Source organism: Gossypium hirsutum, chromosome A13 (genome assembly GCF_007990345.1).
Source record: "Gossypium hirsutum isolate 1008001.06 chromosome A13, Gossypium_hirsutum_v2.1, whole genome shotgun sequence".
Classification (NCBI taxonomy): Eukaryota; Viridiplantae; Streptophyta; class Magnoliopsida; order Malvales; family Malvaceae; genus Gossypium; species Gossypium hirsutum.
This window is the reverse complement of record NC_053436.1, coordinates 72080242-72152330: the sequence shown is the minus strand read 5'-3', so window position 1 is coordinate 72152330 and position 72089 is coordinate 72080242.

Genomic DNA, 72089 nt, shown 5'->3' with positions numbered 1-72089 from the left:
CCCTTAAGCATATGTATTTTGGTTGATAAAGTTTGCAAGAATCGATCGTTAATGTTTTGAGACATTTATTTTTCGGCTCATCTGATGCTATTACCCTTTGGTAAGTTTGATATAATTCTGGGTATGGATTGGTTAACTTTGCATGATGCAGTTGTGAATTGCAAATGAAAAACTATTGATTTGATAGACAAGAATGATGAAATAGTTCGAATTGATCCAGTGATTTAAATGGGTTACTGGTTATGATTTTGTCAATAAAAGCTCTGAGTATTGTGAGAAAAGGTTGTGAAGCTTACTTTGCCTATGTGGTTGATTCGAAAGTGTTAGAAAAGAGAGTTGAATCTGTGCCTGTTGTCTGTGAATTCCTTGATGTGTTTCCTAAAGAACTTCCAGGATTACCTCCGATACGAGAAGTTGAATTTGGCATTAAGTTAGTACCGGGAACTACTCCAATTTTGATAGCTCCGTATAGAATGGCTCCAACTAAATTAAAAGAATTAATCTCAGTTGTAAGACCGATAGAGGATTTGCAAGACTGAGTTTTTCACCTTGGGGTGTTCCTGTTCTATTTTTGAAGAAGAAAGATGGCACGATGAGAATGTGCATTGATTATCGTCAGTTGAACAAAGTGGCTATCAGGAACAAGTACCCTTGCCTCGAATTGATGATTTATTTGATTAATTGAAAGGAGCTACCGTGTTTTCCAAGATAGATTTGAGATCAGGCTATTATCAATTGCGAGTAAAAGATTTAGACATTCCAAAATCTGCATTCAAAATGAGGTATGGCCACTATGAGTTCTAAGTTATGCCTTTCGGATTAAAAAATGCACTTGCTGTCTTTATAGATTTTCAGACTGTATTTAGATCGATTTATTTTTGTATTCATTAATGACATATTGATTTATTTGCGTGATGAATCTGAGCATGTCAAGCATCTAAGAATAGTGCTACAGACTTTACAAGATAAGCAATTGTATGCGAATTTTAGCAAATGTGAATTCTGGTTACAAGAAGTCAGTTTTCTGGGCCATATTGTGTCTGCATCAGGTATCCGAGTTGACCCAAGCAAGATTTTAGCTATTCAGGATTGGAAGCCTCCGAGAAATGTTTTTGAAGACCGCAGTTTTCTGGGACTTGCCGGTTATTATAGGAGATTTGTAAAAGGCTTTTGGATGATCGCAACTCCATTGATGAAATTACTTCAGAAATATGTGAAGTTTGAATGGTTTGAAAATTGTCAGAAAAGCTTTGATCAATAAAGCTCTATTGACTAAAGCTCCAGTGTTAGTACAACCTGAATTGGGTAAAGAATTTGTGATCTACAGTAATGCTTCATTAAACAGTCTGGGATGCATTTTGATGCAGGAAGGAAAATTCATTGCTTATGCTTCGAGACAGTTAAAGCCGAACGAAAAGAACTATCCAACGCACGATCTGAAATTAGCTGCAATTGTGTTTGCTTTGAAGATTTGGCGCCACTATCTGTTTCGTGAGAAATGTCACATGTATTCTGATCATAAGAGCTTGAAATATCTGATGACTCAGAAAGATTTGAATCTGCGACAGAGAAGATGGCTAGAATTGTTAAGAGACGACGAGCTTATTATTGATTATTATCTAGGAAAAGCAAATGTTGTTACTGATGCTTTGAGTCAAAAATCACTGTTTGCATTGTGTGTGATGAATGCTCATTTGGTTTTTTCTGATGATGGTTTAGTATTAGCCGAATTGAAAGCGAGACTATTATTCATTCAACAGATTATCGAAGCTCAGAAGGTTGATAATGAGATAATCACAAAATGAGCTCGTGTGATTTAGATTCTGATTCAGAATTTAGAGTTGATAAAGATGATTGTCTGAGATTCTGAGATCAAATATGTGTTCTGAGAAATTCAGAGTTGATTCAAATGATTTTGAACGAAGCTCACAATAGTTGTTTATCTGTTCATCCGGGTAGTACGAAAATGTGTAATGATCTAAAACAATTTTATTGGTGGTTTGGTATAAAGCGTGATATCTCTGAATTTGTGGTGAAATGCTTAATCTGTCTGTAAGTTAAAGCTAAACATCAAGTTCCCTCTGGTTTGTTACAATTGATTATGATTCCAGAGTGGAAATGGGATAGAGTGACAATGGACTTTGTTTCGGGTTTGCCCTTATCTCTGAGAAAGAAAGATGCAATCTGGGTTGTAGTTGATTGATTGACGAAATCAGCTCATTTTATTCCGGTACGATCTGATTACTAACTTGATAATTTAGCTGAATTTATACATTTCTAGTATTGTGAGATTGCATGGTGTGCCATTATCTATTGTGTCAGACATAGATCCTAGATTCACATCACGATTTTGGTTTTCAATCGACCATCAAAATGGCACTGTACGAAGCCTTATATTGTCGCAAATGCCGTACACCTTTGTATTGGATTGAGCTCAGCAGAATAAAATTCACGTGGTTGACTTGATAAAAGAGACTGAACAAAAAGTAAAAGTGATCCGAGATAGTCAGAAAGCAGCTTTCGGTCGTCAGAAGTCATATATGGATTTGAAACGAAAAGACATTGAATTTGAGATTGGTGACAAATTGTTTTTGAAAGTCTCACCATGGAAGAAAGTACTTCGATTTGGAAGAAGAGGCAAATTGATTCCGAGGTTCATCGAGCCGTATGAAATTATTGAGCGTATCGGGCCAGTTGCATATAGATTGTTGTTGCCACTAGAGCTAGAAAAGATTCACAATGTATTTCACGTATCGATACTTAGACGATACCGATCTGATCCATCACATGTAATTCCTCTGTTTGAGATTGAGATTAAGTCTAATATGACCTACAACGAAGAACCGATCCGTATTTTAGCTCGAGACGTTAAAGAATTGCGAAATAAGAAAATTTCGTTAGTAAAAGTGATGTGGCATCGACAAGGTATTGAAGAGGCTACGTGGGAGCCTGAAAATACTATAAGACAATAATATCCGAATCTATCCAGTGGTAAGATTTTCGGGGACAAAAATCCCTAAGGGAGGAGAATTGTAACAGCCTGGTTTAGACTCTAGTCGAAATAGTGGTTTTAGGACCACAAATTCGAGTCAAAAAAATATTTTTATATTATTTTTCGTGCCTATTATATGTTAATTGATGTTTGTGAAAGTTTCGTATGAAAATTTTTATCATTTGTGTGCTTAATTTGATAAAAGGACCTAATTGCGTAAAATATAAAAGTGGCCTTTTATTTGTTAAAGTGCTTAATTGCTATGTCTCTTTAGTTGTGAGGTCCTTATGTGGTTATTTGACCATGGCATGCATTAAATGACTTAAATGGGCATTAGATAATGGTTTATTAATGATATGATGCAAGGGCAAAATGGTAAACTAGTTATAAATGATATATTAAATAAAAGAAAAGCTTAAATTAATTCATTTTAAGTCTTATTCCACCAAAAATAAGAGAATAAGAACACCATTTCTAGGGTTCAAGCATTCGACATTCACATTACTTGATTAAGGTATTGTAACACCACAAATTTGGGCCTAGAAGGAATGGGCCTTGAGCGTGGGAACATATAAAAGTTTATGTGTGCGAGAAATATCACAAATTACATGTTGGCTTTAGTGGCTAAGTATTTGGGCATATTTGGGAGTGTTGGGGAAGTCCTGGGTTCAAACCTGGGCTTTAGCTAAATTTTTTGTTTTTAGTGAATAAATCCCTTGGTGCTTGAAAGTGGGATTTTTAAATATTTGTGGTTAAAATATATCACAAAAGGAGCTTGTGGTCTAGTGGCAAGGTGACGTGTGTAGTGTGCATGAGGTCTAAGGTTCAATTCGTGGCATAGGTAAGGAATTATTTATTTTTCTGGCTAAGCTTGGAAGGAGGTGGAGTTGGACTGAGACTCTGAGGTTGAATTGGTCATGAGTGTTTCAAGGAAAGTTGAATTGGATGTTGAGTGATTTGGGGAGAAAATCAAGGAATTTGAAATAGGAGAGTTGCATGGGAGGAGTGTTGGTGACAAATTTGAACTCCCTTTTTTACTCAAAATTTCAGTGGGGGTTGTGGTCACATTTCAGTTTTTCTTTGCTCCATTTCGGGTTTTTGGTCATGTTTGACATCTAGTTTTGGTTTCTACTCATTGTGTGCCAAATTCTCTGTTGTCTTTTCTCTTGTGTTTCTTGCTCAATTTTTGGGATCGAATATTGCCCTCTTTTTGGGCATTCTTATTTCTTTCTTTAAGCCGAATTTGGTTTCTTCCTCTCAATCTTTTCTCTTAATTGCCGAATCTCTGCTCTCCTCCTCCTTTGGTATTTCCTTTTCAATCATTGGCCAAATACTTCTTCTTTTTTTCCCCTCTCAAACCCCTTTCGGTTTAGCCTTGGTTTAGCGGATTCTTTTCTTCTACATCCTATACCTCCTTTTCTGTTCTTATTTTGGCAAGTAATCTCTGTTAATCGAACTCTCAATGAGCAAAGGGGGTTCTTCCAATATAGTGATGATAGTGGTGCTGACTAGGAGTGGACACGTAGCCTCTCCCCCAAGTTTAAGCGACGTAGGGTGTCAGCGGTTTGGGATTTTTCGCCAGGTTGTGGAAGGGTGATTGCACCAAACTTTGGATTAAGTAGGCGAATCACAGTTGACCATTCAAGTCAAGGTTCTGGAGCTCGGGAATTCTTAGTACTCTATGTTATTAGGTGTGTAATTGTATGCTATGTTTGACGATCAACTGAAAAGACGAAAGTGTGTGTATTTGTGTGCGGTATTTTATAATCGTTTAAAAGCCAAACGTATGTGTTGTTTACACTGTTATGACTGTAGATCGGCAAAATGCCGAAAAGCCGAAAATATGGCGTATGCTGCCATATGGGCGTGTGATCACACGTGTGGTGAACTGAGCCCACAAACATGGGCGTTAGACTGTAGAGGCCACCATGAGCGCTCTCGTGGTCTTGGGCTGTTTTGGGCCTCGTTAGGCTGAAATGGACCTAATAGGCCCAGTGGGCTTTTGGCCCCACACAGATAAAATGTGTGTGATGTGGTAAGTGTTGTTTGGACTGTGACGTTTGTATAGCTCTGGTTGTTTCTAGGCTAAATGGGCCACACGAGTGTGTGGGCCCACTTGGGCCGAGTATGGGCCTTAGACTCATTTACACCGTTAGGTCTGTTTAGGTTACTTAAGTCGCTCGAGGTGACAGTGGACCATCTGTTGGGTCGTTCAGACCATAGTTTGTAAAATTAGCGAAATGCCCCTGGTTTGTAAAATAATCGAAATACCCCCAGTTTGTAAAATTACCAAAATACCTTGAGTTTGTAAAATTACCGAAATACCCTCAAATTGTAAAATTACCAAAATACCCTCGATTTGTAAAATTACCAAAATACCCTTGTAGTGTAAAATTATCGAAATAACCCTGTAGGGTGAAATGACTATTTTGCCCTTATGGGTAAATGACTGACTTAGACTATGAATTTGACTGATTTGACTATGATTGTATGACTGTGTTTCAACTGACTTGACTGTGGTTGTAAAATTAATATGCTTTTAATATATGTTTAAATGACTGTTACTAAGCATGACCATTCTGCATACACGTGTAATGATTGAACATGACATACATGACATATTACATGGGGTTGGGACATTGATATGGAGGGAGTACTGTTCTGATTGGGTCGCACGGGTCACACGAGATGACTATGGGTCTAGTATTGATCTGTTAAAGTCGCATAGGTCGCACGAGACGACTGTGGACCGACGGATGGCTTAATGCCGCTTAATCTGATTATGGCTCTTCGCCGACCTAGATATGGCTTTTGTGCCATCTTGTTTATGGAATTGTGCTAATCGTATTTACCTGTGGCTATGTGCCTATTATATTTATTGATGACTCCGTGTCGACCATATTTACCCATGGCTGTATGCCGATCATATTACAGCTACTAATGGCTTTGTGCCGATCAAACTACCGCTACTGATGGCTATAATCCATGTATATATCTGGCAGCTTTGCTGTGTTATTATTTCTCGTAGCAATGTTGCGATATTGGTGTGCTGGCTGGGTGGGTCAATTTTATCCCCGCATGGTGTGTTGGTTGGTACGGGTGGTGTGTTGGCTAGATTGGGATGGATTGCATTATTGTACTGTTGCATTTCTATTACTGATACTGTCACTGTAGTGGGCTTAGTCCCACATGTATTCTGTTTTTGATTTTGATACTGTATTGGGCTTAGGCCCACACTGTTACTATATTGGGCTAAGGCCCACACTGTGCTGTTACTTAAAAGGGCTCTGGCCCAGACTGCTTCTGCATTCTGTTATCTTACTGACTGTTCTTAATTTTAGGGGATTACACACTAAGTTTTCTTAAACTCACCTCGTTTTTAACTGTGTAGGCAATCTACAACCTTAGACAATTTGGAGCCGTAAGGGACTCGGAGGTGGCCACACGAACGCAGTTTTTTTATGCTTAACTTTATTTATATTTAAAATTTCGCTTTAGGTTTTGATTCTGTAATAAAGCCTCTTAAACTTAAGTTATTTATTTTGGCTTTATTTATCTGATACTTAACTAATAGTGATAGAACGTTGGTTTTTGAAAAGATTAACTGTTTTCAAAACACCGTATTTTGGCAACATTTTTGGATATTGCTTCCACAACAAACAATGTTTTTAAAGTAAAGACGTTTTAAATGGTTAAGATGTTTTGAGTTTTTAACAAAGAGATTTCAACTCAGAAACGAATTTCTAACAACAAGTCCAATTCTCGAAAGACACTTCAACATGACACGCCAGATTCAGCCATAATTTCTTGTAACGCCCTGTACCCGAGATCATCGGCGGAGTCGAACACGAGGTGTTAACGGACTTAATTCATTACTTAAACAGCTCAAACAATTTATTTTTAAAACTTCCAGAGAAGCTGGCAATCTGTGTCACAGTCGCTTAAAACTTCATATCTCGAGTTACAAAACTCGAAATCCAATTTTGTAAATTTTCCATGAAACTAGACTCATATGTCTATCAACTAATGTTTTTTTTTAGAATTTTTGGTCGGGCCAACTAGTACAGTTTATTAGTTAAAGTCTCCCCTATTTCAGGGTTTGACTGCTCTGACCTCTGTGTATTACGAATCAAATATCTCCCTATACAGAGTTTCAATTACTATGAAGTTTATTTCTCATAAAACTAGACGCAATAAGGAATCTGTAAATATAAAGAATGACTTCTAATTATCTTTGTAAAGTTTTTTGTGAATTTACAAAGTTAGAACAGGGGATCTAGAAATCGCTCTGGCCCTATTTCACAAAAAATTAAATATCTCATAAAATATATCTCATTTACCTATTTTGTTTCTTCCATTTGAAAATAGACATAATAATATTTGATTTCATAACTTATTCATCATTTAATTCCATTTTTACTATTTTTAGTGATTTTTCAAATTCACGTCACTGCTACTATCTGATTCTGTTTTGTGCTAATTTCACCTTTTTCATGATTTCCATGGAATAACTAGCATTTAGGCATACATAACACCAAACATGTCCTTGATTAGCCATTCCAACAGCTAATCATTATCAAGCATTTGCATACCATTTATTAGCCATATCATAAGATCATACACACAAAATGGCTACGATGCTATACATGCCATACTCAAAATGAAACGTCTAACTATACCAAAATAATCCTTGTGATAGTGTGCCTGGACCTCTGACATACTTTACGATCCCCGAGTTAACTTGACAAAACTATAAAAAGAAGGAAAATAAAGGGGGTAAGCATTAAGCTTAGTAAGTTTGCATGCAAATAAATAACAACATTCATAAGAACTATCTTACTACTTGGCATGATACTACATAATGCAACTTCATTAATTGTCATAGACATATTTTAAACTTCTTCACTTACTCACTTACTTAAATACTTACTTACTTAATCAAATTTATTAATACATTTTACTTACCTTTTTCCTTATCAAGCATACATGAACATTATGTACTTACCTTTGCTCTTCTAGCATGAACTTGTCTTACCTTTTTAGTATAACTCGTCTTACCTTACCTTACTTTACCTTGATATTCTCTTTAAATTTTCCCGTTGAACCACTTGGAATACTAAGGATACACGGGTACCTTACCATTTCCATGACTTGTCATGGTCTTACGTGGTATCCTTTTGAAACTTACCATTGCCATGTCTTGACATGGTTTTACATGGTATCCTTGCCTTATGAACTCAACAATGCCATGCCTTGGCATGGTCTTACATGGGACCTTTGCCTTATAGTAACTTATCAATGCCATGTCTTGACATGGTCTTACATGATTTCCTTGCCTTAGAAACCTTGCCAATTACCGTGCCTTAGCATGGTCTTACATGGTCTCCTTGAACCCTAATGTCATGACATTTTTATCCTACACATTCCTAAGGTTCAACCGGGACTTTTTGAAATTACTTCTCCGTCAATTCATGCTTGAGTCTTCTTTGAATAATTTCATAAAATAAATTTATCTTTGAATAATTTCATAAAATAAATTTACACATGCTGGAAATTAACAACATTAACATAAAATAATAGAATATTGCATTTATTTACCGCAAACTTACCTCGAAACAAAATACGATCAACTATATCGATTTAGTCCACTATCTTTTTCTTTCATCGGTCTAACTCCGGATTTTGTTCTTCTTGATCTATAATAAAATTTGTTCTTCTTGATCTATAATAAAAAATTTAGCTTATTTAATACTCACATTTATTAAAACAGTCCTTGACCCAAACTTTGGCAAAATTACATTTTACCCTTAAACTTTCACATATTTGCACTTTTTCCCCAAGGCTCGTAAATTAAACTTCATCCTATTTTCTTATGTTTTATGACATGCTGATCATTTTTCCCTTCTATGACAACATCAAATTCACACTCTAACATGTACTTATGACTATTAGGTATTTTTACCGATTAAGCCCTTTTACTCGTTTTCACTTAAAACCGAGTAGCACAAGTTGTCTAACATAATTTAAAACTTCGTATTCTATCATAAAACACCAAAATACACAAAGTTCACCTATGGGTATTTTTCCAAATATGAACCCTAGGTTGAATTATTGCTAGAATAAGCTTAATCAAGTTATCGGGACTCCAAAAACGTAACGATAATTAAAAACGGGGCTTGGAATCACTTACTATGGAGTTTGAAAGCTTGAAACAAACCCTAGCTATGGAGAACCCTTGAAATTTCATCCTAATGAAGATGGACAAAAATTGGCTTTTTACTTTTGTTTTTAATTCATTTTAATAACTAAATAACCAAAATGCCCTTACTATTAAACTTTCCAAAAATTCCATCCATGTCGAATTTTTGTCCATAGACTTAGAAATTGGTCAAATTGCTATTTAAGACCTCCTCATTAATATTCCAAAGCAATTTCATACTAAAAACTTCTAGAATGCAAGTTTTGTAAATTATTTGATTTAGTCCCTAATTTCAACTTAAGCACCTTATGCATAGAATTTCATCACGAAATTTTCACACAATCATGCAATCATATCATGAACCTCAAAATAATAATAAAATAAAATTTTCTACCTCAAATTTGTGGTTTTGCAACCACTATTCCGTTTAGGCCCTATTTCGGGATGTTACATGTCTAGCCTGGGTTTGGGGTGTTACAGGTATGGTTTTGACTCGATTTTTGATAATTTCTATGTTTTTGTGATCGTTGCTCTGTATTCTATCTATACCATGTTTGAATTTTGGAAATTGTTGATGACTTTGAGTTGATCCATTGATGAAATTGAGAGTTTTATGAAGTTTGATGATAGTAAATGCAAGATATGTGTTAGATTACTAAGTTTTGTCTTTGAATTTTTGATGAATTTGAGTAATTTAGGCTAAATTGTGAAAATGATATTTTGAGGGACAAAAATATGAAATAAATGAAATATTTAGACTTGTATGAATATTCGGCCAAGCATATGTCTAAAGAAATTTTGTGTATTTTGTGATTTTATGAATTAGAGACTAAATTGTAAAAATGTGAAAATGTGAGGGCTAATTTGTAAAATGCCTTAAATTTGTGTTTTTGGATTGATTTGAATGATTTGGTGAATAAAAGAGTTAAATTTGAATTTATATAGATCAAGAACTAAAGAAAATAAAATTAGATTGGGGAAAATCGAAAGTCGTCGAGTAGCCGATTCCGTCTATTTGAATTTGTACGAGGTAAGTCGATATTCAAATAAACGTGTTTTGAATTGAATTATTACAGTTAATATGATATTGAACATTGATGAATGATTATATAAGTTGAGCATGACTTATTCGAGAAAGTATCGACAAAGTTTTGACATCCGAAAAGCCCTGTATAAACCTCAGGAATGTTAGGATACTTATGTCATTACATAGTATCCGATATGTGTTCTCGTGTAAGACCACGTTTGGGACATTGGCATCAACTTATGATTTATGTGTAAGACCGCGTCTAGGATGTTAGCATCGTATTTGATTTCGTGTAAGACCCTGTCTGGGATAGTGGCATCAATATTTGATGACATGTAAGACCACATCTTATACGTTAGCATTGTACAAGCTTTCTGAGCTATCCGCTTATCCTTATGATTCCAAACGGTTCAACAGACATTCTGAGAAAATAGATGACTATGTGAATTTGTATCCGACTCAGGTATGTTTGAATTGTATACCATGTTTGAGAATGAAAGGTATGTATATGTACATTGGTGAATATATGATATAAGTATGAGTTGCTATGAGATTGAGTTATGATATGTATATATGAACCATGTTCAAATGAAATATAAGAGATGTATGGCTAAATGAATGTATTTTTCCTTTAAATTATATGAATGAATTGATGTTATTTGTTAAGTTTATTTGTATATGGCTTACTAAGCTTTTGAAAACTTACTTTGTTTGTGTTTGCATTGTTTTATAAATATCAAAGCTACCGGAAGCTCGGAGATCATCAATGATCATCAACACACTATCGAACCTTATTTTGGTACCTTTTGACATTGTGAATATAGAAGTATGGCATGTATAAGCTAGAAGTATTTGGATATGTTTTGTAATGTGTATATCTAGCCATGTGATTTGGCTTGGTTTTGGTAAAGAATATGAATGAGTTTTGGTATGAATTATGTCATGTAATTATGCTATTATGATATGTTCTTGAATGACCAAGAGAATAGGTCATTTTGGGTAAGTTTTTGCTAAGTGTTTATTTTGTATTTTTGGTAAGTTTTGGCATGAGATTGAATGAAGTAAAATGAAGTTATGAGAAAAATGTTTAGATATGATTTTGTCTTATGTTTTGGCATAATTTGGTATGGTTATGAAGCATGAAATTGGTTGATAATGTTATGGCTTAATTGGTGTATGCATTGGTTGTGAAATGGTTGAACATTTGGTATGCAATTGATGTTTATTTGTTGGTTGTAGGGAGGACCCTTAATGGGTGGCATTTTGGCCTTGTAAATGGCCTATTTTTGCCTACATGGGTAAAGACACGGGCGTGTATCTCAGTCGCGTTGCTCGAGGGCCATTTCAAAATGAGCCTGGTTAGACCACATGGTCGCACACACGGGCATGTGCTTGGCCGTGTGGCCAAATTAGTTTTGAGCACGGGCTAGACACACGGGCGTGTGACTGGTCGTGTGATCCAAGTTAGTAGCCTCCCTAATTTTTACACTGTCTGGCACACAGGCGTGTCTTATGGCCGTGTGGATAAGCCAGTATGTATGCCCCATTTTGACACGACCAAGACACATGGGTGTGTCTAAAGCCGTGTGAGGTACATGTCTTTTTCACACTGGCGTGTGACCTGTACAGCTTTGAAATATGTTTAGGTTTTGAAAAATTTTGTATGAGTTTGGTTTAGTCTCGATCCCTTTCTAAAGCATGTTTAAGGTCTCGTTGACCTATGTAAGGGACTCTGTAACGATGTATGATTATATGTGAATGATATTTGTGAATTATTTGTGAAATATTCCGATTTGTCTGGTAACTCCTTTAACCTTAGTCCGGCAATGGATACGGGTTAGGGGTGTTACACTCGGTAACTCATCAGGAAACACATCAATGAATTCACAAACAACAAGAACTAATTCAATTTTCTTTTCTGTCACTTTTGAATCAATCACATAAGCAAATTAGGCTTCACAACCCTTTTTCACATTTTTCTGTGCTAACATCACAGAAATCACAGCTGGTAACCCATTCAGATCATTAGACTCAATCCGAATAATCTCATCATTCTGACATCAAAAATCAATAGTCTTCCATTTGTAGTTTACAGTAGCACCATGCAAAGTTAACCAATCCATACCCATAATTATATCAAACTCATCAAAGGGTACTAACATCAGATCAGCCGGGAAAAAAAAATGTCTCGAAACATTAGCGGACAATTCTTGCAGACTTTATAAACCAATACATTTTTACCTATGGGGTTCAATTCTCTAATTCCAAATTTAGTAGACTTTATAGGCAAAGTCTTACTGCTCACTGAGCTCATGCATATATAAGAATGCATTGATCTGGGATCTATCAATGCAATCACAAAAGTATAGTAAAGTGTAAAAGTACCAGTTATAACATCGGGGGACGAAGCTTCCTCACGAGCTCAAATGGCGTAGGCTCTGGCAGGTACTCTAGCCTCAGATCATGCAGCGGTATCTTTAGTCCCTCTTTGACTTCTTCTAACGTTTCTCATATTTCTGCAAGGTCTCCCCGAGCTGATGTGTTACTTGGTCTCAGATTTTGTGCAATCTCTTGTTCAACAAACTCAAGACAATCTCAGATAGTGATCTAAAGATCCACATTTAAACAAACCCGATCGTATAGTCTACAATTGTTGAGTTATCTTTTACCATAATGTCTATACTCGGGTCGATCGAATTGGGCATTTCCAACACTTGCAACAGAAGTAGCTGGAGCTTTGAAGTTTGAATGCGATGTAGCACGATCTCTACTCGAATGTCCCACATTAGCCTTTGAATGGCTAAAATCATCTCATAATTTTTTTCACGCAGACTAAAATGATTTACTTGCGAATCTCTTTCTCGTATCTCTAGCTTCTAAGTCGGCTTTTCTTTTCTTTTTTCTGAGCTCTTCAGCTTTACACGCTCGTTCAACAAGCACTACAAATTCTTTTATTTCCAGAATCTCAACTAACAAGCAGATATCTTCATTTAAGTCATCTTCAAACCTTTTACACATTATTGCTTCTATCAAAACACATTCTCGTGCATACTGGCTCAAACTCACAAATTCTCGCTAGTATTCTGTGATAGACGTACGACCCTATTTCAACTCAAGAATCTTTTTGCGTTTCTAATCGATGAATCTCTGACTGATGTATTTCTTTCTAAACTCAGACTAAAATAACTCCCAAGTGACTCGTTCTCTCGGAACCACAGATATCAATGTCTTCCACTAATGATACGTTGTATCTCTCAGAAGTGAAATGGCATATTTAAGACATTCTTCGGGAGGACATGACATTTCATCAAACACCCGTATTGTATTCTCGAGCCAAAACTCAGCTCTCTCAGCGTCATCATTGATAGTAGCTCGAAACTCTTCAGCCCCATAATTTCTAATCTTATGAACTGGAGGCTTACTTAAACAAATCGGATCTACAACTTGTGGCACAACTGGGACTTGCGGAGAATTTAGCTGGGGTGAAGGTTGTGGAACAACCAGATTGGTTCTAATATACTAGGTAACCAATCATTCATCATTTGGTAAAAGACTTGCTTAGCCTCTCCCTCATGGCTACTAGTCACGGGCCTATAATTAGATGGCACTGTCCCTTGAGCGGGAGCAGGCGCATTATTTTCAACATCGTCAGCTACGGCTCATTCGGGAGCCATTTACTATATAAAAATACGTTTTAATTGTCAGGAATCATCACACTGTTGCAGTTCATATATATGGCATGTATAGCTAGACTCACATACGTTACGTTAGTTCTAAAATCGACTAAACCGTAGCTCTGATACCAACCAACTGTAACACCTCTAACCCATATCCGTCGCCGGATTAGGGTAAAGAGGCATTACCAGACATATCAGAACATTTCATAATCATTTCACAATCAATAGTCATACATTTTCATATCATATTCAAATATCAACAATAAGTCCCTTTCTTAGTTCAACAAGGCCTTAAACATGCATTAGGAAGAGGTCGGGACTAAACCGAACACATACAAAATTTTTTGAAACTAACAATTTTTTTCTAAGTTACAAAGGTCACACGCCCGTGTGTCTAGGCCGTGGCAAAACAGAGCATACATACTAACTTGTCCACACGGCCACAAGACACGCCTGTGTGCCAGGCCGTGTGAAAATTAAGGGGGATACTGACTTGGATCACACGGCCAACCACACGCCCATGTGTCAGCCCGTGTGCCACACACGATCGATAGACACGCCCGTGTGTCTCGGCCGTGTCAAAACTGTAGGGTATATTGACTTTAAATTGTAAGGTACCCTAGGGGACACACGGCCGTGTAGCATAACCTTGTGTCGCACACGGCTGAGACACACGCCCGTGTGGACAAAAATAGGCTATTTGCAAAGAGAAATTGCCACCTATTTTGAACCATCCCTACAAGCATGAAACAAAGCACATTTCTTGTCCCAAAGGCAACCAAAAACATACTAAATCATGCACAAATTGACCCATGATATCATCATTCATTCACATATAAAAATCCAACTCAAACATACCAATTCAAAGTACAAATTTTATATCAAAAGCACATGATTCATACATCATATTAATCCATTCCAATTCATAGCATTTCACATCATATTAACTTCCCAAATAAATCATGAAACTTGCCAAAATTAACCAATTCATTTGGTCATCCAAGAACACATCATATTAACAATATTACATCACATAGATTATACCAAAACTCATTCATAATCACAACCAAATCCAAGCCATATCACATGGGTAATATTCACAACTCAAAAACATATTGAAATATTTCTAGCCTATACATGCCATACTTCAATATACATATTTTCAAAAAGTACAAAATAGAGTTTGATAGTGTGGTGATGATCCTCGATGATCCCTGAGCTCTCGGTATCTTTGATATCTAAAAACAATTGAAAACACACACAAAGTAAGCTTTCAAAAGCTTAGTAAGCCATATACAAATAAACTCATCACATAACACATTTTTAAACCATTTCATTCATGTATTTCATGGAAAAATATAACCACATATCTATAATTCTTATATAGCTCAATTGTTCATAATTCAACTGCATATGCACATCTCATTCTCAAATAACTCATAGATATTTCATATGTCCACATATATACATATGCTTACCTTTCATTCTCAATCTTAATGTACATTTCAAACGTACCTAAATCAGATACAAGTTCACATAGTCATTCATTTTCTCGATATGCCCGTTGAACCGTTCAGAATCAAATAAGATATGTGGATAGCTCAAAAAGCTCGTACAATGCCAACATCCCAGACGTGGTCTTACATGTAATCAAATATCGATGCCACTGTCCCAGACAAGGTCTTACACGAAATCAAATACGATGCTAATGTCCCAAACATGGTCTTACACGTAAATCTCAAATCGATGCAAACATCCTAGACGTGATCTTACACGAAATCACATATCGAAAATCCTATGTCATGGCATATGTATCCTAACTATTCCTATGGTTCGCACGAGACTTTTTGGCCATCGTCGCATTATCGAAACTTTCTTAGATTTTACATATTTCGCTCTCTAATCCATTCATCACAATTCAAATATCATATAAGCAATTAATAATTCAATTCAATACATTTATTTGTATATTGACTTACCTCGTACGGATTCGAACTACCAGAATCTGCTACTCGATGACTTTCGACTTTCCCCGATCTAAATTTTTTTTCGTTGGTTCTTGATCTATATAAATTCAAATTTAACTTATTCAATCTCACATTCATTCAAATCAATCCATTAAAACATATTTAGGGCATTTTACAAATTAGCCCTCACATTTTCACATTTTAACACTTTAGTCCCTAATTCATAAATTTCCATATACACATGCTTAGTCGAATTTTCATGTAGTTCATATAAGCCCACATATTTCATTTATTTCACATTTTCTTCCTTCAATTTCTCATTTTCACAATTTAACCCTAAATACTCAAATTCATCAAAAATCCCAATACAAAACATAGTAATCTAACACATATATTTCATTTACTATCATCAAACTTCATAAAACTCACATTATCAACAATGGAACATCTTAAAATCATAATCAAATTCATAAATTGAGACATGAACTTGATAGAATATAGAGTAACGATCACAAAAACGTAGAAATTATCGAAAACAGATCAAAAACACATACCTTAATTCAAGCTCAAAGTGTCGAAACCGTAAAACTCTTTTTCTTTTCTTTTTCTTTATAATTTTGGAAAAAGATGAATGTTTTTGGCCTAATCTCATGTTTTTTTTAATTTTTACTATCATTTAATTATCAAATACCAAATGTACCCTTAATTAATTAACATATAAAACATTAACATTAAGGCCATAAATGTCCACTTATACTTTCAATGGTCAAATATCAACATAAGGACCTTTGATTTAATAATCGATAACAAATAAGCTGTAACACCCCGTACCCGAGACCGTTGCCGGAGTCGGACACGAGGGGTTCACAGACTAACTTCGTTTACTATCGCAGTCCATTTTAAAATTTTCCAGGCAGTTGGCTAACTGCGACACTGTCACCTTAAAAATCATATCTTGAGTATCACAACTCGAAAATCAGTTTCGCAATTTTTCCCTGAAACTAGACTCATATTCCCATCTAAATATTTTTTTCTAGAATTTTTGGTCTAGCCAATTAGTACAGTTTATTAGTCAAAGTCTCCCATGTTACAGGGATCGACTACACTGACCTTTGCGCATTACGACTTGGATATCTCCCTGCACAGAGCTTCAATACTGATGCCGTTTGTTTCTATAGAACCTAGACTCAGAGAGGAATCTATACATATATGGCATGACTCCTAATTATCTCTGGTTAATTTATAATGAATTTCCAAAGTCGGAACAGGGAATCCAGAAACCGTTCTGGCCCTGTCTCACGAGAACCTGAATATCTCTTACCATACTGTCCATATGATCGTTTCGTTACTTTCCTATGAAAATAGATTCATCAAGGTTCGTTTACATAATTTATTCATTATTTAATTCCAATCCTGCTATTTTTAGTGATTTTCCAAATCTACATCACTGCTGCTGCCAGCATCTGCCTTTAAGGTAGACTTTACCTATTTCATAGTTTCCATGATTCAACTAGCCCTTTTAGCATAAATAGCACAAATTATGATAGTGATTAACCATTCCATACCAAATGATTATAACATTATGCTCAAACATATATAAGCCATTTTCGCATGGCTATATACATTAACCAAAATATTCTTCCGCCACTAGTCTATTTTATACATGCCATAAGATAATCCAAAACATAGCAGTACCAAACAGTGGATAGTGATAGTGTGACTAGTTGCTGACGATCCCCGAGCCTGTAGCTTCGCAATGAGATCTATAAAACAGAGGAAACAGAGTAAACGGAGTAAGCATTACAATGCTTAGTAAGTTTTAAGCAGTGTCAACAGATAACAATCAAATTATAACATAGTTGTTCGTATTTTTATTTCACTCTTCCTTCGGGCATACCATCCCTTTACCGAATATGCACATCTCATCATATACAATAGGCAGATAAACTTTCACATAAAAGTGAGCTCATGTGACATAGATATGTCGTATGATTTCACATCACCTCTCACACTGATCCGATGTCACATAACCATAGGAATAGTCTCATAGATTGCTCTCGTATGCATCACATAACTACCTTATGATTTAGTGCAAATCAAGCTCACATATAAACTTGGAGTACATACCTGTTTAACCTTTCGCATTGAATATATTTATAAGCAATTCTTATTACGAAGTCTTACCCAGACATAATCTCCACACGAAGTTATCGGGTCTTACCCGGAAAAAATTCCCACACGTAGTCATCGGGTCTTTAGAGCTCGGATATAGTACGAGCACGAAGCTTACGGACATTAATCAGTGATAATATTCTCGCATAAAGCCTAGGGGGTTTTAACCCGAATATAGTACTGACACAAATGCCCTTCGGGACTTATCACATTTATGCACTTTCACATCCATCACGTTGGCCACTCGGCCCTGTCACATATATACACTTTCACATTCATCACATCGGCCATTAGGCCTTATCACATATATACACTTTCACATTCATCACATCGGCTATTAGGCCTTATCACAAATATACACTTTCACATTCATCACATCGGCTATTAGGCCTTATCACATATATACGCTTTCACATTCATCACATCGGCTATTAGGCCTTATCACACATATACACTTTCACATTCATCACATCGGCCATTAGGCCTTATCACATATATATACACTTTCACATTCATCACATCGGCCATTAGGCCTTATCACATATATACACTTTCACATTCATCACATCGGCTATTAGGCCTTATCACATATATACACTTTCACATTCATCACATCGGCCATTAGGCCTTATCACATATATACACTTTCACATTCATCACATCGGCTATTAGGCCTTATCACATATATACACTGTCTTGGCTGAATCTACATCTATCATTTTCCAATATCACAATTTAGAATTCACATATGGGTTTAATTTATAACTGGAGCTACAAAACTCCAAATCACTTTCCCTTAATTTTTCCTGAATATAGACTCGTATATCTTCCATCCATAAAATTTCCATAATTTTAGGTTTGGGTAATCAATACCATATTTTTCTTAAAGTTTCCCCTGTTTCACTGTTTGACTAATCTGACCACTCTTAACTACGAATCAGATTTCTCATTTTACAGAATTCAGAATGTGTTGTATTTGATTTCATTTGAAACTAGACTCATTAAGGAGTCTAAGCATATAAATTTTATCTTATAACCATTTTTTTACAATTTATAATGATTTTCTAAAAACGGAACAGAGGATTACAGTGTCATTCTGCACTGTCTCACACAACTTTAAATATCTCATTATCGGAAATAAATTTTCTTACACGGTTTCTTTTATAAGAAACTAGACTCATTAAGATTTAATTTCATAATTTATTCAGCCTCTCATTCAACTCCAACAATTTATGGTGATTTTCTAAATTCATGTTACTGCTGCTGTCCTGAGCAGGTTTATCACAATTTTACTCTTCTGACATATCCTTTTAGCACTTCATAATATCATATCCATTTGGCAACATATCATATCAATAACTTACCTATACTTCATAATAGCCATTAGGCTATATGCATAAAAATTTACAATAGAGTTATGATTCTTTTAATATGTGCTTAACATATCATACTCAATCACATTATAGGCTTTAATACTTAAAACTTACCTCGATCGCTAATGTACGTCAATTCCGACTATTCGACCAATTTCCCTTTTTCCACGATCCGACTTTGTTTCCATAAGCTCTTGATGCTCAATCAACAATTTTTAACTTCAAATTTGCAAACAGCAATGTCATCACTTTACATAACAGAAATTAAATTTCATTACTTAAACTATCCACGACAATCACCTTCCGAGCACCTTAATTTTCTTTAAGCTAAACCACCTCATAGTATACATATACACATTCGGCTAATTATAAAACAAATCAGCACTCATAACCGAATCATTGACAAATCACATTCGGTAATATGCTTTTAAATAATTTCAATATTTATTAACATCTAAAACTAATTTGCTTGGGATGCCATGAATTATTCAAATCGGCCGAATATCATTGAATCTCTAAAATCATGCTTATAACCACTTGGCCGAGTTTCACATTTCAAAGCCACATATATATATTATTCAAAGTATTTAACAACACTTAAAAATCCAAAACCATAAAACTCAATTCATATAACACCAAACTCAATGCTAAATCACCCTAGGCACATTCGACACTAGCACAAGCACACACACATTTAACTTTTCTAAAATTCAACTTTAACAAGCTTCCTATGCTTCCATGATAAAAACCGAATGCTCATCTTACCACCAACATGCATATTTAATTATCTCAAGCCTCTCTTAATCAAATTTATTCATAATAGCATGAACTCAACAATCCATTACTCATACAAAACAACATAACCGAAAGCCTTACTCATTCCAAAAATTCAAATCTCAACTTGGTCACAAAAATAACTTGATATCTCACCAACACAACATCAACACCAAGCAAGAATGATGCATCCATGGCCGAGTGTCATTTCCATCACATAGCAAGATTTAGACCATGGGCTAGGTAGAACTCAAGCTAACAACTAAAACATGCATGCATCTCATGGAACATCATCAAACATACCTTAGCCTAGTTACATGCATGGCCGAACCTCTTCAATCTTTCTTCTTCCTTCCTCCTTAAAATTTTCGGCCAAGGATGAACCAAAGGATGAACACTTTTTTTTTTGTTTTTCTTTCCTTCAACTCACGGCAAGGGGGGGACAATCACACATATCCTTTCTTTTTTTTTTTGTTTCTCATCCTACTAACACTAATATTTTATTGCCCATGCTCTTTATTTTATTGTTTCCTCCCATGATGCACCAACACAACATGTCTATGACATGTTTTTCCCATCACCCTTTGTCCATCCTAATGTCGTGGCCGGCCACTACTAGATGGGGGGAAAATTGACATGCAAGTCCCCCCTTTTTCAACATGCACTAATAGGTCCTTATGTTTTGATCTATCACATTTCAAAAATGTCACACATAAGTCCTATTGACTAAATTCACATGAAATTTACTAAATCGAAGCTTAAAATTTTCACACATTTATTTTAGACAATAAATATCATGTTCAAATAATTTGGTTACTCGGTTTAGCGGTCCCGAAACCGCTTTCCGACTAGGGTCAAATTAGGGGTGTCACAACTCTCCCCCCTTTAGAGATTTTCGTCCCGGAAAATTTCCACCGATGCATAGTTTAGGATAACATCCTCTTATTGAATTATATTCATATAAACATTAGCTCATCGATAGCAATTGTAATTCATTATTGATTTCGCATCGATCTATAAAATCATTTTCTTATCTTAAAACAAATACATAAACATTTCTACAGGTATGCACAAATATCTCATTTTCTTGATTTCATAAGTAATAATCACTTAACTTAATTCACAAATGCATTTCAAACACATATTAAGCACATATTAACATGTATAATTCACATCATCAACCCACATTTTCATTCATGAATAAGCTGTAACCTAGCCGAAAGTACACATATACTCAAACATCCCAATAAATATCCTTTATAACTTTATCACATCTCAATATTCAACTTAACTCATTTCCAAAAGAAAAGTCAACTTCCACGTACCTGAACATTTAGTTCATTTAGCACATTCAATCATAGTTAACGTTACCCGTATACAGTCGAATAGGCATAAAGCCTAATATAATACACTGGCATGAGATTTATTCTAGCGCATAACTCGTATATCCAAAATTATCAACATTCATCAAAAATTCTTTCAAACTTTCGAATGTCGGAACTTAATCAAAATAATTTCTTGAACAAGATTAACAAAATAGTGTCCATTCAGCAATAGCACATATAGCTCTTACAATGCCATATCCTAGATATGGTCTTACATATTCTCACATATCGAGCCGATGCCATGTCCCAGACATGGTCTTACACACTATCTCAAATCAATGCCTTCGTCCCAAACGAGGTCTTACATGAATTCCACTTCACACACTTAGTGCCCACTGACCGATCTCGCACTCATAGTGCTCGGTTAAAGGAATTCGCACACACACAGTGCCTCTAATTATTCACATACATAGCGCTCTTATTCATTCGTTAATACACATTGATATGACTTAACCAAGTCTATAAACATCATGTATGTACACTTTTAAACATATCATCTCATTTAAATTTGAATTTGTATAGTAATGAGCACTTAAACTTTGCTCAAATTACCGGCACGAAGCCTACTAGGCACGAAGGCCCGAATACACGTCACCAGCATGATTACTCTTCGAGGTTTAGCACGGATATATTACTAGCACGAATGCTCTTCGGAACTTAGCCCGGATACATCACTAGCACGAATGCTCCTCGGGACTTAGCCCGGATATATCACTAGCACGAATGCTCCTCGGGACTTAGCCCGGATATATCACTAGCACGAATGCTCCTCGGGACTTAGCCCGGATACATCACTAGCACGAATGCCGAATGCTCCTCGGGACTTAGCCCGGATATATCACTAGCACGAATGCTCCTCGGGGCTTAGCCCGGATATATCACTCTCAATTCTCATGTACATATACACATATAACAATACACATTAGTATATCATTTACATTACTTGAATGCAAACACAACATGCTTATCGACCATTCAACTTCCAGTTCCATAGCCACATACAAAAATCACATTTATAGTCATAACACTCTTTCAAAATTGCATCACTTATACCCTATAATTCAATCCAAATCGAAATTCAAATACGAGTACATGACACGTACCTGATCAACTTAATAATTTAGGCATATCTAAGTGAAGTTATATCGCAAATTATCATAGTCAGAAGCTTGCTACAGCTCGATCGGGATCAAGATTCATTGCAATACAGCAAATACATTTTAATAGCCAAAAATCATCACAGTATCATTTTATCACTTTATGGCATGTATAAATAGACTCACGCGTGCTACGTTAGTCCTAGAATCGACTAAACCGTAGCTCTGATACCAATAAAATTGTAACACCCCGTACCCGAGATCGTTGCCGGAGTCGGACACGAGGGGTTCACAGACTAAATTCGCTTACTATCGCAGTCCATTTTAAAATTTTCCAGGCAGTTGGCTAACTGCGACACTGTCACCTTAAAATCATATCTTGAGTTTCACAACTCGAAAATCAGTTTCGTAATTTTTCCCTCAAACTAGACTCATATTCCCATCTACATATTTTTTCTAGAATTTTTGGTCGGGCCAATTACTACAGTTTATTAGTCAAAGTCTCCCATGTTACAGGGATCGACTACACTGACCTTTGCGCATTACGACTTGGATATCTCCCTGCACAGAGCTTCAATACTGATGCCGTTTGTTTCTATAGAGACTAGACTCAAAGAGGAATCTATACATATATGGCATGACTTCTAATTATCTCTGGTTAATTTATAATGAATTTCCAAAGTTGGAACAGGGAATCCAGAAACCTTTCTGGCCCTGTCTCACGAGAACCTGAATATCTCTTAACATACTGTCCATATGATCGTTTCGTTACTTTCCTATGAAAATAGATTCATCAAGGTTAGTTTAAATAATTTATTCATTATTTAATTCCAATTCTACTATTTTAGTGATTTTCCAAATCTACATCACTGCTGCTGCCAGCATCTGCCTTTAAGGTAGACTTTACCTATTTCATAGTTTCCATGATTCAACTAGCCCTTTTAGCATAAATAGCACAAATTATGATAGTGATTAACCATTCCATACCAAATGATTATAACATTATGCTCAAACATATATAAGCCATTTTCGCATGGCTATATACATTAACCAAAATATTCTTCCGCCACTAGTCTATTTTATACATGCCATAAGATAATCCAAAACATAGCAGTACCAAACAGTGGATAGTGATAGTGTGACTAGTTGCTGACGATCCCCGAGCCTGTAGCTTCGCAATGAGATCTATAAAACAGAGGAAACAGAGTAAACGGAGTAAGCATTACAATGCTTAGTAAGTTTTAAGCAGTGTCAACAGATAACAATCAAATTATAACATAGTTGTTCGTATTTTTATTTCACTCTTCCTTCGGGCATACCATCCCTTTACCGAATATGCACATCTCATCATATAAAATAGGCAGATAAACTTTCACATAAAAGTGAGCTCATGTGACATAGATATATCGTATGATTTCACATCACCTCTCACACTGATCCGATGTCACATAATCATAGGAATAGTCTCATAGATTGCTCTCGTATGCATCACATAACTACCTTATGATTTAGTGCAAATCAAGCTCACATATAAACTTGGAGTACATACCTGTTTAACCTTTCGCATTGAATATATTTATAAGAAATTCTTATTACGAAGTTATCGGGTCTTACTCGGACAAAATTCCCACACGTAGTCATCGGGTCTTTAGAGCTCGGATATAGTACGAGCACGAAGCTTACGGACATTAATCAGTGATAATATTCTCGCATAAAGCCTGTGGGGTTTTAACCCGGATATAGTACTGACACAAATGCTCTTCGGGACTTATCACATTTATGCACTTTCACATCCATCACGTTGGCCACTCGGCCCTGTCACATATATACACTTTCACATTCATCACATCGGCCATTAGGCCTTATCACATATATACACTTTCACATTCATCACATCGGCCATTAGGCCTTATTACATATATACACTTTCACATTCATCACATCGGCTATTAGGCCTTATCACATATATACACTTTCACATTCATCACATCGGCTATTAGGCCTTATCACATATATACACTTTCACATTCATCACATCGGCCATTAGGCCTTATCACATATATATACACTTTCACATTCATCACATCGGCCATTAGGCCTTATCACATATATACACTTTCACATTCATCACATCGGCTATTAGGCCTTATCACGTATATACACTTTCACATTCATCACATCGGCCATTAGGCCTTATCACATATATACACTTTCACATTCATCACATCGGCTATTAGGCCTTATCACATATATACACTGTCTTGGCTGAATCTACATCTATCATTTTCCAATATCACAATTTAGAATTCACGTATGGGTTTTATCAATAGCTTATGAGCAACTAGAACAAGTTTATCAAGGTTTACAACACAATCTCAAATTCAGCACAAGCTGTTTTTCCTGAGCAATAGTCACTAAATCATTTATAACTGGAGCTACAAAACTCCAAATCACTTTCCGTTAATTTTTCCGGAATATAGACTCGTATATCTTCCATCCGTAAAATTTCCAGAATTTTAGGTTTGGCCAATCAATACCAGATTTTTCTTAAAGTTTCCCCTGTTTTACTGTTTGACTAATCTGACCACTCTTCACTACGAATCAGATTTCTCATCTTACAGAATTCAAAATGTGTTGTATTTGATTTCATTTGAAACTAGACTCATTAAGGAGTCTAAGCATATAAATTTTATCTTATAACCATTTTTGTACAATTTATAATGTTTTTCTAAAAACGGAACAGAGGATTACAGTGTCATTCTGCACTGTCTCACACAACTTTAAATATCTCATTATCGGAAATAAATTTTCTTACACAGTTTCTTTTATAAGAAACTAGACTCATTAAGCTTTAATTTCATAATTTATTCAGCCTCCCATTCAACCCCAACAATTTATGGTGATTTTCTAAATTCATGTTACTGCTGCTGTCCTGAGCAGGTTTATCACAATTTTACTCTTCTGACATATCCTTTTAGCACTTCATAATATCATATCCATTTGGCAACATATCATATCAATAACTTACCTATACTTCATAATAGCCATTAGGCTATATGCATAAAAATTTACAATAGAGTTATGATTCTTTTAATATGTGCTTAACATATCATACTCAATCACATTATAGGCTTTAATACTTAAAACTTACCTCGATCGCTAATGTACGTCAATTCCGACTATTCGACCAATTTCCCTTTTTCCACGATCCGACTTTGTTTCCATAAGCTCTTGATGCTCAATCAACAATTTTTAACTTCAAATTTGCAAACAGCAATGTCATCACTTTACATAACAGAAATTAAATTTCATTACTTAAACTATCCACGACAATCACCTTCCGAGCACCTTAATTTTCTTTAAGCTAAACCACCTCATAGTATACATATACACATTCAGCTAATTATAAAACAAATCAGCACTCATAACCGAATCATTGACTAAAATCACATTCGGTAATATGCTTTTAAATAATTTCAATATTTATTAACATCTAAAACTAATTTGCTTGGGGTGCCATGAATTATTCAAATCGGCCGAATATCATTGAATCTCTAAAATCATGCTTATAACCACTTGGCCGAGTTTCACATTTCAAAGCCACATATATATATTATTCAAAGTATTTAACAACACTTAAAAATCCAAAACCATAAAACTCAATTCATATAACACCAAACTCAATGCTAAATCACCCTAGGCACATTCGGCACTAGCACAAGCACACACACATTTAACTTTTCTAAAATTCAACTTTAACAAGCTTCCTATGCTTCCATGATAAAAACCGAATGCTCATCTTACCACCAACATGCATATTTAATTATCTCAAGCCTCTCTTAATCAATTTTATTCATAATAGCATGAACTCAACAATCCATTACTCATACAAAACAGCATAACCGAAAACCTTACTCATTCCAAAAATTCAAATCTCAACTTGGTCACAAAAATAACTTGATATCTCACCAACACAACATCAACACCAAGCAAGAATGATGCATCCATGGCCGAGTGTCATTTCCATCACATAGCAAGATTTAGACCATGGGCTAGGTAGAACTCAAGCTAACAACTAAAACATGCATGCATCTCATGGAACATCATCAAACATACCTTAGCCTAGTTACATGCATGGCCGAACCTCTTCAATCTTTCTTCTTCCTTCCTCCTTAAAATTTTCGGCCAAGGATGAACCAAAGGATGAACACTTTTTTTTTGTTTTTCTTTCCTTCAACTCACGACAAGGGGGGGACAATCACACATATCCTTTCTTTTTTTTTGTTTCTCATCCTACTAACACTAATATTTTATTGCCCATGCTCTTTATTTTATTGTTTCCTCCCATGATGCACCAACACAACATGTCTATGACATGTTTTGCCCATCACCCTTTGTCCATCCTAATGTCATGGCCGGCCACTACTAGATGGGGGGGAAAATTGACATGCAAGTCCCCCCTTTTTCAACATGAACTAATAGGTCCTTATGTTTTGATCTATCACATTTCAAAAATGTCACACATAAGTCCTATTGACTAAATTCACATGAAATTTACTAAATCGAAGCTTAAATTTTTCACACATTTATTTTAGACAATAAATATCATGTTCAAATAATTTGGTTACTCGGTTTAGCGGTCCCGAAACCGCTTTCCGACTAGGGTCAAATTAGGGGTGTCACATAAGCACACTTAACATATGGCATGCAACTTTACATTTTATGCGATTAGGTCTTTTTTCAAAATTAAGCACACAAACGATAAAATTAACACATGAAACTTTCACACATATCAATTCACATATTATAAGCACAAAAAATAATATTAAAATATTTTTCTCTGACTCAGATTTGTGATCCCAAAACCACTATTCCGACTAGGGTCTAAACCGAGCTATTACAAAATAAACTAAAATAAGCCAACTCACATGGCTATACACAAAATCAAACACTTTACATTTACAGGCCAATTTAAATGGCTAAATTCACTATCAACATACAGATCATATTGACCACAATTCCTATACATGCCATATAACCAAAACATAAGCTCAAAAGTACCTAAGTAGAAGCTCAATAGCGTGATGCAATCTCGGATGACTCCCAATCTGAGCTAGCTTCGAAATTCACTATAAAACATGAAAAAAATTAAAGTAAGCTATAAAGCTTAGTAAGCTCGTATGCTAAATAAATAAAACTTACCAACCAACAATTCAATAACATAAACATCATCTATTACAATTCAAATTTGAAGCATAACTTAACATATATATTCAATCCAAAGATTAAACACAATTTTCGTAAACTTCTTCAATTCAATGATTGTATAGTTCACGTACATACCTGTGCAAGCTCGTATTGACCTCATACTCATCCATATCTTTGATATACCCATTGAACCATTTGGAATACTATTGGATACTTGGGTATCTCGCACCCTAAGTGCCATACGTAGTTGAAGCTATCTCAATCTCATATCACATATAATGCTTACTCTCGAGCTATCAACGAGTCTGCTCACACAAGCTGACGGTCATGACGTAGCTACACGGTGCTGCTCACACAAGCTGACGAGAATCTGCAACACATGTCGAATAACTCATCCACCGGTAGAACATACGAACCAACACCCAAATCCCATACCCCCTAATGATATTGCATTTGTATCCTAATCTATTCCTAAGGTTTAACAGGGATTTCTAAATGTCGAATCTTCGTCAAACATATGTAATCACAAATAATTCAATAATAAAGCATTTAAAAAACAATTATACTAATGCTTATTAACATACGAACTTACCTCGAATGCAAAAATGATGAAATGAGTTGATTAGTCCAACACTTTGTTTTCCCTCTGATCTAGATTTGAATTTTTATTTTCTTGATCTATATGTAATCAAATTAAACTTATTTAATTATTGTTCTATTCAATTTAGTCCAAAATGCATATTATGGCAACTTACACTTTTCCCCTAATATTTCAACATTTTTACAATTTAATCCTTATCTCAAAAAAATACAAATTCATGCAATTAGGTCCCTACCCATGCTAGCCGAATTCCATGTAGACCTATAGCAGCCCATATTTTTCATTTATTTTACAATTTAACAACAAAATTTTCACATTTCACAATTAAATCCCTAATTGACAATTTTACTAAAAATAACTTTACAAATGTTGTTTATCTAACAACAAGCATACATTTTCTATCATAAAATATCAAAATACACCTATATTCGTCAATGGAAAAACCCTAAACGTTTAACATTTTTTCAAATTAGTCCCTGGGCTAGCTAGATTAAGCTACAACGATCACAAAAACATAGAAATCATTAAAAAGGGGACAAAAACCATACCTAAATGGAGAATGGAAGCTTAGTCGAATGTTGAATGTTCAACAATGGAGTTTGCCCTATTATTTCGGTTGGGAGAAGAACTAGAAGATGATAATATGTTTTGGTTTTATTTATTTTAACATAATTTACTCAATTACTATTATAACCTTTAAAAATATTAAAATTTTCACTTATACCAAGCCATGAACATCCAGTATCAACATAAATGGTGTAATTACCACATAAGGACCTCCACTTTAAAGTTCTATAGCTATTAGACACCTTTAGTTAATAGAACTCAAGTTTGACACTTTACGCAATTTAGTCCTTATTATCAAATTAAGTACTCAAACGATACATTTTCTTAACAAAATTTTCACACATTCATACTATCATACTATAGACCTCAAAATAATAATAAAATAATTATTTTGACATCAGATTTGTGGTCCAAAAACCACTATTTCGATTTGACTAAAAACGGGCTATTGCAGAATTGATCACACGGGCATGTGTCTCAGCCATGTGAGACATACGGCCTAAAAAACGGGCATGTGTCTTGGCCATGTAAAATCTACACCTAATTTTTGAAAATTACATTGACCACATGGCCTAGCACACGAGCGTGTGGTAGGCCGTGGCAGGCTGTGTGACACAAGGCAGAGAGTTACATTGGTATGGACACGGGTTGGGACACAGCCGTGTGCCTCACATCAAATGCCCACACAGCCTACGACATAGGCATGTCATTTTGCCGTATGAGCCACACGACCTACTCACATGAGCATGTGACCCTTTTATATAAGAAAAATTTTAGAATTTTACGAAAAATTTTATAAGTTCCCGATTTAGTATCGACTTGTTTCTAATGCTTAGTTTGGGCCTCGAAGGTCCATTTAAGGGACATTGTGATTGGATATAATTGGTTTCAGGTATGAATAGTATTTGACACAAATTTACTATAATTATTCTGTAAACTCTGCTAATGCTCTGTAACCTTGTTCCGGTTACAGATACGGGTTAGAAGTGTTACATTTGTTGGTATCAGAGCTACGATTTAGCCGATTCTTTTACTAATGTAGCTAGTATGAGTTTAGCTATACATGCCATTATATAATCTGTGATAGTGTGATATTTCCTGACCATTTTAAATGTGTTTTTCATATAGTAATGTCATCCAACCGAGCTAGAGCTGAATCCAAGGAAGCTGAGAGTAATGCTCCAGCTTCAGTTCAAAGAGCTGCATCTAGTAGGAGAAGGCCCGTATCCGAGGGCTGAAGTGAGGAGGCTAAAGAAGCCTTCTTTCAAATGATGAATGAGTGGTTCATAGAACTTATAAGAACAAATCCTATTATACAACAACCTCCCCCTCCTGCTCCTCAATCGATTCCTAAGATGCCACAGGGTGTTAAACCGGTTAGAATCGGAAAGCCTCCAATAGATAAAATCCATAATTATGGGCCAGAAGAATTTAGGGCTACCGCCGAATTTGATCTAGAGAAGGCTAAAATTTGGCTGGAAAATACCATCAGGGTTTTAAATGAATTATCATGTACACCAGCTGAATATTTGAAATGCGCAGTATCTTTAACAAAAGACACAGCCTATCAATGGTGGAATACCATAACTTTTGTTGTACTTAGGGAAAGTGTTACATGGGAATTCTTCCAGACAAAATTTAGAAAGAAGCATATTAGTTAGAGATTTCTGGATCAGAAAAAGAAAGAATTCTTAAAGCTCAAACAGGGAAACATGACAATATGCTAGAGAATGGGTTCCGACTGAGGTTGATATGTGTAAACATTTTGAAGAAGGATTAAATGAAGACATCAAGCTATTGATTGGAATTCCTGAATTAAGGGAACTTGAGGTATTGGCAGATCGAGCACACAAAGCCAAGGAATTAAGTAAAGAAAAGAAAAAGCAGAAAGAGAAGCCTGGATTTCTTGTAAAAGATTTATGGGCAAGTCACAATCATCTTCGTCAAAAAAATCAAAGAAATACCATGATCATTCTACCACCTTTAAGGGATATTCTAGGAAAGTACGAGGCTCTCAACGCTCTAATTAGAGATCTTCGTCTATATCTATAAAAAGTGTTGTAAGTGTTGGAAACCCCAAACCTAGATGTAAATATTGTAATAAATTTTATTTTAGGGAGTGTTGTATAAAAAGCAGAGCCTGTTATAGGTGTGGTTCTCTTGACCATTTTCTCAAAGATTATTCGGAAAGGATTGAAAAAGATACTGATTAGACTTCGAAGCCGAGTAACGTCGTCTCGAGAGGTAGACCACCCTGACACCCTAGCAATGTTAGTGGTAGCCGAAGTGCTACAAAAGACTCAATAGTGAAATCTGAAGCGCGAGCATCAGCAAGAACATATGCTATTCATGCAAGAGAGGATGTCTCTACACTAGACATCATTACTGGTACATTTTCTCTTCTTGATACTGATATTATTACTTTGATTGATCTTGGTTCAACTCATTCATACATATGCACAAATTTAGTATCTATTAAAAACTTATCTATTGAATCCACTGAATTTGTGGTTAAAGTTTCTAAATGTAACACCCCTTTCTGTATCTGACGCTGGAACAGGGTACGAGGCATTACCGGACTTAAACGTAAGCAAACATATAAACCGAGACATACAATTTCCATTCAAATTGAAAACTTTCCATATACATTCAAATCGTCCCTATAACGAGCCTACGAGGCCCAAAACATGCTTTGGAAGTGGTTCGGGACTAAATTGAGAACTTTAGAAAAATTTCACAACACTTAGAAACTTTTTCATCAAACAAGGGTCACACGCCCGTATGGCTTGGGACACTCCTGTGTGGACAGGCCGTGTGGTCACACACGCCCGTGTCCAGACCTCATTTAACTCTCTATTTATAATCCATGAACAAAAAGAAGTTACATGACCAAGGCACACGCCTGTGTGCTTAGGGCATGTGGTCTATTTAATTTTCCTAATTTTTCATAAAATAGGTGTAAACTTCACACTCCCAGGTCACACGCCCATGCCTGAGGTCGTGTCATCCACACGGCTAAGACACACGCTCGTGTCTCTGCCCGTGTTCTCGATATTGAGTATTCTATTTTGTAACAATTAAGGTGTAGGGACACACGGCCAGATCACACTCCTGTGTGTCTATTCGTGGGGACAAAAATAAGGCTATTTACCAAACCTTTTTGCCACCCTTCCATGCACAATCTACACAACAACATATAATACCAATCCAAGTATATACATTCAGCCCAATCAGGCATAAACAGGGTATCCACACATCATTCACATACTATCATCTATCACATACAACTATCACATGCTATTCAACTCAAACCATACAAATTTTCACATCCATGAAATGTATCATCATATGGATATACTTAAAACAATATTTTCCAATTTCAATGGCCATTTACAAAATGAATTTTCAACCAACATAAGCAAACACATTTGGCCAAATCAATTATGACATATAATACAAAGCCAAGTCTACATGCTATAACTCAAAACATTATAATCATTGGTACCCAAAATGTCAAGTTGATATTGTGAATGGATCTCCGACAGTCTTCAATCCCCGAGCTGGCTTGGTGACACTATAAAACAAGGGAAAAGAAAGAGAGTAAACTTTAATTCTTAGTAAGTTTCTATGCAAATAATAAGCATCATAAACACATATTTATCATGCAATTAACATGAAGCGAATTAACATATATGTTGTTATAAATCTCATAGTCCACTTGGCATAGATATTATTATAACCTTAGTATCATGACTTGCACAATCATAACCTTACCGAGGGATTCATCACATATCGAGCTCATTAAGCCTAAGTTTTATGTACATACCTGTACCATCTTGCAACATACCATGGCTTTTCGTAACATTAACATTTCCGTTACGATTCCCGTTGAACCACTTGGAATACTAAAGGATACTCGAGAAATCTCACACTCATAGCACCATACCAATGTCATATCCTAGATATGGTCTTATATGGGATCTCATATCGATGCCAATAGCCCAGCTTTGGTCTTACACGAAGTCTCATATCGATGCCATATCCCAGATATGGTCTTACACGTAATCTCAAATAACCCTAATGTCATGACATTTGTATCCTATCTATTCCTAAGGTTCAACTGGGATTTCTCTCTTGTCAAACTTTGTCGATTACATCCAAGGAGTCAATCATAATTCATACAATATTAAAGCAATTAAAGCAGAAATAATAATGCATTATTTACATACGAACTTACCTCGGTACAAAAATAGTAGAAATGGACCTAATCGCCAAAGACTTTGTTTTTCCCCCGATCTAGGTTCGAACCTCTTTTCTCTTGATCTATAATAAAAAATTTAACTCATTTATTAATCACATTACTCAATTCAGTCCAAAAATCACACTATGGCAAAATTATATTTTTACCCCTAAACTTTATCATATTTACATTTTGGTCCCTGGGTCGTAAAATGAAATTTATTCAATTTCATCTAGACTCAAGCCTAGTCGAACCTTATACATGCTTATAACAACCCACATTTTTCATTAAATCATACTTTTACACACATTTTGAAATCTTTTTATAAATAGGTCTTTTTAACATTTTCATCAAAAATACCTGGTAAAAGTTATTTATCTAACATTAAACTTCCATAATCTACCATCAGAAATCAAAATGCAAAAATATCTAACATGGGTCAAAACCTAGACCTCAATCATAGCTCAAATTAATGGTAGAAATAGCTAGATCGGATAATAACGACTTTAAAAATGTAAAGAGCATTAAAAACGAGGCTAGGATGTACTTACAATCAAGCTTGAAAGTTGAACAAACCCTATCTATGGTGACCTTCTAATTTTTGGCACATGGAGAAGAAGATAGACAAAAATTTTGGCTTTATTTTCCTTTTTTATTCATTTATTTACCAAAAGACTAAAATACCATTAATGCATAACTTTAAAATTTCATCTATTCATGTCCATTTTTGTCCACTAACTTATCCAATGGTCTAATTACCAACTAAGGACCTCTAATTTAAAATCTCATAGCAATCGGACACCTTTAACAAGTTGAACTCAACTTTTTCACTTTTTACAATTTATTCTTTTTTACTAAATTGAGTGCCCAAACGTCAAACTTTTTGAATGGAATTTTCACGAAATCATTCCATAAAATTGTAGACCATGAAAATATAATAAAAACAAGTTTTCAACGTCAGATTTGTGGTCCTAAAACCACTGTTCCGACTAGCCCCAAAATTGGGTTCTTACACAAACCCCCTGGGCCAGTATGTTATGGTGGATAAAGTTTGTAAAAATTGTCCGGTGATGGTAAAGGGTTATTTTTTCTTGGCTGATTTGATGCTACTGCCTTTTAATGAATTTGATGTAATTTTTGGAATGGATTGGCTAACTCAACATGATGCGGTGGTGAATTGTAAACAAAAATACATTGTGTTGAAATGTTAGAATGGTGAATTACTTCATGTTGAATCTGATAAACTGGATGGGTTATCTAATGTGATCTCAGCTATATCAGCTCAAAAATATGTCAGAAAAGGGTATGATGCTTATCTTGCATATGTGTTGGACACTAAAGTATCTGTATCGAAGATTAAGTCAGTGCCAGTTGTTTGTGAGTTTCCTGATGTGTTTCTAGAAGAATTATCTGGATTACCACCAGTCAGAAAGGTGAAATTGTCTATAGATCTTATTTCAGGAACAACTCCAATATCTATAGCACCTTATTGAATGGCCCCAACAGAGTTAAAAGAGTTGAAAGCACAGTTACGGAAATTGAATGATAGAGGATTTTCTTAGCCCAGCTTTTCACCTTGGGGTGCATTGGTTCTATTTGTAAAGAAAAAATATGGATCGTTGAGGCTGTGTATTGATTACAAGCAGCTCAATAAGGTTACAATCAAGAACAAGTATCCATTGCCTTGAATTGATGACATGTTTGATCAGTTGAAAGTTGCCACTGTGTTTGTAACACCCCGTACCCGAGACCGTTGCCGGAGTCGGACACGAGGGGTTCACAGACTAAATTCGCTTACTATCGCAGTCCATTTTAAAATTTTCCAGGCAGTTGGCTAACTGCGACACTGTCACCTTAAAAATCATATCTTGAGTTTCACAACTCGAAAATCAGTTTCGTAATTTTTCCCTGAAGCTAGACTCATATGCCCATCTACATATTTTTTTCCAGAATTTTTGGTCGGGCCAATTAGTACAGTTTATTAGTCAAAGTCTCCCATGTTACAGGGATCAACTACACTGACCTTTGCGCATTACGACTTGGATATCTCCCTGCACAGAGCTTCAATACTGATGACGTTTGTTTTTATAGAAACTAGACTCAGAGAGGAATCTATACATATATGGCATGACTCCTAATTATCTCTGGTTAATTTATAATGAATTTCTAAAGTCGGAACAGGGAATCCAGAAACCGTTCTGGCCCTGTCTCACGAGAACCTGAATATCTCTTAACATACAGTCCATATGATCGATTCGTTACTTTCCTATGAAAATAGATTCATCAAGGTTCGTTTACATAATTTATTCATTATTTAATTCGAATCCTACTATTTTCAGTGATTTTCCAAATCTACATCACTGCTGCTGCCAGTATCTGCCTTTAAGGTAGACTTTACCTATTTCATAGTTTCCATGATTCAACTAGCCCTTTTAGCATAAATAGCACAAATTATGATAGTGGTTAACCATTCCATACCAAATGATTATAACATTATGCTCAAACATATATAAGCCATTTTCGCATGGCTATATACATTAACCAAAATATTCTTCCGCCACTAGTCTATTTTATACATGCCATAAGATAATCCAAAACATAGCAGTACCAAATAGTGGATAGTGATAGTGTGACTAGTTGCTGACGATCCCCGAGCCTGTAGCTTCGCAATGAGATCTATAAAACAGAGGAAACAGAGTAAACGGAGTAAGCATTACAATGCTTAGTAAGTTTTAAGCAGTGTCAACAGATAACAATCAAATTATAACATAGTTGTTCGTATTTTTATTTCACTCTTCCTTCGGGCATACCATCCCTTTACCGAATATGCACATCTCATCATATACAATAGGCAGATAAACTTTCACATAAAAGTGAGCTCATGTGACATAGATATATCGTATGATTTCACATCGCCTCTCACACTGATCCGATGTCACATAATCATAGGAATAGTCTCATAGATTGCTCTCGTATGCATCACATAACTACCTTATGATTTAGTGCAAATCAAGCTCACATATAAACTTGGAGTACATACCTGTTTAACCTTTCGCATTGAATATATTTATAAGCAATTCTTATTACGAAGTCTTACCCGGACATAATCTCCACACGAAGTTATCGGGTCTTACCCGGACAAAATTCCCACACGTAGTCATCGGGTCTTTAGAGCTCGGATATAGTACGAGGACAAAGCTTACGGACATTAATCAGTGATAATATTCTTGCATAAAGCCTGCGGGGTTTTAACCCGGATATAGTACTGACACAAATGCCCTTCGGGACTTATCACATTTATGCACTTTCACATCCATCACGTTGGCCACTCGGCCCTGTCATATATATACACTTTCACATTCATCACATCGGCCATTAGGCCTTATCACATATATACACTTTCACATTCATCACATCGGCCATTAGGCCTTATTACATATATACACTTTCACATTCATCACATCGGCTATTAGGCCTTATCACATATATACACTTTCACATTCATCACATCGGCTATTAGGCCTTATCACATATATACACTATCACATTCATCACATCGGCTATTAGGCCTTATCACACATATACACTGTCACATTCATCACATCGGCTATTAGGCCTTATCACACATATACACTTTCACATTCATCGCATTGGCCATTAGGCCTTATCACATATATACACTTTCACATTCATCACATCGGCTATTAGGCCTTATCACATATATACACTTTCACATTCATCACATCGGCCATTAGGCCTTATCACATATATACACTGTCTTGGCTGAATCTACATCTATCATTTTCCAATATCACAATTTAGAATTCACGTATGGGTTTAATCAATAGCTTATGAGCAACTAGAACAAGTTTATCAAGGTTTACAACACAATCTCAAATTCAGCACAAGCTGTTTTTCCTGAGCAATAGTCACTAAATCATTTATAACTGGAGCTACAAAACTCCAAATCACTTTCCGTTAATTTTTCCTGAATATAGACTTGTATATCTTCCATCCATAAAATTTCCAGAATTTTAGGTTTGGCTAATCAATACCAGATTTTTCTTAAAGTTTCCCCTGTTTCACTATTTGACTAATCTGACCACTCTTCACTACGAATCAGATTTCTCATTTTACAGAATTCAAAATGTGTTGTATTTGATTTCATTTGAAACTAGACTCATTAAGGAGTATAAGCATATAAATTTTATCTTATAACCATTTTTGTACAATTTATAATGATTTTCTAAAAACGGAACAGAGGATTACAGTGTCATTCTGCACTGTCTCACACAACTTTAAATATCTCATTATCGGAAATAAATTTTCTTACACGGTTTCTTTTATAAGAAACTAGACTCATTAAGCTTTAATTTCATAATTTATTCAGCCTCCCATTCAACTCCAAAAATTTATGGTGATTTTCTAAATTCATGTTACTGCTGCTGTCCTGAGCAGGTTTATCACAATTTTACTCTTCTGACATATCCTTTTAGCACTTCATAGTATCATATCCATTTGGCAACATATCATATCAATAACTTACCTATACTTCATAATAGCCATTAGGCTATATGCATAAAAATTTACAATAGAGTTATGATTCTTTTAATATGTTCTTAACATATCATACTCAATCACATTATAGGCTTTAATACTTAAAACTTACCTCGATCGCTAATGTACGTCAATTCCGACTATTCGACCAATTTCCCTTTTTCCACGATCCGACTTTGTTTCCATAAGCTCTTGATGCTCAATCAACAATTTTTAACTTCAAATTTGCAAACAGCAATGTCATCACTTTACATAACAGAAATTAAATTTCATTACTTAAACTATCCACGACAATCACCTTCCGAGCACCTTAATTTTCTTTAAGCTAAACCACCTCATAGTATACATATACACATTCGGCTAATTATAAAACAAATCAGCACTCATAACCGAATCATTGACAAATCACATTCGGTAATATGCTTTTAAATAATTTCAATATTTATTAACATCTAAAACTAATTTGCTTGGGATGCCATGAATTATTCAAATCGGCCGAATATCATTGAATCTCTAAAATCATGCTTATAACCACTTGGCCGAGTTTCACATTTCAAAGCCACATATATATATTATTCAAAGTATTTAACAACACTTAAAAATCCAAAACCATAAAACTCAATTCATATAACACCAAACTCAATGCTAAATCACCCTAGGCACATTCGACACTAGCACAAGCACACACACATTTAACTTTTCTAAAATTCAACTTTAACAAGCTTCCTATGCTTCCATGATAAAAACCGAATGCTCATCTTACCACCAACATGCATATTTAATTATCTCAAGCCTCTCTTAATCAATTTTATTCATAATAGCATGAACTCAACAATCCATTACTCATACAAAACAACATAACCGAAAGCCTTACTCATTCCAAAAATTCAAATCTCAACTTGGTCACAAAAATAACTTGATATCTCACCAACACAACATCAACACCAAGCAAGAATGATGCATCCATGGCCGAGTGTCATTTCCATCACATAGCAAGATTTAGACCATGGGCTAGGTAGAACTCAAGCTAACAACTAAAACATGCATGCATCTCATGGAACATCATCAAACATACCTTAGCCTAGTTACATGCATGGCCGAACCTCTTCAATCTTTCTTCTTCCTTCCTCCTTAAAATTTTCGGCCAAGGATGAACCAAAGGATGAACACTTTTTTTTTGTTTTTCTTTCCTTCAACTCACGGCAAGGGGGGGACAATCACACATATCCTTTCTTTTTTTTTTTGTTTCTCATCCTACTAACACTAATATTTTATTGCCCATGCTCTTTATTTTATTGTTTCCTCCCATGATGCACCAACACAACATGTCTATGACATGTTTTGCCCATCACCCTTTGTCCATCCTAATGTCATGGCCGGCCACTACTAGATGGGGGGGGAAATTGACATGCAAGTCCCCCCTTTTTCAACATGCACTAATAGGTCCTTATGTTTTGATCTATCACATTTCAAAAATGTCACACATAAGTCCTATTGACTAAATTCACATGAAATTTACTAAATCGAAGCTTAAAATTTTCACACATTTATTTTAGACAATAAATATCATGTTCAAATAATTTGGTTACTCGGTTTAGCGGTCCCGAAACCGCTTTCCGACTAGGGTCAAATTAGGGGTGTCACAGTGTTCTCTAAAATAGATCTTCGTTCTGGATACTATCAGTTGTGAGTGAAAGACTCAGATGTATCGAAGACAACTTTCAGAACCAAATATAGACATTCTAAGTTTCTTGTACTGTCGTTTGGCTTAACTAATGCACTTGCAGTATTTATGGATCTGATAACAAAATTTTTAGACGATACTTGGATAGATTTATAATGGTATTTATTGATGATATTTTTGTATATTCTCGGGATGAAAATGAACATACTGACCATTTAAGAATTGTGTTGCAAACTCTACATGAGAAGCAACTATACGCCAAATTTAGTAAATGTGAATTTTGGCTTTGGAAAGTTGGTTTCCTTAGGCATATAGTGTCTGCAGAAGGTATCAGGGTGGATTCGAATAAAATTTCAACTATTTTTAATTAGAAACCACCGAAGAATGTGTCTGAAGTTAGAATTTTTTTGGGTCTAGCTGGATATTATCGGAGGTTTGTGAAACGGATTTTAATGATAGCTTCTTTGATGATCTATTTATTGCAGAAATATGTGAAATTTCAGTGGTCTGATAAGTGCCAGTAGAGTTTTGATAGATTGAAAGCCTTGCTGACTTAAGCACCCATACTAGTTCAACTTGAATTAGGTAAAGAGTTTGTAATTTACAGTAATGCATCATTAAATGGTTTAGGCTATGTTTTGATGCAAGAAGGAAAAGTAATAGCCTATGCTTCTAGACAACTAAAACCATATGAAAAAAATTACCCGATACATGATTTGGAGTTAGCAGCTATTGTGTTTGCATTGAAAATCTGGCGACATTACTTGTTTGGTGAAAAGTTTCACATATCACCAATCATAAAAGTTTGAAGTATTTGATGTCGTAAAAAGACTTGAATTTGAGACAGTGTAGGTGGCTTGAGTTATTAAAAGATTATGATTTGGTTATTGATTACCATTCAGGAAAATCCAATGTGGTTGTTGATGCTCTAAGCAAAAAATCTTTGTTTGCTTTGTAAGCAATGAACACTCGGTTATCTTTTTCTGATGATGGCTTGATTGCAGCTGAATTGAAAGCTAGACCAATATTCTTACAACAGATCTGTGAAGCTCAGAAGAGTGATGATGAATTACAAGTTAAAAGGGTACAATTTGAGTTGGATTTTGATTTAGAATTTTAGATTGGGTCTGATGGTTGTCTATTATTCAGAGATAGAATATGTGTACCAAGGTATTTAGAACTGGTACAGAAGATTCTACATAAAGCTTATAATGGTATTATGTTTGTACACTCAGGAAGTAATAAAATGTATAATGATTTGAGAAAGATATACTGGTGGCCGGGAATGAAACGAGATATTTCTGAATTTGTATCTAAATGTTTGATATGTCAGCAAGTAAAAGCTGAACATCAAGTGCTTTCAGGATTACTACAGCCAGTTACAATACCGGAATGGAAATGAGAAAGAATTACCATGGACTTTGTATTAGGATTACCCCTGTCTCCGAAAATGAAAGATGCTATATGGGTAATTGTTGACTTGTTGACAAAGTCTGCACACTTTAATCCAGTACGTATGGATTTCTCTTTGGATAGATTGGCTGAATTATATGTTTCTGATATTGTTAGACTACATGGGGTACCAGTCTCCATTATTTCAGATAGAGATCCTCGATTTACACCCCGATTCTAGAATAAGTTGCAAGAAGCTCTGGGTACACAGTTACATTTTAGTACCACCTTTCATCCTCAAACAGATGGACAATCTGAATGCGTTATACAGATTTTGTAAGACATGCTTCGGTGTTGTATTTTGGAAGTCGAAGGTAACTGGGAAAAATATTTGCCTTTTGTTGAATTTGCCTACAATAATAGTTATCAATCCAACATTAAAATGGCACTGTACGAGGCTCTGTATGGTTGAAAATGTAGAACTCTATTGTATTGGACAAAGCTCAGTGAGAAAAAAATACACGGAGTTGACTTAGTCTGAGAGACTTAAGAAAAGATAAAGGTGACTCATGATAGTTTGAAAGCAACCTCTAATCGTCAAAAGTCTTATCCTGATCTTAAACAAAAATAAATAGAATTTCAGATCAATGACAAGGTATTCCTGAAAGTATCACCTTGGAAGAAAGTTTTTTGGTTGGGCCGTACAAGAAAATTGTAACACCCTTAACCCGTATCCATCGTCAAAACAAGGTTTTGAAGCTTTACCGAAACTATCAGAACATTTTTCAAAAAAAATTATGTAAATTACTATTCATTAGCCAAAAACATTCAAAACGTCCCTTGATTGGACCTCGAGGCCCAATACGAGCATTAGAATAGAGTCAGGACCTAAACGGGAACTTTAAAAATTTTTCACAACATTTCAAAATTTTTCCAAGGTGCAGGGCTCACACGTCGTGTGGTCTAGGGACCGCCCATGTGGTCAGGCTGTGTACTACACACGCCCGTGTCCCTAACCCATGTAACTCTCTAACTTTTAAAGCATGAAGAAATTGAAGTCACACGGCCAAGTCACACGCCCGTGTGTTCGGCCGTCTGATGAATTTAATTTTCAAAATTTAGGTACAGTTTTCACATGGACGTGTAACACGCCTGTGTCCAAGGCCGTGTCAACCACATGGCTGAGACACATGCCTTTATCCCTACCCGTGTGCCCAATTCTGAGCATTTTGTTTCTAAAAATTAAGGTGTAGGGGACACACGGTATAACTTCATGCCCATGTTACCAGGCCGTGTGTCACACACGGTCTAGACACACGCCCGTGTGTCTGCCCGTGTGGACAAAATGAAACCATTTATAACTTCATTTCTCACCCAAAATTTCACCCAAGACTTGCACTTGAAACATTCAACCAATACTAGCCATTCCAAGCATTCAAATTGAACAAACTTCATCATTCAACAAGGCATATCATTACATGCATAGGTGGTTATAAACTTACCTTGGATTAATTTAGGCAATAACAACCTTTGATAACATATACTTAACTTAACGCATGTGTATATATCAAAATAACCTACTTAATCATAACAAAATAAGCCATTACTAGCCATTCCAATGCTAGATTACAAAACATCATTTTCAAGCCATTAATGGCCAAGTTGTCCTATACATGCCATTATACCAAAATGATTTTACTAAGTATACCCAAAATGACTAGTTGATAGTGTGACAATGCTCCAGTGATCTCCAACCTTCACGAGCTTCCTAGCACTATAAAATAGGGGAAAAATAAAACAGAGTAAGTATTACATGCTTAGTAAGTTCGTATAACGGAAACTAAACTTACTAGTCCCGTTTATTAAATCTAAGCATACAATAACAAGTTTTCCATCTATTTGGCTAAATTGCCTAAACACATGCATCCAATCAAACATGTTAGTTGTAAAGTTTACATATATATCAAATAAGAATAGATGAGCACATCATGCAATACACTTTCAAGACATTATCATTTCATCTCATAATTCTCATGCCATGTCTAGAGTTACATGTCCATTGAATCATTAAATTTCTAATGGATGCTCAAGTAGTACACCTGAGGTCTACGATACCATAATCCGTTAATTCTTATTCGATGGTACCCATTAGGGCACTTAATCAAGGAACACACTCTCGAGTCGAATATCGTATAACAGGATTACCAGTCCAGGTTAAATCCTTTATATAATGTATGCTCAAAGAGCTCAATTAGGATTACCAGTCTAGGCTAAACCCTAATTGTAACGTATACTCGAGAGGTACTATATCAGGATTACCCATCCAGGCTAAATCCTTTCTATAACAAGGTAAATGGAATTTCTCGTCGGAGCAAAATCCCGTCTGCAACAAATGTAGGACCTTATTAGTTTCGGGAAAGCACATACAATCATCAGAATCCAATATTCAATCGGGACTTAACCCTTTTTCACCATTTCAAGCATGTATTGAATTTCTTATGACAGCAATTCAGTTAACGTACATCAATATAAATCATATTCCATACAACACAACATTCAATTAAACATATTTACATGCCAGATTAAGTTACACGAACTTGCCTCGACACTTGTTAGCCTTAGAAATTTACTAATCCAAAACCTTTTCTTTTTCCTCGATCTAACCTTGAACCAGTGTTGTCCGAATACATATAAATAAATTTAACCATCAATTTCACACATTTCATATTTAAATGGACTCAATTTACGTATTAGGAAAAATTACCATTTTACTCCTATCTTTTCCATAAATTCTGATTTCATCCATAGGCTCGGAAAATGAAACTTGTGCATTTTACTCCCTATTCCAAGCCTAACCAAAATCCCATTACAAATTTTACAGCACATGTATTCATAAAAATTCATAATTTTTCATCAAATTTCAGAAGTTTACATTTTAGTCCCTAAATCATGTTTTCATCAAAAAGCACTTTGTAAAAGTTGTTTATCTATCAATAACCTTTCATTTTCTACCGTAAATTTCTATTTTTTCAGCATATACATCCTTGACCCATTTTCCATACTTTGACAACTTTTCAAATTAATCCCTCAAATAAAGAGATAAAGCTATCTAGGTTTTAAAAATATCAAAATTTCTAAAATTGGTACAAGAAAACTTACGCATTTAGGCCTTGAAAGTCTCTTCTCTCACTCCCAGGGTTTCCATGTATTTTTAGGTTAGGTTGAAGATGATGAGAAAATAAGATGATATTTTCTTTTCATCTTTTAATCAATTAAGTATTTTGTAATTTCCAATTTAGTCCTTGCCCTTTTTCTATATTTCCATGGATGAGTCACCAAAAATCTACATACTTTTCTTTAATGGTCTAATTACCATATAAGGACCTCTAGATTTTAATTCTGTAGCTATTTAATCTTTATAGCTACTAGAATTTAACTTTCACATTTTATGCGATTTAGTCCTCGTAATTAAACACTTAATCGATAAAATTTTCGTATCAAAATATTCACACGATATGCCTATTATAATACAGACTATATAATGAAATAAAAATAAACCTTATTTTCTGGTCGGATTTGTGGTCCCGAAACCACTATTCCGATTTCACTGAAAAATGGGTTGTTACAAAAATTGAGTCCGCAGCTCATCAAATTGTATGAAATTACAGAAAGAATCGAACTTGTTGCGTATCGATATGCATTACCCCTAGAGCTTGATAAAATTCATAATGTTTTCTATGTATGTAACACCCCTTACCCGTGTCCAATGCTGGAACAGGGTACGAGGCATTACCAGACTTAATCATTCACAAACATGCAAAAACTGGACTATAAAATTTCATTTGTATCAAAACTTTTCATACACATGCATAATGTCCCATCCACAGGCCTATGAAGCCCTAAACATGCATTGAAAGTAGTTAGGCACTAAACTGAGAACTTTAGAGTGTTTTGGGAAAACTTAGAAAATTTTTCCATGACACAAGGTCACATGCCCGTGTGGACACAAGGACACGCCCGTGTCCTCAGGCCGTGTAACTCTCTGACTATGCCGTCAGCGAATAATTTGGACCACACGGCCAAGCCATATGCCCTTGTGCTAAGGCCGTGTCCCCCATACGGTTGAGACACACGACCGTGTCTCAGCCCGTGTGGCCAACACTTAGGCTATTTTCTAAGCCTTTAAGTTACCCTTAATCCTTCACATCTTTATTTCCATATTACACATTTAATTCTGGGCCATGACCATTTAGATTGGTCATAAAACATTCATCATGCACATATTTTATAACACCAACCATATATGGCCAACAAGCATAATCACATCACAAGCATTAGAACATAGCATAGATAGATAGGTTCACAAACCATAATCAATATGAGCCACCCTTCATGCCCATATACAAATAACTCAATATAGGCCAATACATTTGGCTACCCATGTTAACACATATCATAGAAAAAAAAGTCCCTATACATGCCACTCACTTGCAAACGCTTAATATATAAATTAATACTCAAAGGTGATGGCTTGATAGTGTGGTGTTGCCTCCAACGATCTCCAATCCCGAGCTAACCTGACAACACTAAAGAAAAGGAAAGGAAGGGATATGAAATTAATAACCAATTTATCAACTTGCTTCTCAAGGTAATACAACCATATTTGCATTTTTACTTATGTTCAGGTCAAGTTGTTTTCTCGAGTCACAGTCATTAAATTATTTATATCTGGAGCTATGGAACTTCAAATTAAGATCCTCTAATTTTCTCTAAAACTAGACTCACATATCTTCTTGCCATAAATTTTTCATAATTTTTTGAAATGATGTTCTCTTTTGTTTCTTTTTAAAATATACTCATTAAGGATTCTAAGAATATAAATTAACCCATACTTATTTTTTTTTCAATTTTTAATGATTTTCCTGAATTAGAACAGGGGATTTCGAAATCATTTTGACTCTGTCTCACAACAATTCAAATATCTCATAATATGAACTTCTTTTGCTTACACTGTTTCTTCTATATGAAACTAGATTAAATAATATTTAATTTCATATTTTATTCAGCCTCTAATTCTTTTTTCACAATTTTTGGTGGATTTTCAAAGTCAGACTGCTGCTGCTGTCCAAAACTATTTCAATGCTAATTTTACCCTTTCATAATTATCTTTAAATAGGCTTTTATGCCAATCAATATCTCTTTTCATATTTATTAGGCCACAAGATGAAGGGATAAACATATCATGTCTCAATTTAATTCGACCTAAAAGCCTCATACATAATCAAATTTACCACATAATTACACACCATAGGCATCAACCTAATATTTACAAGGTCGTCACAAATTCATTCTTATGCATATGACTTACTCATTTACATTCTTACCAAAAGTCCAATATGCATCGAGCTCATCACTCATGAATTTTTAGTACATACTTGTACTCTTTCAACATGATTGTAAACATGGCTTACTCATTTTCATAGCTAGAACTTACTCGTATCATTCTTACCATCAAGGCAACATAATTAGACTCATATCTCATGAGTTCGAATAAGAACCTGCACCACTCACAACATGATTATATCATTCCATATCATTATCATAAGCCTTAAAATAACCCGTGAACCTCTTTAAAATACTAAGAGGTATCTAATAAGACTTACACAAGAGGGTGAATTGCCGATGCCATATTCCAGACATGGTCTTAGACTGGCTCACATGCCGAGGTCGATGCCATGTCCCAGACATGGTCTTACACTAGCTTACAATCAACGCCGATGCCATGTCCAACATGGTCTTACACTGGATCACAATCTATGCCAATGCCATGTCCAACATGGTCTTACATTGACTCACAATCCACGCCGATGCCATGTCCAACATGGTCTTACACTAGCTTACATGTCACCCAAATGTCATGGCATGGATATGCAATCTATTCCTAGGTTTAACCGAGAATTTACCACATTAATTTTCATCATACATTATTCAACCATATTATGCAAAATCATTCATTCAACACATAATAATGATAAAGTTACCTTACTTACGTACAACTTACTCGCTTCCATGGAATATCATATTCCATCAAATTTCCAATGTATTCAATCATCACATAAATGTTATTAACATTTGGCATCACTTTCTCATACTCAATATCATCAACATATAATTCAACACAATCATAGCAAGATAGATTTCAATTCTACTAACAATAATATGGATAACATGCTTATTTAGTCATACGGCTTACCTCAAATGCAAATTTCAACCAATTATTCCATTTTAGTCCATAACCTCGTGCTTTCCGATTTAAGTTCAAATCTTGATTTTCTTGATCTAAAATAATAAAATTTACTCATTTAATCATCACATTAAATTAAGCGTTCCACAATTCATACTTTGGAAAAATGACCATTTTGCCCCAAATTTTCACAAAAATTATGATTTTGCCCCTAGGCTCGAAAAATGATTTTTCAATTATTTCACACAATTTCCATCCATTTAACAAACTTTACAAAATGGTCCATATTAGGTGTTTTCATGAAAATCCTTTCACAAAAGTTGTTTATTTAACAACCAAGATTCATTTTCTTCCATAAAAATTCAGAGAAAACATGAATACTCACATGATGAAACCCTATACTTTCAACCATTTTGCAAAATAGTCCCTTCATTAGCTAGATTATGCTACAAGGGTCCCAAAAGTACAAAAATTACAAGAAAGGCCATCAAAATCACTTACTTGTAAGGGATATAAGTTGCTGATAATTTGAAGCTCCAAAACCCTTATTTTTTCTGGTATTTTTGGTGGAGAAGAAGGAAGGAAAAATATGAAGTCCTTAGTTTTAGTTTAATCTTATTTCTAGTCAAAATAGGTCACCAACTTCACCTAATTTTGACTTTTCTATTTCCTTTATCTCTAAGGCCGGCCAAGCCTTTCTTAAAGGTATATTTGCTATTTAAAGACCCCCAATTATGGTTCTCTAGCTATTTAACACATTTAGCTAGCAAAACAAAACTTTTGCCCTTTATGCGATTTAGTCCTTTTTCTCAATAAAGCTCACAAACACTAAAATTAGTTCACCAAAATTTTCATGTATCCATATAATCATGCTATAATGCCAAAATAATATTAAAAATAATTTCTCCAGCCTCGGAATAGTGGTTCCGAAACCACTGTTCTAACTAGGCCCAAAATTGGGCTGTTACAATGTGTCTATGTTCCGACGGTATCGGTCAGAACCTTCACATGTTATTTCTCCAAAAAAAGCTGAGATTCAATTTGATATGACTTACAGTGAGAAATCGATCAAAATTTTAGCACGTGAGACGAAAGAATTAAGAAATAAAAAAGTGGCTTTAGTAAAAGTTCTTTGGCAATGACATGGTATAGAAGAGGCTACCTAGGAATTGGAGGACACAATGAGAAAACAATATCTGGACCTCTTTACTAGCAAGATTTTCGAGGATGAAAATTCTTTAAGGAGGGAGAGTTGTAACAACCCGTTTTCAGTGAAGTCGGAAAAGTATGAGTCAGTAGGAATATTATTGCAGGGTCTAAATTATGATAGGAAAGACGTATGAAAATTTCGATACGAAAATTTTACCTATTTCATGCTTAATTATAGAATGGACCAAATTGCATAAAATGAAAAAAGTTGAATTCTACTAGCTATAAGGATTAATTAGCTATGGAATTCAAAATTGAGGTCCTTATATGTCAATTAGACCATTAAATGGAGTTAGTAGATATTTTTCATTAATCATCCATGGAAAATTGGAAAAAAAAGGACTAAATTGGAATTTAGAGTAAATAAAGATGATAATAATTTAATATCATCTTATTTCATCTTCATCCCCAAATTAAAATACATGGAAACCTTAGGAGAGAGAAAAACATTCAAGCAAGCTTTCTTGGCTTAATTGGGTAAGCATTCTTGTTCCGTTTTTAGTAATTTTTATATTTTCGAGTTCATAACAACTTAATCTATCTATTTTGGGAATTAATTTGTAAAGATATCAAAGTATAGAAATTTTTCCATGGACGTAAATGCTAAAATTTTGAAATTTATGGTTGAAAATGAAAGGTTGTTGATAGATAAACAACTTTTACAAAGAGAATTTTGATGAAATTATGATTTACGAACTAAATTGAAAAATGGTAAAACCCATGAAAAGATTCTAATTTTTGTGAAATACATGGGCTGCAAATGTTATATGTACAAGTTGATTAGGCTTGAAAAAAGGATTAAATTGTATGAATTTCAATTTCCAAGCCTAGGGACAAAATTGGAATTAGTTAAAAGTATAGGGAAAAATGGTACTTTTGCATAAAATGTGAATTTAATTAATTTGAATTGGAATTTCATTAAATTGAGTTAAATTTACTTGTATAAATCCTGAAAGACCAAATACAGAATTGGATCGAGGAAAACAAAAAAGTATCAGATTAGCAGATTTCTGTATACGAAAGATTATCGAGGTAAGTTCGTATAACTTAATTATGTATACTAATATGTTTAAATTGAATGTTGTATTTGTGTGAATTGCATAAATGTTTAATGTATGAAATTAACCATATGCTCATTATTGCTCGATAAATGATAAATCTCGTTTGAATAATGAAATGCGATGGATACAGTATTTTCCCGTATTGATTATAGTCTTTCATATGTTGCGGACATTATAGCTCAGACGAGCATCCTGTTAAAAGCCTTCTCAAGCATTCCCGTTATGATTCCCGCGAGCATCCTGATCGGTAGTGATTCTGCATGTGTTGTGAACTACCACAACTCTTTGTGAGTGTCCTATTTTATGATCAACTGTGATCCTGCATATGATGCGGACACAAACACAGCTCTTAACGAGTGTCCTGTTATAACTCACTTGAACTTCCTGTTAAATGGCTATTCGGAGCTCCCTGATAATAACTCTTCGGAGTTACCTGTTAAGCTCAATGAGCTTCTTGATTAAAACTCTTATGAGTTTCCTCTTTAACCTAGATAAGCTTCTTGATACATGGCTCACATGAGTATCCTATTACATGACTCAAGAGAGTGCTTCCTAATTATGTGCACTAATTAGGTACCCCTGGTTATGAATTGATGGATTTACAGTTTTGTACATTTTGAGTGTACTACTAATATATCCATCGATATTACAAATAAATTCAACGGGTAAAGTTTTAACTTGTCTAAACTGAACTTGAGATGACTTGTTAAGGAAATGTTTGAGTTATGTGAAAATACGATATGAAAGGATTATGTATATGAAAGTTATTACCTAATGAGCTTATCATCATTATTATTGGAAAAGTATTTAAAAAATTTATGAATAACTTATTTAAAAAATTTATGACTAACTTGCCGGATTGAGTGTATGTGGATAGGCAATTGGCCAAATTGATGGGATGCATGTTATTGATATGCTTATTAATATGAACATTATTGGTAAGTGAAATTCCTATAATATGAACTTACTAAGCATTAAATACTTACTAGGTTTTCTTTTCTCTGTTTTATAGTACTCGGAAGCTTGTAAAGGTTGGAGAGCGGTCGGAGCATCATCACACTATCCTTTAGCTTGTTTTGGTATAAATAAGAACCTTACTTTGGTATAATGGCATGTATAGGCTAATGGTGACAAGTAAGGGTATGTAAATGTTTTGGTTGTAACTAGTCATTTGGAATGGCTAGTGATAATATGCTTAACATAATATGAGGTTACATCATTTTTGGTATGTGAGTATGGTTGGATTAGTAATTTAGTTATAAACATACTTGGATAAGTTTATGATTAAAAAGTGGTAAGATGAATATTTGAAAGTATGAGCAAACATGTTATGTATAAAACTTGAATATTAGCTTGATTTATATGTCTTGTATTGGTTGGTAAACACATATAAATGATGTTGTAGGTTGAAGGAAATTTTGGGTGATAAATACTGCTAGGAAATGGCCTTATTGTGTCCACACGGGTGTGTGTCTTGACTGTGTGTGACACTTGGCCTGGCACATAGACGTGTGGTTTGGCCATGTGTCCTCTGTATCCTTAAAATTTAGAAACAGAATGCTTAGAATTGATCATAAGGGCAGAGACACGTGCGTGTGTCTCAGCCGTGTGAGACACACAACCTAGAAGACGGGCCTGTGTCTTGGTTGTGTGAAACCTGCACCTAATTTTTGAAAATTAAATTGACCACACGGCCTAGCACACGGGCGTGGGGTACGCTGTGTGACACAAATCAGAGAGTTACACGGGTATGGACACGGGCTGGGATAAGGTCGTGTGCCTCACATCGAATGCCCGCACGGCCTAGGACACGAGTGTGTCATTTGGCCGTGTGAGCCACACGACCTACTCACACAGGCATGTGGCCTCTATACATAAGAAAAATTTTGGAAATTTATGAAAAAAAATTTTTAGCTCTCGATTTAGTCTTGACTTGTTTCTAATGCTTAGTTTGGGCCTCGAAGGTCCATTTAAGGGACATTGTGATTGGATATAATTGGTTTCAAAAATGAATAGTATTTTACACGAATTTACTGTAATTATTCTGTGAACCCTGGTAATGCTTTGATACCCTGTTTTGGTGACGAATATGGGTTAGGAGTGTTACACAAGCTCCATTAAGGCCACCATAGGAGTCGCCTGTGTTTGATCCAATTCCCATCCCTTATAAGAAACTTTTTCCAATTCTAGTGGAGAATGTAACAACCCGATTTTGGGCCTAGTCAGAATAGTGGTTTCGAAACCACTAAACCGAGGTCAAAAAATTATTTTTAATATTATTTTATGTGTGGTGGCATGTTTATAAAGGTGCATGAAAATTTTGGTGGTTTAATTTTAGCGTTTGTGAGCTTAATTGGGAAAAAGGACTAAATCGCACAAAGTGTAAAAGTCCTATTTTGATAGCTAAGGGTGTCACATAGCTAGAGAACCTAAATTGGGGATCTTTAAAGGGCACTTAGACCCTTTAAAGAGGCATGGCCGGCCATAGGAGACAAAGATGGTCAAACAGTCAAAGTTTGGTGGGTTTGGTGACTAGATTGACTAAAATAAAATAAAACAAAGAGAGAATTATATCACATTTTCTCTCATCTTCTTCCCACCAAAAATATCAGCCATAAGAGGGTTTTGAAGCTTGAAAATTATCAGCCATTAAAATCTCTACAAGTAAGTGATTTTGATGAGTTTTCTTGATATTTTTTGTGTTTTTGGGACCCTTATTACGTGAGCTAGCTAATGGGGGGACCATTTTGCAAAATGGTTGATAGTCTAGGGATTTTTCATGAATAAGATTATGATGCTTGCTGAAATTTTATGAAAGAATATGAGTTATGGTTGTGAAATAAACAACTTTTGTGAAGTAGGTTTCATGGAAACCCTAACTAAGGACCATTTTGCATAAGTTGTAATTAGGTGATAAATGTGTGAAATAATGAGAATTTTGGGGTCCCTCTAGTATAAAAAGTATTTGGCTGGGCTTGGTTAGTGAGAAAATGTGATAAAATCAATTTTTGGACCCAGGGGTAAAATGGTCATTTTGTGAAAGTCTAGGGGCAAAATGGTCATTTTGCCCAATTATGAATTTTCGAGTGTCTATATCTATATGCTGATGAAATGAATGAATTTCTATCATTTTAGATCAAGAATTACAAAATCCAGGCCTAGACCGGGAAAATGCAAAACAAATAGACTAAGCCGAACTAATCGTCTACATTTTGCAATCCGAGGTAAGTTGTATGTAAATAATACAACTGCATGGTTATTATATGTGTTTGAATTGATATAGCATAAATTGCTTGTTTGTGGAAATGATTATGTATGATGAATACTGAGATAGTGGAACTCCCATTTGAACCTTAGGAAATAAATTGGATATTCATGCCATGACATTTTGGTTATTTGTGTGCCAGTGTAAGGCATGTCTGGGACAAGCATCGGCCACATTATGAAAGCTAGTGTAAGACCATGTCTAGGACATGGCATCGGCATTGAGACGAGAGCTAGTGTAACACATGTCTGGGACATGCATCGGCCTCAAGATGTAAGCCAGTGTAAGACAATCTGGGACATGCATCGGCTACGAGATGTGTCAATGTAAGACCATGTCTGGGACATGGCATCGAAACGTATAGGGGTTCAGTGTGAAACCATGTCTGGGATATGGCATCGGTACGAATATGTGAGAGCTAGTGTAAGACCATGTCTGGGACATGGCGTCGGCCTTGATTTCGATAGTCAATGTAAGACCATGTCTGGGACATGGCATCGGCATTATACCCTATGTTTGAGGCTTAATGAATATTTGATAGCATTCCAAATGGCTCAACAGTGAAAGTTATAGATTAAGTTGAACGAGAAAAGTATAACCATGTTGTGAGTGGTACAGGTACCTATTTGAAATGTATGAGATGTGAGCTCAATATATGCTATCTGAATTGTATTAGATAATGATGAGTAAGTTGTGCTTATGCCTACTTTTATATTATAACCATGATGATGAATGGTAAAGTTGCTATTATATTTATTTGCATGCAACTTACTAAGCTTTATGCTTACTTCCTCTCCTTTCCATTTTCTTTTAGTGCTGCCTAATTAGCTCGAGGATCATCGGACGTCAGAGGCATCGATCACACTATCATCCGAAGCACCTGGTATAGCTAGATTTTTTTTATTTTGATTAGGGCATGTATAGGACTCTAACTTTTGAGTTTTGTGTCATTGTTAATTGGCTGAGGTGTTGGCTTACTTTAGTATTTGATTCATTTTGTATAAGGCCATGGAAAATGGCCAACATTGAAAGTTTATATATGAATGCAAGATAGTCTTTCATGAATGTGAAATTGTTGTTATGGTTGAATATAAGAAATGTATATATATAGGCCTTAGCTATGGTTGTCTGGTTGAGAAATCATATTAAGTTACACTTTGATATCTTGGTTGATGATAGATTGTGTTTCAGGGTGGCAAGGGCTTGGTAGATAGCCTTATATTGTCCACACGGGTAGACACACGAGCGTGTGTCTAGGCTGTGTGACACACGGTCAGCCCTATGGGCGTGTTGTTCAGCCGTGTATCCCCTGCATGTAAAATTTGCAAGTAAAAATGCATGGGAGTAAACACACGGGCAGAGACAGGGCTGTGTCTCTCAGCCATGTGGAAGACACAGCCTCTAGCCAAGGGCGTGTGCCTTGGTCGTGTCCCCCTTATTGGATGCTGACGTCAGAAACAGAATGCCAAGGTTTTTAGACTTGGGCTAGGACACGGGCGTATCATGGCTGTGTGAGGGACACGGGCCACAGACATGGGCATGTGTTAGGCCATGTGAAAACCCCTATAGGTTCGAATTTAGAATTTAATACACACGGGCATGGGACATAGGCGTGTCGCTAGATACTTAGGTTGTGTTTTTCACATGGGCCATCAGCATGGCCATGTTATAATGACCACATGGGCGTGTTGCCCTTCCACACGGGCATGTGCCTAGTTTCAAGAGTAATTTTTTTAAGTCAGTTTAAGGACCTGAGTTGGTTCTGAATGGCTTCCAATGAAATTTTGAGGCCTTGTAGACCCACATGAAGGAGTTTAAACAAAGTTAGAAAGAGTTTTAAATTTGATCAAGTCTTGGTGACTCAAAAACGTTTGAATGCATGTGTTTAAGTTTAGTAACGCCTCGTATTTTGTACCAGCATAGGGCACGGGTGTGGGGTGTTACATTTAGTGGTATTAGAGCTATGGTTTAGTCGATTCTAGGACTAACATAGCGTGAGTACGAGTTTAGCTATACATGTTATAACTGTATATTGATAGTGTGACAACTCCTGACGAGATAAATTGTGTTTTTATTTATATAGTAAATGGATCCTGACGTAGCTACAGCAGATGACATGGAGAGTAATTCGCTGACTCCTGCTGAAGGGACTATGCCAGTAGAGATTGGGCCCGTGACAATGAGTCAGGGCGGATGAGCTAGAGAAGCTTACCTCCACATGATGGACGCATGGTATTCGGAGTTCATTCGTGTGAATCTGAATACTCCACCTCCCCCACCTCCCCCAATTCTTTAACTCATTCATATAGCTCCTCAAGGAGTAAAGATGGCTAGGAGAGAGAAACCTCCAGTGGATAGAATCCATAAACAATGGGCCGAGGAATTCTGGGAAAATATTGATGATGACCTGGAGAGAGTAGAGTTGTGGCTAGAAAATACCATTAGGATATTTGATGAGCTATCGTGCAAGCCTGAGGGGTGTGTGAAGTGTGCAGTGTCGCTCCTACGAGACTCGGCCTACCAATGGTTGAATACTCTTGTGTCAGTCATACCGAGAAAGCAAGTAACCTGAGGATTCTTTCAGGAAGAATTCCAAAAGAAGTACATTAGTTAGAGGTTTATCGGCCAAAATAGGAAAGAATTTCTCAAACTAAAGCAAGGTCGAAATACAGTAACAGAGTATGAGCGTGAGTTCGTGAGGCTCAGCAAATACGCTAAGAAGTGCATATCTACCGAAGCCATCATATGCAAGAGATTTGAGGATGGATTGAACGAAGATATCCATCTATTAGTTGGCATCTTAGAATTGAAGGAATTTTTGGAGCTCATGGAGACAGCATGTAAGGCTGAGGAATTGGCCAAAGAGAAGAGAAAAGTTGACATCGAGTCTCGAGAATCAAAGAAAAGACAGATGGAGAAATCACAGTAGACCTCATCTAAGAGATCAAGAGAGTTTCCTACCCGATCAAATGTATCAGTGGGTTCTCGAGCAAGAGCAAGAACAAGCAGCACACGACGTCTAAAGCTCAAACCACTTCTATTGCAAGTGTTAGTAGTGCTCAGGGAAATAGGCCAAAGTGTTCACAATATGGTAGGCATCATTTTGGCGAATGCCAAAGGAATGAGAGGGTTGCTACAAATGTGGATCACTAGACCACTTCATCCAGAACTGCCTAGAATTAGATGACAAAGAGAAAAAACAAGATATGAGGGTAAATAGTACTCCTTCAAGGGGTAGACCACAGAAGAACTCGAGTAGTGGGGCTAGCAGTAAAGGTGCTCCTAGAAATTCAGCTGTGAGGTCCGAGGGTCAAGCGCCTGTAAGAACTTATGCAATTCGCACTCTCGAAGAGGCATCTTCACCAGATGTGATTACGGGTACATTTTCTCTTCACAACATTTCTGTTTTTGCTTTAAGTGATCCGGGGTCTACCCATTCTTATGTTTGCATGAGATTAGTAGCCAGTATGAATATGCTAATTAAGTCTATAGAATTTGTAGTAAAGGTGTCAAACCCATTAGGCAAGCATGTGTTAGTTGACAAAATATATAGAAATTGTCCTTTGATTGTTAGAGGTCATTGTATTCCAGCTAACCTCATGCGGCTACCGTTTGATGAATTTGACTTAATCCTCAGTATGGATTGGTTGACTTCTCATGGTGTCATAGTGAATTATGGAAGAAAATTTATTGAGTTGAAATGTGAAGACGAGAATATTCTTCGGGTTGAACTAGATAACTCGACTAACTCGCCTATAGTGATATCGTCTATGACTGCGGAGAGATATTTGACAAAAGGGTGTGAAGCCTATCTCGCTTTTGTATTGAACACTCAGGCGTCTAAATTGAATATCGAATCAGTGCCAGTGGTATGTGAATTTACAAATGTGTTTCGAGAGGAATTACCTGGACTACCTCCAGTGAGGGAAGTTGAATTTGGAATTGAGTTAGTCCCAGGTACGACACCCATCTCGATTTCTCCATATAGGATGGCTCCTATGGAGTTAAAGGATTTGAAGGTTCAACTACAAGAGTAAACTGACAAGAGATTTACGAGATCGAGTTTTTCTCTGTTGGGTGCACCAGTGCTATTTGTGAAGAAGAGGATAGATCGCTGAGATTGTGCACAGGCTACCGACAGCTCAACAAAGTGATTGTGAAGAACAATTATCCATTGCCAAGGATCAATGATTTGTTCAATCAATTGAAGGGAACCAACGTGTTTTCTAAGATAAATTTAAGGTTAGGCTACTACCATTTAAGGGTTAAGGAGCAAGACGTACCAAAGATTGGGTTTCGGACGAGGTATGGCCACTATGAGTTCCTCGCCATGCCCTCTGGCTTAACAAATGACCTGGAAGTTTTTATAGATTCAATAAGTTGCATTTTCCAATCCTATTTGGATAAGTTCGTTGTCGTTTTTATCGAAGACATATTGATTTATTCGCATGATGAGATCGAGCACGTGGAGCATTTGAGAATGGTTCTACAAACCTTGAGAGTTAAGCAGTTGTACGCCAAGTTCACTAAGAGCGAATTTTGGCTACGAGAGGTTAGATTCTTGGGACACATTGTGTCGGGTGATGGGATTAGAGTTGACCCGAGTAAGATCTCGGCTATCGTTGAGTGGAAACCGCCAAGGAATGTGACTGAGGTTCAAAGCTTTCTGGGTTTTGCTAGATACTACAGAAGATTTGTGAATGAATTCTCTATGATAGCCACTCCAATGACAAGGTTGTTATAAAAGGATGTCAAGTTCGAATGGTTAGAGAAGCTCCAATACATTTTTGAGAAATTAAAGGCTTTGTTGACCGAAACTCCAGTTTCAGTGCAACCAGAATCAGGCAAAGAATTCATGGTGTATAGCGATACCTCTTGAGTGGATTGGGGTGCCTGCTTATGCAAAAAGTCAAGGTAATAGTCTATCCTTGAGACATATAAAGCCACACGAGTAGAATTAAAGGCTAGACTGACGTTTCTCCAGGAAATTTGTGAAGCTCAGAATAATGACGGTGAATTGCAATCCAAGAGAACTCAGAGTGAGTCGGGTGTTGAATCAAATATTTCAGATTAGTACCGACGGATGCTTGATGTACCAAGACAGAGTTTGTGTACCCAAGGATAATGAGCTCATTCAGAAGATTTTACGAGAGGCACATAGTGGTTGTTCGTCTATCCACCCGAGTAGTGTGAAAATGTACAATAACTTGATGAAAATGTACTGGTGGTCGTAAATGAAAAGAGACATTTCAGAGTTCGTTTCTAAGTGTCTAATTTGTCAACAAGTGAAAGCCGAATTCATTTCTAGGTGTCTAATTTGTCAACAAGTGAAAGCCGAACACCAAGTACCTTCGAGTTTGCTTCAACCCATAATGGTTCCTGAGTGGAAATAGGATCAAGTAACCATGGATTCGTATCGGGGTTACCTTTAACGCCAAATAAAAAGGATGCCATTTGGGTTGTTTCGATAGACTTACAAAGTTGGCACATTTTATACCAATGCGTAGTAACTATTCCCTTGAGAAATTGGTCGATCTATACGTTTCTGAGATCATGAGACTTTATGGACGGCCCTTGTCAATTATTTCAGATAGGGACCTAAGGTTCACCTTGAGATTTTGGAAGAAGCTGCAAGGAGGTTAGGGGACAAAGTTGAATTTTAGCACAGCTTTCCCCCCGCAAACTGACGGATAGTCGGAGAGAGTAATTTAGATCTTAGAAGATATGTTGCGGTGTTGTGTTCTCGAGTTTCAAGGCAATTGGGAAAGGTATTTACCGCTGGTCGAATTTGCCTACAACAAAAGTTATCAGTCAAGTCTGAAAATGGTGCCTTATGAGGCTTTGTATGGGCGTAAGTGTCGAACACCCATGTATTGGACCGAGCTGAGAGAGAATCAAATACACGGTGTTGACTTAGTTAAAGAGACCGAAGAGAAGGTTAAGGTGATTCGCAACTGTTTCAAGACCACTTCAGATAGATAGAAATCCTACGCGGATTTGAAACGAAAAGAGATCTAGTTTCAAGTCAGGGATAAAGTGTTTTTCAAAGTATCCCATGGAAGAAGGTTCTCTGATTTGGAAGGAAAGGCAAATTAAGTCCATGGTTTATTGGACCTTATAAGGTGACTGAGCGAATTGGACCAATAGCATACCGATTAGCATTGCCATCAGAGTTAGAAAAGATAGACAATGTATTCCATGTGTCTATGTTACGTCGCTATGGTTCGGACCCCTCGCATGTGATATCACCGACAGAGGTTGAAATTAGCTCGGACATGACTTATGGTGAAAAGCCAGTTAAGACTTTTGCTTGGGAAATAAAACAATTGAGGAATAAGAGTATTGCACTTGTTAAAGTATTATGGCATAGACATGGAGTCGAAGAAACGACATGGGAACCTAAAGATACCATGAGAGACCAATACTCGAATCTATTCACTGGTAAAATTTTTGGGGTCGAAAATCCCTAAAGGGGGAAATTATAACAGCCCAATTTTGGGCCTAGTCGGAATAGTGGTTTTGAAACCACTAACACAAGGTCAGAAATATTAATTTTAATATTATTTTATGTGGAATGGCATGTTTATAAAGGTGCATGAAAATTTTGGTGGTTTAATTTTAGCATTTGTGAGCTTAATTGCGAAAAAGGACTAAATTAAATAAAGTGCAAAAGTCCTATTTTGATAGCTAAGGGTTTCAAATAGCTAGAGAACCTAAATTGGGGGTCTTTAAAGGGCAATTAGACCCTTTAAAGAGGTATGGCCAGATTGACTAAAATAAAATAAAACAAAGATAGAATTATATCACATTTTCTCTCATCTTTTTCCTACAGAAAATATCAGCCATTAGAGGGTTTTGAAGCTTGATAAATTTTAGCCACTTAATATCTCTATAAGTAAGTGATTTTGATGAGTTTTCTTGATGCTTTTTGTGTTTTGAGGACTCTTATGACATGAGCTAGCTAATGGGGGGACCATTGTGCAAAATGGTTGATAGTTTAGGGATTTGTCATGAATGAGATTATGGTGTTTGCTGAAATTTAATGGAAGAATATAAGTCATGGTTGTGAAAAAAATAACTTTTGTAAAGTAGTTTTCATGGAAACCCTAACTAAGAACCATTTTGCATAAGTTGTAAAATAGGTGATAAATGGGTGAAATAATGAGAATTTTGGGACATGCATCGGCCTCGAGATGTAAGCCAGTGTATGACATGTCTGGGACATGCATCGGCTATGAGATGTGTCAGTGTAAGACCATGTCTGGGACATGGCATCAGCACGGATATGTGAGAGCTAGTGTATAACCATGTCTGGGACATGGCGTCGGCCTCGATTTCGATAGTCAGTGTAAGACCATGTTTGGGACAGGGCATCGACTTGATGAATGAGCCAGTGGAAGACCATGTCTGGGACATGGCATCGACATCATACCCTATGTTTGAGGCTTAATGAATATTTGATAACATTCCAAATGGTTCAACGGTGAAAGTTACAGATTAAGTCAAACGAGAAAAGTATAACCATGTTGTGAGTGGTATAGGTACCTATTTGAAATGTATGAGATGTGAGCTCAATATATGCTATGTGAATTGTATTGGATAATGATGAGTAAGTTGTGCTTATGCCTACTTTTATATTATAACCATGATGATGAATGGTAAAGTTGCTGTTATATTTATTTGCATGCAACTTACTAAGATTTATGCTTACTTCCTCTCCTTTCCATTTTCTTTTAGTGCCGCCTAATCAGCTCAAAGATCGTCGGAAGTCAGAGGCATTGATCACACTATCATCTGAAGCACCTGGTATAGTTAGATTTTTTTTTCTTTTGATTATGACATGTATAGGACTCTGACTTTTGAGTTTTGTGTCATTGTTAATTGGCTAAAGTGTTGGCTTACTTTAGCATTTGATTCATTTTGTATAAGGACATGAAAAATGGCTAATATTGAAAGTTTATATATGAATGCAAGATAGTCTTTCATGAATGTGAAATTTTTGGCATGGTTGAATATAAGAAATGTATATATATAGGCCTTAGCTATGGTTGTTTGGTTGAGAAATCATATTAAGTTAGACTTTAATATGTTGGTTGATGATAGATTGTGTTTCAAGGTGGAAGGGCTTGGTATATAGGCTTATATTGTCCACACGGGTAGACACACGGGCGTATGTCTAGGTCGTGTCACACACGGTCAGCCCCATAGGCATGTTGTTCAGCCGTGTGTCCCCTGTACGTAAGATTTGCAAGTCAGAATGCATGGTAGTAAACATACGGGCAGAGACACAGTCGTGTGTCTCAGCCGTGTGGAGGTCACAGCCTCTGGCCACGAGCTTGTGCCTTGGTTGTGTGCCCCTTATTGTATGCTGACGTGAGAAACAGAATGTCAAGGTTTTTAGACTCAGGCTAGGACATAGGCGTGTCATGGCCGTGTGAGGGACACAGGCCACAAACACGAGTGTGTGTCAGGCCGTGTGAAAACCCCTGTAGGTACGAATTTAGAATTTAATTCACACAGGCATGGGACACGGACGTGTCCCTAGATACTTAGGCCTTATGTGTCACATGGGCCATTAGCACAGCCATGTTATAATGACCACACAGGTAAGTTTCTCTTCCACATAGGTGTGTGCCCTGTTTCAAGAGTCATTTTTTTTAAGTCGGTTTTAGGACCCGAGTTGGTTTCGAATGGTTTCGAATGAAAGTTTGAGGCCTCGTAGGCCCACATTAATGAGTTTAGACAAAGTTCGAAAGAGTTTTAAATTTGATCAAGTCTTGGTGACTTGGAAATGTTTGAATGCATGCGTTTAAGTTTAGTAATGCCTCATATTTCGTCCCGGCATAGGGCACGGGTATGGAGTGTTACAGAAAAGCACATCCTTATAACTACACACAAGGAACCAATGCAACTGCCATTTCCAAAGTGGTATGATTCCAATGCTTAATGTGGGTATCACTCTAGCAATCCAGGTCATACCATCGAGAACTTCTTAACGTTGAAATATAAGGTGCAAGATCTCATATGGGCAAGAAAGATAAATTTTCAATGAGAGAATATATCGGATGTTAACATGAATCCGTTACCAAACCACAATCGAATAGTTAATGCTATAACTGAAGACAAGTGCCTTCAAAGAAGAAGAGTGGAAGAAATCACAACCTCACTCGAACAACTCTTCGTCATCTTCAGAAAGTCAAATCTAATTCACGCCGAGCCACCCAATTCTTTAATGAGAATTGATATGGATCAGATCTGCAAATTCCACCAAGGAGCTCGAGGACACTCTATCCAAGTTTTCCTAACTTTTAGGGAACATATATAGTGTCTCTTGGATTCTTTCCAACTAGAGATACGGGAAGGTGTTAAGACCAATGAGATAAACACGTTAGATGCGAAACCTATTACCATCATATATGGAAAGAAAACCTCTATTGACCTTAAAGATCGTACAAGATGATGTGTTGGTCATCAGGGTTCCTGACCCTTTTAAGTATAGAGATGACCAATGAGTTCCTTGGAGATATGATTATGCGGTGGTTGGATCTAATGCCTCCAACATCTTAAGACTCAGTGGCATAACTCAAAGCATGCATTGTTACAAGCCAAACATAGTGAGGAAAGAACCTTGCGATAAGGAAGTGATTTCAGAAAATCAACCAAAAACTAACGATAAAGAAGCCAATAAGTAAATGAGGGAAGACCAAAAGGGAGAAGTTGAGAATGATAAAGTTAATGAATTTTTGCATCTAATAAAGCACAACGAGTATAGTGTGGTCTAGCAGTTGAACAAAATACTAGCAAGAATTTCTTTGCTATCACTACTTTGAACTTGGAGCCACACAAGGAGGCTCTTGTACGAGTTCAAAATCAAGCTTATGTTGCTCACAATGTGTCAGAAGATAATGTCAATCACTTAATAAGGAGCATTTTGGCCCCAAATTACATATATTTCAATGATGATGAAAAATACCCCGGATGGAAGAGGAAGTACCAAGGCACTACACATCTCAGTAAAGTGTAAAGCCTATTTCGTGGTTAGGGTCCTGATCGACAATGGGTCATCAATCAACATCTTTCCTTTGTCAACATTATCTAAGCTGCCCGTGGACACCTCGTACATGGTATCGAGCCCTTTAGTGGTTCGAGCTTTTGATGGCACCAAAAAAATCGTGATTGGTGAAATAGAGATTCGCTTGTTGGTAGGAGTAATCAATTTCCTTATTCGCTTTCAGGTGATGGATATAATTCCTTCTTACAGTATGTTGTTGGGACGCCCCTAGATTTATTCGGTTGGGGTGGTACTATTGTTCTTGCACCAAATATTGAAATTTGCAGTCGATCAGAAGTTGTGCATCGTGTGAGGCGAAGAGGACTTGTTGGTAGCTAGCTTGCCAAATTCTTCTTTCATAGAAATGGATGACTATGCAATATAGAGTTCTTTCCAGACCTTTGAGATGGCCACTACATCTTACATGGTAGAGGGAATGTGAGCCCCTAAGCCTAATGTGCCACAAATAGTGAACATGTTATTTGCCTAGATAGTAGGGAAGGGTTGGCAAATCCACTTGGGTTTGGGAAAAGATCTACAAGGTATCTCAAAACCTATTTTTGTTCCCACTCAGAAGGATATAAGAGGGTTGGGATATAAGCCCACAAGGGAGGATGTCGAGAGGATGTGTAAAGTGCGAAGAGCAAAGAGGTTGGCCCTTTTACTCAGTGGGATTCGAGCACCAGGAAAGGACTCTGGTCAAGTTAATGATTAATGGAGATGAAGTGGATCTAAACATGATTGGCGATATGTTGCTGATGTCAAGAGACTAGGTTCACTATGACCCTTCCGCCTTGGACAACTTGCAGCTCATACCGTTACCTACTATCCTTGAGTCCTTAGAGATGTAATCATTTTTAAGAATTTTTATATCAAATTTCAAAATCGTTCAGTTAATTTAATTTCCTTCAAAAATCTATGTAAAACTATTTTATCTTTAACGAAATCAAATCTAGATCATGTCCCTAGTCACTTTTATTTATTCAATCGTTTTCATTCATATACCAATATACATAGTCATAATTATTTTAGGGATATACCTCATGAATTGATAAATGATCCACATGACATCTTTGAATCAAATTCTCATAATTATGTTCACTATAACAATATGGGGCGGAAGAGGAGGAAGTTATACGAGATGAGTGTTTTAGGCTAGTTGAACAAGAAAAGAAGCTTATAGAACCCCACTTAGAGGGAACATATTTGATCTCGGTGATGATGAGGTAAGAAAGGAAATTAGGATTGGAACCACTCTCATGCCAGAGCAAAGTCAATTGTTGAAGGATCTACTTATTAAGTTCTCAGATTTGTTTGCATGATCATGCCAAGATAAGTCGAGTTTTGACACCAATATCGTGGAACACATGCTACCTTTGAAATCAGATTGCAGGCCTGTATAATAGAACTTGAGAAGGATGAAACCTGAAATATTGTTGAAGATTAAAGAAGAGGTCAAGAAACAATTCGATGTAGGATTACTAGAAGTACCTAAATACCCAGAGTGCATGGCGAATATTGTACTAGTGCCTAAAAATGATGGGAAATTCAGAATGTGCTCGATTATAGAGATTTGAATTGAGCCAGCCCTAAGGATAATTTTTTGTTACCTCATATAGACACACTGGTGGATAGCACTGCTAAACATTGTGTTTTCTCTTTCATGGATGGATTCTCAGGGTCTAATCAAATCAAAATGGCAATAGAGGACATGGAAAAAAACCACGTTCATTACGACCTGGGGAACTTTTTGTTACAGGGTCATGCCGTTTGGTTAAAAAACATTAGGGCCACATATCAAAGAGTAATGGTGACTCCATTTCATGACATGATGCATAAAGCTATTGAAGTTTATGTTGACGATATGATAGCAAAGTCCTCTAGAGAAGGAAGTCATATTGAAAACCTCCACAAACTATTTGAAAGATTGAGAAAATAAAAATTGAGATTGAATCCAGCAAAATGTACTTTCAGAGTAAATAATGCCACAAACTTGAACAATGCCTTGATAGAAGAGGTTTGCATACAATTTCAGATCAAGCATCACAATTCTATTCCATATCATCCAAAAATGAATTTGGCAATCAAGGCCGCAAACAAGAATATCAAAAAGATCATTTCTATGACAACAGAAATGTATAGGAATTGGTGTCGAAACCATTTTTTAAAGGGAATGTTTGAAAAATGGGGATCGACTTTTGAAAAACAAAAATGGGAGTCGCCACCAACCTTTTTAGGTGTGATTGGATCACCTTATAAAACATTTTGGTCTACGAAAATTAAGAAAATAGGTTCGGGAGTCGGTTACGTACGAGGAAGGATTAGAACCCTCGCAATGCCCAAAATTGGTACCAAATTGAATAGTTTTCTGTCTTAATGTAAAAAATTTGAAAGGATTTAAAAATCCTTTTTTTAAAACCGGAATTATTTAAGTTGAAAAATCGAGATTCCTTAGCTCCGAAAGAATACAAACATCACGTCCAGCATGATAGGACACGATATTCTTAAACTCTCGTAATTGAAATCATCTCGTGATTTACAAAATCTATTTAGAAGGATACTTTAGGCATTTAGACAAACGAGAAATTGTAACCCAACATGTTAGGGAACTATTTCCCAAATTCCTAAATAAGAAAAACATTGCCTCATTTTAGAAAAACTTTTAGATAAAATATGACAATTAAATGAAATATATATTTTTTAAAATAACGATTTGAATAAAATTTAAAAAAATAATTTACTAAGAGTAATACTAAAAAAATTATTAAAAAATGAAAGAGTTTGATATGATACTAAAATTATTAAAAAAATTAAAAAATATAAAAAAAATCAGGGAAACATGGATTAAATCAAAATAAAAAGGGTTGAAAAACGAAGATGAACAAATAATAAAATAAGAACAAACAGTAGAAAATAAGAACGTAAGAGGGAGAGAAATTTGAGTGAAAGCTCTCAAAAATTTTTATTGTTTCCCAAAACTCCAGTCTCCTTACAATGAAGGGAGAGGCCTCTATTTATAGTTGAACCTCCTCAAACCCAACGGTACAGATCAATTACATCAATGGTTAAGATTAAAGGTATCTACAAATTAAATCTCTAAGTTTACAAAATCATATCTTCTAAGATTGCATATCATTGAAGATTATATTTCCATATGAGTCAAGCTTGTAGATGGACCTTAAATCTTTTCAAGTAATGGGCCATTCCGATCGGGCCAAATTATATTTGTAATTCTGAACTGAACTTGGACTTCATTTTTTTGGGGGGTTTATTATTTTTGTTTTTGGACTTATTTCTGAGCCCAGGCAAAATTGAGTGTCTATAGCTACCCCTTTTTGCTCATTGCTGTGTAACAGGAATAAAGCAAAGACTATAAAAGGACCAATTTTTCCCAGGCTCGCCGAGTCTTGAGTTCTTGATCCTTGATCTTCTTTAAATGGCCTCTTGACGACTTTAATCTGTTTCACTGCAACTCAGGAAGGCGATATCTGCTATCTTCGATCTACTCCCCGTCTAATACAGAGATGCCAAATCTGTTATCTCCGATTTGCTCCCCGTCTAATACATAGATGTCAAATCTCTCATCTTGGATCTACTCCGATGTAAACATTTGAAGTTCAGATCTGCTATGTCTTCGATCTATTCCTCGTCTAATACAGAGATGCCAAATCATCTTCGATCTGCTTCAATGAAGGTCCAATCTGTTATGTCTTCGATCTGCTCCCCGTCTAATACAGAGATGCCAAATCATCTTGGATCTACTTCAATGAAGGTCAGATCTGTTGTGTCTTCAATCTGCTCCCCGTCTAATACAGAGATGCCAAATCATCTTAGATCTGCTTCAATGAAAGTCAGATCTGCTATGTCTTCGATCTAATCTCCGTCGAATATGGAGATGCAAAATCTGTTTCTTTGATTTTCTCTCTGACAGTACAGAGATGCCAAATCATCTTAGATCTCCTTCAACGTAAACACGTGAAAGCCAAATCTGCTATGTCTTCGATCTGCTCCTTGTCATCATAAAGATGCCAAATCATCTTGGATCTACATCGATGTGAAAACATCCGAAGGTTAGATCTGCTATGTCTTTGATCTGCTCTCCGTCGAATATGGAGATGCCAAATCTGTTTCTTCGATTTGTTCTCTGACAATACAAAGATGTTAAATCATCTTGGATTTGCTTCAGCGTAAACACCTGAAGGTCAAATCTGCTATGCTTTAGTCTGTTACCCTACTGCTTAGGGGGTTAAGGCGCATCAGTCTTCATTGTCCCTTGAAGGACATAACCTGTATAATATGTATGAGTTCATGCCTAATGATTAGGATGCTATGATCAAAGTGAGTCAAATGCTCCAAATTAAACTTGTTATAATGCAAAATGTTTATGAATATGACCCCTATTCCAGACGTCACCACTTATTCTTTCGTCGAAGTTTATCCTTATTTCTCTCGAAGTATCATTCCCACTCAGGGTTTGTACCATTCTTCAAATGCTATGACCCACCAAAAATGTCTTTAAGATGATCCTCTCTTAAGATCGAATCGTTTAATTCGTCCAATCATCATTTTTGACTAAAGAAAGAATTTCCTCAAGTTCTTTCAAACCTCACTTACGTGAATTCTTCGAACAATTGTTCTGTTTTAGTTTCTTGTATTATCTAGAAATTTCCAGAGTAATGAGAAAAACTTTATTTTTGAAAATAATTTAGTTCATCTATCATTATTTTAATGCAACATACTTTAAGAATAATAGAAGATGAATTTAATCTTAAGAATAATTAGATTTGAATAAATTTGTCACAAATACAAAGGAAATTAATCTGAAAGCCTATCTTTGAGAAGAAAAAGAATCTAAGGATAGCAAACAGGACAAAAGTTAGATGCCCTAGATATCGCCGCTTGAGCGTTTATATGCCAGCTCCATGAAGACTTTCTTGAATTCAACATGTGTTTAAAAGATCCAAAGTACTTTGTTGATGCCCCGATATGCAACGCGCTTCACTCTTCATTGAATCAGATATAGCAAGATTACCATGTGCTCTTCAAAATTTGAGCTACCCTTTCGGGTTTTCAACTTATAAACCCTTTGGTCACAAGGCGCCCTTTGTGGGTTTTCACCTTGGCCTCTCTATTTTTTTTTTTGAAAACTCAAGGCGCCCTTTGCGGGTTTTCGTCCTGAATTCTTCTCTCCTTTAGACAAAGTACTTTTTAACTGAGTCTAAATTCACTGGATTGGGTAAACTCTTCCCATCCAATTCCGTTAAGATCAATGCACCCCCAGAGAAGACCTTCTTCACGACATACAGCCCTTCCCAATTTGGCATCCATTTTCCTCTAAAATCCTTCTAAATAGGGAGGATCTTTTTCAGCACAAGATCCCCCTCATGGAATTCTCTTGGTCGCACTTTCTTGTCGTAATCTCGGATCATTCACTTCTGATACATCTGACCATGACGAATGGCCTTTAGCCTCTTTTCCTCAATCAAGTTCAACTGATCATATCGCGATTGTATCCATTCAACTTCATTCAACTTTATCTCTGACAAGACTCGAAGATACGGTATTTTCACTTCAATGGGTAACACTACTTCCATCCTATAAACCAACGAGAAAGGAGTTGCCCCGGTAAAGGTTCTGACAGACATTCGGTAAGCTAAGAGTGCAAATGGTAACTTCTCATGCCAGTCTCTGTAGGTTTCAGTCATTTTCCCCACTATCTTCTTGATGTTTTTGTTAGCAGCTTCCACTGCCCCATTCATCTTTGGGCAATACGGTGAAGAGTTATGATGCTTAATCCTGAACTGACTGCAAACTTCTGCTATCGTTTTGTTGTTCAAGTTCAGTGCATTATCTGATATGATCCTTTCAGGCATACCATACCGTCAAATAATCTCTTTCTTCAAGAAACGACTTACAGCCGACTTTGTAACATTGCATAAGAAGCAGCCTCTACCCACTTCGTGAAGTAATCAATCACCACAAAAATAAAGCGATGCCCATTTGAAGCTTTTGGTGATATTGGCCCAAAGACATCCATGCCCCACATATAAAAAGTCCATGGAGAAGTCATAACGTGTAGAGGTGAAGGTGGTACATGAATCTTGTCTCCATAAATCTGACATTTATGGCATTTTTTAGCGTAGTTGATACAATCCCCTTCCAAAGTAGACTAATAATATCCAAACCTTATGATTTGTCTAGCCATCGTGAAACCATTAGCGTGCATCCCACAAACACCCTCGTGAACTTCTTCCAAGATTAACTTAGCTTCCACGGCGTCAACACATCTCAATAGTACTTGGTCCTTTCTTCTTTTGTACAAGATGTCCCCATCCAAAACATAGTCACAGGCTAATCTCCTTAAAGTTCGCTTATCATTTTCAGTTGCCTGTTCTGGGTATTTACGATCTCTCACATATCGTAATATATCCTGATACCATGGATTTTCATCCTTTTTTTCTTCCTCAATGTTACAACAGAGAGTTGGAGCCTCAAAGATACTCATCTGAATGGGTCTCATCTCCTCCTCTTTATTCGTTTTAATCATTGAAGCCAAGATTGCTAGAGTATCTGCCATCTGGTTTTCGTCTCGCGGGATATAATTGAAAGTGATGTCATCGAACTCCTCAAGTAACCCCAAAACTACCTTTCGATAATTGATCAATTTAGGATCCCTTATCTCCCATTCACCTCTAAGCTGGTAAATTACCAACGCAGAATCTCCATATACTTCCAAGGTTCTTATTCCTCGCTCTATAGCCGCTCGGAGTCCCATGATGCAGCTTCATACTCGGTCATATTGTTTGTGCAATCAAAATCCAACTTGCACATGAATGGATAATAATCACCATTTGGGGATATCAAGATAATCCTCTATAGTTGCTACACACATCAACTCTTTATTTGGGAAATCAAAATCCAACGGCTCATAGTCTTCTAGAGCTCTACTAGCCAGAAATTCTGCTATCGTGCTTCCTTTTATAGCCTTCTGGCTTACATACACTATGTCAAACTCTAAAAGCAGAATTTGCCACCTCGTCATTCTTCCATTCAAAGCTGTTGACTCCATCATATATTTCAGAGGATCAAGTTTTGAAATAAGCCAAGTAGTATGATACAACATATATTGCCTCAACCTTCGAGTTGTCCAGATTAAAGCACAGCACAATTTCTCAATTGGCGAATATCTCATCTCACACTCTATGAATTTCTTGCTGAGGTAGTATATCGCATTCTCCTTTCTTCCCGACTCGACATGTTGGCCAAGCACAGATCCCATAGAATTGCTAAACATTGATAAGTACAAAATTAATGGTCTACCTGGATTAGGTGGAGATAACACAGGAGCATTTAACAAGTATTGCTTAACCTTATCGAAAGCACTCTGGCATTCCTCATCCCAAGTACCTTGGTTGTGTTTTCTAAGGAGGCGAAATATAGGGTCACATTTCTCAGTTAATTGTGAAATAAACCGAGCAATATAATTCAACCTTCCAAGGAAACCCCGAACTTCTTTCTGAGTATGTGGTGAAGGCAAAACTTGTATGGCTCTAACTTTGTCTGAATCAACTTCTATTCCTTTTTCACTGACCACAAAACCTAGTAACTTCCCCGACCTGGCTCCAAAAGTGCATTTTGTCGAATTAAGTTTTAATTGAAACTTCCTTAATCTCAAGAATAGTTTCTTTAAAACCTCAATATGTTCCTCCTCTGTTTGAGATTTGGCAATCATATCATCAACATACACCTCAATTTCCTTGTGCATCATATCGTGAAATAAGGTCACCATAGCCCTTTGGTATGTTGCCCTTACATTCTTTAGGCCAAAGGGCATTACCTTGTAACAGAAAGTCCCCCATAAGGTTATGAAGGTGGTTTTGTCCATGTCTTTAGGATGCATCTTTATCTGATTGTACCCTGAAAAACCATCCATGAAGGAGAATAATGAATATCCCGCTGTGTTGTCTACCAACGTGTCTATGTGAGGCAGAGGGAAATTATCTTTTGGGCTAGCTTTGTTCAGATCCCTATAATGAACACACATTCGTACCTTCCCATCCTTCCTAGAAACTGGTATAATGTTAGCTACCCATTCAGAATACTTCACCTCTTGTAAGAATTCTGCATCGAACTGTTTCTTGACTTCATCCTTTATTTTTAATACGATATCTTGTCTCATTCTTCGCAACTTTTGTTGAACTGGTTTACAATCCTATCTTATTGGAAGGCGATGCACCACAGTATCAGTATTTAACCCTGGCATATCTTGATAGGACCATGCGAAGATATCCTTGAACTCACGTAACAACTCAATCAGTCCTTGCCTTATATCATCAGCAATATACGTGCCAATTTTCACCTCTTTCCTTCCTCTAAGGCTACATTCTCTACTACCACTTTCTCATGTGGCATGATTTGTTTCTCCTCCTACCATCCTCAAAAGATCTAGAGACACATCACAATCCTGGACATCTTCAAAATCCTGTGATTCCTCTAAACACATGTCTTGCTCACGAGAGAAATCATGATTTGTAATATCAATGCTCATGTTATTGATATCCAGGGATCTATGAAGTATAAAGAATATACAAAGAATGAATGAATTTAAGAATGATTATTTATGTGCTATGAATGAAAGAATAAGAATTGGCAAAATTTAACGGAATATTGGTTGATAAAAATGAAACAATACTCGTTCAAATTGATAAAAGTTATGCTTTATTAAAAAATAATAGATGATTGTAAGTCTATTCCACAAATCAAATCTTATTACTCCTAGGCTCTAGAGTAACAAGAATGTTTCGAGAATTACTCTGAAAAATTCCTAAAGATTACAAGAAGTTCCTCTGCAGTCCAATTGTTCAGAGAGCTTCCTGGTTCGTAAGGGCGAATGCCCTCAAGGTTTCCTTAATCAATCCAGTCTTCATGTATGGCATTGATGGAATGATTTTCATTTCTAAACACCCCCATCTCCAGGTAAGCTATCCCTCCTAATACAAAAGTCTAGGATATGTAAGGGAGCGTCTTCTTTTCGCTCAGCCGTGACCCTCTTCTCTCTTTCTCTCTTTCTTTCTCTTTTTAACCTTAACTAATTAGGGTATTTTTATGGATTTAAATGTATGTGATATGATGCAATGAAAATGCATGAATGCAAAAGAAAAGGGGATGTCAATCTTGAATTCAATTCCATTAGAATAACTTTTCTAGAAAATAGATTTCTTTACATGAGAATAGATTACATATGCAGTCATGCCCTTCATAGTCCAAGTAAACGCTGATCTTTTCTTCATGGTCGAATCCTGTAAATTCTCCAAAAGATGCCTTTGCTAGCTCCTTGCTGCTTAATC